Source organism: Chiroxiphia lanceolata, chromosome 4 (assembly GCF_009829145.1).
Source record: "Chiroxiphia lanceolata isolate bChiLan1 chromosome 4, bChiLan1.pri, whole genome shotgun sequence".
Classification (NCBI taxonomy): Eukaryota; Metazoa; Chordata; class Aves; order Passeriformes; family Pipridae; genus Chiroxiphia; species Chiroxiphia lanceolata.
In genome coordinates, this window is record NC_045640.1 from 63041682 (window position 1) to 63095650 (window position 53969).

Below are 53969 nucleotides of genomic sequence, written 5' to 3' on the forward strand. Positions count from 1 at the left end.
TTTTCCCAGAGGGCAGACCTGCGTTTAAACTGCAGTTCTGGCTCTGCAGCAAAAGTACTCAGAGACACTTTTAGGGGCCGACTTATGGCAGAGTAACATTTAAAATTCCTTATATCTGAATAAAAACTGCTTTGTTTAAACTGTGCACATTAAAGGTTTGATTGTCACAGCACTGTTGCCTCATTAGTCCAGAGCAGAGCTGTAGCAGTGACTGTACTTCTGTTACAGTTGAAGGATGCAGAACTGAGCAAAATCTGCCTACTGTCAGACAGATTAAGAAGGTTTGAGGTTTGCTTCTAGTCAAGGTTGTAATAATGTCCCTGATGTAATAATCTCCCTTTACCCTTCTGAGCTGGAGCCTGATGTGAAAGGTTTCCAGCCAAGAAAAGGTGTTAAGCAGTCAAAGCTCTAGGGAATGTCAGCATGTGGTCTGATGGCCTGGTCGTACCTCTTGGGGTTTGCAGCGCCATGTCATAGTGGTGTTTGCTGATGCTGTGAAGGGTAAGGTACAAATGGGAAAATATTAGGAGAGGTAATTAAACCTAGAGCTGGAAGGGAAGGCTGCTGGCCAGCGGGCTTTGAAAATAACTTGTTATTAGCAAGCATATAGCTATGTATAAGTACATTACCTTGTTGTATTAGCAAGTGGTAACACGGAGTGCTGTAACCACGTGGTTCACATCAGGGTATTCATTTGTCTTTGTGGCCCCTTCAGAAGAAAAGGGGGATAGGACATATGACTTGATCTATATACATCTGCTGTTTCCTTTGCAGTAATACACGAAAACTGAGTTCTTTGCATGTTGACTTTCCTCATAGTTGGGTGGATTTAAGCCCTGAGCAGGGAGGGAACTGTCACCTGGAGTTGCGTCCTACCTACCACTTGCAAACAGCTGCCAGTTTCCAGTCCTCTTCTAAATCTTAAGCTTGGTCCCTGTAGCATTTAAAATAGGACTGAAAATGGGTTGATTGGACAAGTGTGAGATGGATTTACATGTTCAGAGCAGTTTAATAAGTGTGAGGAGGTTGTGCATGCTGCTTCAGCTTCTTTCTGTTTAACCCGTGCTTTGCAGTGCTTGGCCAGTAATTACCACGAACTCCTCATATGTGAAGATTGTAGCATATTCCACATTACATGCCAGCAGTTACTAATAAATCTATTAAGCCCTTATATTTTTCAGTCTTTTGCTAGTTCTCAAATGCACTTGACTACAGGAATGTAATTTTTGTCCCTAGTCTCTGTTCCTTCACCCATGGTGTGAAACTGATAGCTTTGTCCAGCTTATCTTCCATGCTCGGCGTGTCCAGCACATGCCGAGTAAGGATTAATGGTAGGTGTGTGAAAGCAACTGCTGTTCTTGATGATTTACTGAGCACCCTAGGCTGTGTATTAACTTCTTATTGGAAGAGGTTCAGCTCTGCTGCTCCGCTGCTTAGACTTATTGAAGGAAGTTCCTTAGGTAATGTTTTGCTTCCCAAGCTGCTGCTGGAAAACACCCTGAAAACTGTTCAGTTTTTTGGGGGGTAGAAGTCGACACCAACTACTGCTCAGGTGTTCAGTAGGGCTACACCCAGCCTAGCAAGGAGAGGGAGTAACGTGCAAATATTTGGTTGGCTGCTTATATTTAAAAAATGAAGCTCTGTTTTGAAATCTCACAAAAGCAGGCGTCTGAAAACTTCCCTGTCAGCTGTGATAGGAGAGCTGCGAGCTTTCCGTCAGTGCAGTGATACCGCTGTGCAGGTTTTGCTTTCTTACTGTGTAGGCAATGAAGTGTTTTATTAGCTGAGCTGTTTGGTTTCCAGATGTATGGGAAGTTAAAACCAATTTTGGTTCCCGTGAGCAACGAGGAGGAACATTTTTCTAGCGACCTTGGAGTTTCAATCTTGCAAATTGGAATTTGCAGTTTCCCAGCCAGGAGTCCCCTTTGGCAAATGATGCTCTCATCATGCTGCCTTGCTTAGGAATAGTGGAAAAAGGTAGTTGAGCTGGAATTGTCACTGCTCTGTGCTACACCTCTGGAAGCCTAGGGCTAGTTTCCACTTCAAATGTCTCATCCCATACATACCGGTAAACTTTGTGCTTGAAGTTAGAGGTGGCAAGGTTTCTGCCCATCATCTGTGAGGTCACATAGTTCTTCTAAAGACATTTGTGTTTTGAAAGTGCCTTAAGCTTGGAGTGAAGTTCCAAAACTCTAATGCTGTGTCCCACTGGTGTAGGTTAATGTATCTGTGTATATATGTATTTACTTATTTATTAAAGTCAGTATATGCACATAAAAGGCTATTTTGTTTGATATAGTGCCTTATAAAACTGGAAATGAGGCCACTGGAGAGGAGGGGATTTTCCTAGTCACTGAATACAAGTGTGTTTGGTGCAAAAGACATGCAAACTGGTATTTTAAGAATTTTATTCTGTGGACGGTTTTCTGATAGATGAACCTTGAAATCCATGGCTCGCTAAGGATTACAATCAGTTCTGTCTTAAAGCTGTGATTTTGTGACTGGGTAGTAGAGTGAAAATTTCTAAACTTTCTTAAAAAGCAGTGTAGGCTTGTGGATAGAGATTCACAACGAAATAACCTTCAAAAAAGTGACTTTTCTCTGTGGCTCAGTCTAATCTTTCTAGTAAGGAAATATTAGCCCTCTTTTACCCCACTAGTGAGAAATTATACTTGATTCTAGTACGCATATTTTGTTGTATAGTTTGAGCAGACTTGTGTAATCTTTTTTTCCCCATGACATTATATGCAGGAATGTAGTGGTGACCTGAAACTGATCCTACTTATGCTGGTGAGGGAAATGACTTAAATACACCAGTCATCAAGTGAGGTGAGATGCAGGGAATACGCAGTCAAGCAGGAGAGGAGAGCGAGCACCTTATTTGTTTGGATCAGTTGAGGCAAAGGGTTTGTTGGACATTGGACATTGAAAGTGTGTCACCTGCTAGCCAGGCCTGCTGCCACCTGGCCCAGCCCCACGCTGCAAGAGATGCCACACACACACACACCGGACTCCTCCCCAGCTCCTGCGGGCAGGAATAAATGAAACGTGAAAAAAGCAATGGGAAGAGGTGGGGGCAGTGCTGAGCTCTGACAGGGGAAGTCAGGCGCTGGGCACACAGGCAGGGAAAGGCACTTCCACATCTTCCCAGGGCTGGGCAGATGCATTGACCCCAGGTGAACTGTGCTCCTCCGCCCCTTGGTGCTCTGGGGAGCTGAGAGGGCTGTTTGTGGACCTCTGTGCTAGCATAAAGATCTTGAAAGTAGTTTTGATGCTTCCGAAAAGAACCAATTTTCAGTGGAGAAGCACCTGAGATGACTCCGCACCGAGAAGTGCGGGTCAGAGGGTGCAAATGTGGCATCAGAGATACATCTCATTTGCTGGCAATTGGTTTTCAGGCTTCAAGAAGAAAAGGGGTGGTTTCCTTCCTCCCCTTCTGCCCATCTCTTAGTCCTACAGTCAGTCAGGGCAGGAGCGTTACTGTGGCACCAAGCTCCCCAGCTCTCTGGGCAGAGATGCCAGCTTGGTCCCTCCAGGACAGCAAAGAGGCACTTCTTCCTCGTGGTTCTGGGGAGGATGAGGCAGTGGGAAGGGATATGATATTCAGGCAATGTGTCCTCAGCACAACAGCCTCAACTTGCCTTATTTTTACTTAGCAAGGTAGTTAACTGCCAATTAACACAGACTTCTAATCACCGATTCGGGTATTGAGATGAAAAGAGATAATAAGCAATTAAACACTTCAGTAAAGACTTTTCCTCCCCAATTCCTGGGTTCAAATCAAGCTACACACCTCTCCTCCCCTCCTGCTTAGCCTAGAGCAAAAATGCTGTGGGTTGCCCTCGGCACAACCCTATTCCTTCAGGGAGATGTCAGCAGCACAGGAGATGGGGGTTGTGTGCTGCCATCACTGCTCCAGCATGGGTCCTCCACTTGTGACAGATCCCCCAGAGGTGAACCCCGCCAGGATGTGAGACACCTCTGTCCAGGAGCGTGTGTCCTTGGGGGTTTTACCTTCCACAGGCCTCCTTGGGGATTTTACCTTCCACAGACCTCCTCAGATGTCTCACTGCATGTCCCCTCACATGGTGCCTTATCTTACAGCTCCCCCTCTTCCTTAGCTCTGTCCAAGCCCTGGGCCGCAGGCTTCTCTCGCCAGCTGGTGTTTTGGCACGTGATGCCCCCAGTGACCTGAACCCTGCAGTTTCTGTCCCTCCCAGCACTAGTGTGTGTACTAAATGGGTGCTCATGTGTGGGCTGATGAAGGACCCGGGCATGGATTTATTGGGTCCCCATGTGAGCTATGTTGATGCTCACGTGTAAACAAATTGAGTGCTTATGCATGAAGTAAGGGGGTGCTTAGGTATAAATTTATTGGGCACTCATGCATAAGCTAATTGGGCACTAATGCCTGAACTTTTAGGGCATTCATGTGTGAAACAATTGGATGCTATACATAAATTCCTGGGGTGTTCGTGCATAAAAGTATCGAGTGCTCATGCATGAACTGGTGAGGTGCCCATCAGGCAGGCCATCAATCCTGCAGTGTCTGCTCAGCAGTGGAGGTCATGCCTGCACACTGGTTGGGCTTTCTGCTCACTGCCAGCTGGGAACATGTGAACATCCATTCACACATCTCCCTCTGCCTCCAGCCCTGGCTGGCCAGCAAGCACAGAACAGTGTTTTTAACAAGAACTGACTTAGAACAAATCAAAACCAAAACAAACCTCCGGGCAGGAGATGATGACTATGTTTTGTGCCATCCAAAAAGAGCTTTTATCCCGCTGCATGCAAATGACTCGATAGTAATACTTTGGAAAAGATGTTGATGGTCTCGACTGCCATGGAAACAGCTACACATTTCCAGCTAAAATTAACAAAGAGCTCGTGACAAGATCCAAAGGGTCAGTGGTGTGCTAGCCTGGCTTTTATACTCCATTAAATTAATCAAGCATCTGCACGAGTCACTACAACCCCAGGCCTAGGCATGGGCAGCTCCTTGCCCAGGCTCAGACTGAGCCTTTCTGCCACTCATCTGCTCCTTTCCACCACTACCTGTGCTGAAAAACCCCTTCCTCACGGAAGCGGCTGCGATGTCGCGGTGGGGAGGATGCACTTGGCCCTGGTGCCTGGTCCATGTTGTGGCAAACTAGGTGTTGACACTGGTCTGCAGCTCAGCATCCAAAAAACAGTTTATATGGCCCTTCCATTAGCCAAAGGATCTAAGCACGTATCAGGGGAGAGTGTTATAGCACGGGCTTTGTGTTCCCTCAGTAGCATGGAAGTTTCAGTGATCTCTTGCAGTTCCAAGGATATTTTTAGCCATTTATTGCTTGTTTGATTCACCTGTTTTCATTTCATCAGCATATACATGAAAAGGAAAGATGCCTCCCCGTTCTCGTTAAAAAATGTTTTGCAGGTGAATTGCCATGTTTGAAGGATTAAGGTAAAAACAAGAAAATTACTTGTGAAGCAAATTAACAACCAGTGAATCCTATTACAGCTGAACACTTATTTCTCTGGATGAGGGATGGTGAGTCTCTGTGAGCCCTTGTGATTATGGACATAATGAGTGCATCTCCTTCTCCCCATGAGGATTACAGGCAAATTTCACAAGTCAGTAAGAATATTTTTGTTGCCATGGTCAGCACTGACTGGTCCCTAATGGCTTTTCCAATCTTATGGCCTCTTGCCTGGTGTGGGAGAGAAATGATCCTGACCTGACCTGCCTCCCTCCAGTGGGATGGGCATGGGTATAACCCAAACAGTTTAAGGGGAAATAAATTCTGACATGATTTAAAACATCATAGATTCCACATCATAGAGGAAACTTATAACATCACTTAGATAGACAACCAGGCCAGTTGTGTTCCAGCATTTATGTATTTTTTTAAAAAAATATCACTGGTATTAATGCAGCTTGGATCAAATCTACCCATTCTTTGCTGGGCACACTCCAGGACAACAAATGTGGGATAGTGGTCTCTTGCCATGAACTCATCCCCCCCTTTGCCTGGTAACATGCATTGTAATGGAGCCAGTGGAACTTCTACAGAAAAAGTTGAGTTGCTCTGCAGGCTTCTGAGCTTCCCTGGCCTTGAGGAGAGGACCTCCTGTCCTGCTGGCACATGCCCCTTGCCAGACCAGGGAAGGTGCCAGGTGAGAGTCACAACGTGCAAGTGCAGCCCTACATCACCTGCATCAGTCCAAAGGGGTGCAGGGATCTCCACAGGGCCTCACCCCACATCCTACTGCCCCAGACAGAGAGTAGGGAAGGCTGGGGTGAACTGGAACTGGGGGCAATCCCAGCCCAGGACTTGTGTGGTGACACAAGTCAGCAGATCCTGCCTGAGTACTTCTTTCAGTCATGAGCTCTCATGACAAATAAACATTGCTTTGTTGTAAAATAAGCAGCACTCTTACTGGGAGAGGGGAAGGTACAACCTCAGCAGTGTGATATTTGATACTTTAAACATATCTTATTAAAGGTACTTACTATTTCAAACCTCCTGTTCTAAGCCTTCTGTTGAAATCCCGAGACTCTGGCCTTTCTAATTATGTTTATACTCTCATTTGACACTGGGTGGCAGCAGTCCTACGAACACGCTTTTCACTAATTAATTTCCACCTCCTCCTCCTACATATATTCACAGTTCAAGTGCCAAAGCAATAAATTAGAAGTGGTTATCACTTTTTGACACTACTATATGTATTTATGGAAAATATTTGACCAGTTAACTGTTATCTTTCCTCTTGGAAAGAGAAGAAAAGTTCATTTTTATAAAACTCTTAGATCAAATGTTCCTTGAGGTGGTGGGGGAGAGTGAAAAGAAGGCTTTCCTTGTTTTCTGACTTCTTCCTTGCCTGTCTGACTATCCAGCCCTGTGATGATAATGGCACATCCACAGTATTTCCCTTTCAAGCTGCTTTGTTTACCGATTCTCTGCTCTGATTGTCGCACCTCTTGGCTTCAAATTTCAGTCTCCCACAAGCTCCCGCCTGTCCTTAATGTGGCTGCATCAGTTAAATTAGTCGACTATGTTGCTGTTACTCTTTTAGCACGTTATAACATCATAACAACTGCTAAATGCAAGTTTCTCTTTCCATCCTTCAGTCCTCTGAAGGGATAGGATGAGAGTTTCATCCAGAAGTACCAGATTTCATGACTAGGCTGTATTATTAGTGGTTTGTTGTCTGGGCTGTGGGTTTGGCCTTTGATTTTGATGAATATTCATGTGATCCATACCAAGTCTGTCTTCCATTAATCTTGCAAAATTATCTCAAAACATAATTGTTCAGTCTGAGTCACTCAAAAAGTAACCTTTATGCCTTTGACAAAGCTAAATGAAACCCCAGGCCCTGAATCCATTAAGAGGGAAATAAAGATATACATAGTTCACATTGCAGCACTGTTCTCCCTCATTGACTTAACCCCTCTAATTTATTTCTACGTATTTGAGTCAAAGGATGTTCAGCCTATGATTTCTGTGGCAGCTGTCTCATTTTTGTGGGGATGTTTCTGGGATGACACTGGCAGCCCTTATCCTGCTCAGGCCAGGCCTCACAGCAAGTTCTGCTTCAATAAAAATGCTAAGAGCCTTTTCTGTTTTTTTGTTTTGTTTTATTTTGGTTTTGTTTTGTTTGCTTGTTTGTTTGGGTTTTGCCTGTGGTAACCACAACAAGTGGGTGGTTTTCCATCTCTTGTGATTGTAAGAAAGCTAGGAAGAAAGTCAGATGATACAGGAGTTACAGCCGAACACTGACAATTCTGGCCAGCGCACTCTGAAACCATGGCTGAACCTGTGCATCAGTTCTTTTCTATGGCCAGCTAGAAATACTGCTGAATGACCTCCAGTTGATATAAATCTACTTGGCTTCAATGCTTCATGTAGAGGTCTGTTGGTCTGCAATATCCAAGGCTCTTGATCTGGAGAAAAAATACAAGCCAGAATAAATATAAACTGGAAAGATAAAAGCCTTCGACCACAAAACTTTCAGCTTGCTCTTGAAAGCACTTTTAACCAAAGCATTGCTGAAAGAACATGTCCTGCAAATAGGTAATTTGAAAAACTCAACTTAAATTGGATGGTCCCTCTAATGATGTTATAGTAAAGCTATACAGTCAGAAATCACTTTAAACTCTCTTTTATTGGCTGAATTTCAAGTAATTTTAGGTTTTACATCTGTCACTAGGCCAATTCTTGTTGGAACTACATTATCTTCCTTTTCAAAATGCCTTTCTTTCCTTTGTTGTGGTATGAAATGCCCATGCAAACAGGGGAAAACAAATACTCTGCAGGGAAACCAGATAGTCACAGCCACCATCAGCCTGTGAATACCAGTAAAGGCCAAATTCTAGCCTCTTTGAGCTCTAGTAACATTAAAAGTTTTCTGTAATGAGAGCTTTAAAAGCATTCAGGCAAGAGATGGTAAAGAATGTAGGGTATTTTGGATGGGGGGGGGCTTGTTTGTTTGGTTTGGTTTTGGTTTGGTTTGGGGTTTTGTGCTGTACCTCTATGGTATGCAAACAGCAGCGTTCTGGTAGTTTTTAGGCTGGAGGGACTTGAAAACCATTAAGTTATTAAGCTATTATTTGGCCAGGCTGGACCCAAGTCTGTGAGCCTTCTTCAAGGGAAATGGGCAGGAGAAAAGTCAGGCACTCTATTTGCAAATCAGATAGACTTAAAAACTGGAAAACAAAAGCTGTGCTTTTCTCCTGGCTGGAAAGACAGATAGCTGCAGAAAACAAAAAGCTTTTCACTGCTGTGTCTTGGTAATGAAAAAGAGCCTGTCTCTCTGGTGTGGAGCTGTTGTGACTCCTGTCTTGACTTTAAGGACAGTCAGTAGTAGTGATGTGCACAGGCTGACTGTACAATAGGATTCACTTTTTAATCCATTGGTCGCTCCTGGTGTCATTAGGAGACATGGGGAATGCCACCTGCTAAGCTGGAAGCAGGCTTGGATTTTCAGTAGACATCAGGCCCTGCAAGCAAAACCAGATGCAGTAGTTTCCAACAGTTGTCTTGTAACAACTGCACAAATAAATCCATAGAATTTATAAAATTCAGTGTGATAATGCCTATTGTTAAAACCCACGCCAGCTCAAACAATAAACCTAACTAAATCTAGTCTTCAATTTGTAGAGTGCTTGTTGCAAAATAGATTTCATAGAGCTTGACAAGACAACCTCAGTTTTGTGCTAATGTATTCTATTTCTTTGTTCAAGGTGTGAGTAACACTATCACTAAAATAATATCCTTTACAATACTCTTGATGCTTTTGAGGTACACACCTCTGGGCCTCAGTAGAAAAGTGGGCCCTTGAGGGGTTCTGAACAGCTCCCCAAGTTGCCTTCTGTTAGAATCACAGCATGTTCCTTTCTTAGAATAGCACTGATGTCACTTAAGTGGCGTTCTTTCACCCAGTGTGCAAGAGCCAATCCACACACAGTCAAGATGTTTGATTTTATTTCATATTTGTGCTGAGATGGGTGCTAGGTGATAAATCTACAAAGCTAGCACACCTTCAGTATGCCAGGAGCCCATTTTTATACACTTCAAATCAACAGAAATCAACATATCCTGTATATGTAACAACCTATAGTAAAAAACTATAGTAATTGGCTTATCATTGATTTGCTTTCATTTAAAGATACAGTACACACTTACTTTACTATGCATGCTCTGTGAGGAAGGGGCTAATGTGAGTAAGGGAAAAGCTTAGCCTGTGGGCTAATCTTAGCCTGTGGGTATTTTACAATGCTAATGAGCCCAAAATTTGAGCAGAGTTGTTCTTTGTCTTTGTAGTTTGATTCGTAGTGTCCTCCTGTTCTCTGCTTCTCTGGTCATAGTTCTTGGTTCCTCTAGGCTTGGTTATTCCCTCTTTTTTCCTAAGTTCTTTTACTTGTTCTGTACTGTGCTTCAGAGATTCAGTGAATTTTTAACCTTCTCATGGTACTTCATTTCATCAGCACCACACTATATCTTCCTAACACAGTGCAGAGGAGAAAGTACCCTGCAGCTTTCTAACTGTCCATGGGAGGGCTGGGGGATCATCACCCTGCCCACAAGACTGAGAAGGGCAGTCAGACCCCAGGTAAATATTTGCTTCTGGTGCCCAAGTACAATCCCCCTGTGTGACAGACAATGCACAAGCTGAAGGAACTAGAACAGGGCTCCCCTCTGCTTTGGTCCCAGCAGGATGAGGCACTGCAAGGGACATAGTTCAAGATAAGGCCTGGCATGTTTCTGTTGCTCCTCTTCCCCTTCAGGGAAGCTGATTAGGAACATCTCTACCGCAGGCTCTCGGCAGCCAGGCACTACTGAAGTACCTGTACTTCACGTCTGGGTGCTCTTTGGAGTCCCATTAGGGTGGGTTTCAGCTTGCTTTTTCTGAAATGTTTCTGGCTTAGTAAGGCAGCATGGAAAACAATCTACCCGGGGATGTCCCCAGTGACTAGCTAGACTATTCAGCAGCTAGACTATTCAGCAGCTGTGTCTCCTGCTATTAGCACCATAATTTAATTGGAATGTTCATTCTGTCTTTTGCCATTGCTGGTCTGCAGCTTGGTACGTGCAACAGCACGTCAGATGAGCTAAAAAGGAGAAGGGCCATTTCTCATCTGCCACACATCAATGAAATGCTCGCTGGTGGGGGTCAGCCACAGTGTGCCTCTGATTTCTGTGGATGAGGAGCTTACCTTATTTCAGTACTTTTTCCCACGTCCTGTCAACCAGTGATGAGCCACAGAATATTAGGAGTCGCAATGAGCTCACATTTGGGAGTTCTGCCAAAGGATGCACCTGACCACTGATGTAACTCTTGCTGCTGTCCCCAAGACAGACCACTGAGCAATATTTTTGTAGCAAACAATAGATGATGGATTTGTGAGAAAATAATTACCCGCCTTTTCTGTGCCTGCTGTTCAACTCTGTTTGCTTTGAACTTGTAACTCCCTGTCTGGCATCGTGTTGCACACAATTGCCTTTGATTACAAGACAGTGACAAGAGCAGAGACTGACTCACAGGGGGAAAAGATGCTTCTGACTGCTCAATCATTCCCTGCTGGTCCAGCCTACTGAATAAATCTGTATTGGATCTCACGCCTGGAGGTGTCCCAGGTTCCCAAAGCCATAGGAACATAAAGGTTTGAGGAAGACAGGTTGCAGCTCTGCATGATTATGGATGCATTTAATTTCACATCTGCTCTCTGCAGAACCTCCTCCTTGCTTTCCACTTTTGGGAGGAATTACCGATTTTACTGCTGCTACAACATTCAGGCACAAGGAACTTAGATAAAGAGCATCAGTCTTGTGCTGCCTTGCAAACAGTGGGAGGGGAGGATGAATTTAGGATGCTACAGCTGGGAAAGCTAACTTTAATGGTCTCTTGTTTCCCACACTTTCTACTCAATCTTGAGGAAGCCAAATTGTGAAACTGTCAAAGGTGTCAAACCTCAAAGCTACACACAGTTTGCTGGAGGGGCTTTAAAATCATCAGGAGACTTAAATCCCCCAGGACTTTGTCAAATAAAGATAAAAAATTATTCTTGCCATTACATCACAAGGTCCCTGGGGACCACAGCTACGATCAAATGCAAACATTTGTGGCACTGAGGTTACTTCTTCCCCTTTCTATTAAGAGGTGATGCATTCAGGCATTGGGGTGGCCAACCTCACCCTTCTCAAAGCCCGAAGAGGCAGCTGTGAGGACATGGTGAAAATTAATCATTTGCACTAAAAACTGGCTAGGATTATCACATGCCTGGGACTTTTCTCTCTCACTGTGCTTCTGCTCCTGCCTACAAGTCTCTCTCAAGTGTTCACCACTCTGATGTGGTAGCTGGGGGAAGGCACTTTGATCTACCCAGCCCAGACTAACTGCTCCTCATCTCTGCTCTCTGCCAGGAAGAAACATCATCCTTCCTGCCTCCTGAGGCATGTTCTTTTGTGGCAGAAGTATAGGTTAAAAAGCATAGCTACAGCTGGGTTTCTCAGGGAGCCACACAATAAAAGCAAAGTTGAAAAGACAGGAAGGCAAAGCACAGATAAGAACACCAAGGACAGACAGTTACTAACATATCCACAGCATGATCAAAACCTGAATGTCAAAATCTGTTATTCAATGACGTTAAATCAGAAAAGGCAACAATGAGCATAATCTAATCATCATCATGACTGTCCATTCAGTTCCCCCATGATCTCCTGCACTGTGAAGCTACTTGAGCCTGAATCACCCATTTATCTGCTTGTTTCACATCAGCATAACTCCACTGGTGCCATGTTGAAGACTGAAGTACATCTGTCTGTCAAAGACATTTGGCGTTAGTTCAAGTAATGTTTAGCCTCTACTGTATCAGCTGCTGCTTGTTTCTGGAAAACTTCAGCTCAGTCAACTGCATATGTGCCAGAAATAAAATGAATCAAATGTACATGGGTACTCTACATAAGCACGAAATGATGTGGCCTCATTTATTGTAGCTTCTTATGCATTCATTTTCTCAGCACCCACTAGGGAAAACATAATCTGAGTGAGGGACAGGCTGTAAGAAACGACATCAGTGACTCTGATGCCCCTCCAGGGCAGTCTTTTCTGCCTCTTTTCAGTCTCTTCTCAATCACATAGACAAGAAGTATAAATCAGGGCTATGAATCTGGACTGCTGTATGGAATGTGCTTCTAAAGTATTAATGTCCTGCCCTTTACACTGTAATCTTACTTTATTTGCACACAAATAAACAAGATAAGTTAAACTTTATAAAGAAAATATATGCTACAGCTGCACAGACTTAATGCTAACTGCACTAAACTTATCATACAGCTATTTCTTCACTTAAAAAACATATATTTATATATACACACCATTATTATTTATATATATATATATATAAGGAAACTACCTGTAAGTACAATGGAAAAATACATTCAAAAGATTTTATAAAACTTGGTGCAATATTATTTTGACTGCAATAAAAAATACTTATGAGAGAAAGAAAAATGCACAGAGAAACATGAAGACCTAACTTTCAGTGCTCGTCTAAATCCTGAAAAGAAAATCTGGTCTTTGGTATTGCTAAACAGAGCTAGTGGAAAGCATCTACAATCCCATCTTACAGACGCTGCTCCATCCTCTCTGACTGTGTGTGCTTACCACCATTTTGCACAGGCTTTGCTGGCTGAAAGTTTCCATAATAATTTGCAAACAAGCAGGGAAACAAAACCAGCTGAACATGTAGTGTCTTCTTTCAAGGGCTCAATCCAACCTTCATTAAATTCAATGGAAAATGTTCTACTGCCTTATTCAGACTGAAGGTTATACAAAATATTTAAATTGATTTGCTGTCAAAGCAATGGCCACTCAGCAGTAAAAGATAATTATAACCATGTAACAAACCATGGAACTGCCCCTGTGGCAGTCCCTCCCTCACCCGGTGGAAAAGTCGTGACCAGCAGCAGCTAGGAAGACTATCCAGCAGTAACTAAACCCTGAGTACACAGTACAAGTTTCCTGGGAGGTTTTCCACCCAGCACTCGAAATGCAGTGAGCTGTGGGAGCTTCAGTATTGAAATTTAGACTGGACTTCGTCTCTGTGGGAGCTGAAACAAATCCTAGCAAGCTTTGCAGACTCATCAATCCCATAAGCCCAGCAGGACAACCATGAACTCCCTGTTTCAACAGCAGTTGTAGTTCTTAACAGAGAGCAACAGATTTTTTCTATATAAACCATGAATGCACAACATCCAACTGCATTTTTTTCCCTGCAAGGTAAATGCTTTCTGTCCGTCTGTTTTATCTTCTCACTACATAAAAGCAAAACATTTTAAGAAATAGACATGGCTCTTTGAAGCAGTAAGGGAAATACACACCACAGTCTACTTCTTTAGGCAACTTCTATTATGTATATACCTTGTTTCCTACTGGATTTTCATTTGACCTGTGTCATATATTCAGCCTGTTGCAAAACTCAACTGACAGAGAGGCAGTTTCCACAGTGATGCCCTTTTAGCTGCAGCATCAGATCAAATCAACCTTTCAGTAAAAGCCTCTTCTATACACATTTCTGGATTAATGGAATACTGGACTTTATGGGTTAAAAATGAAACACAGCAGACATCAGATAAAATGAAAAATAAGTGCCTATAGTTGTCAGCTGACAAATGCCACAGAGTTATTGGCTTCCAATCCTCTCCATCCAAAATGGTAACCTTGTTAACATCAAAGTATTAGCTACTGACATTTCTAATGGCAAAACCATAAGTCCGACCCATAGTGTCTGAAAATATTCGTAGAGACACTGTGTATCAAAGCACATTCAGGCTACATCTGTTGACTGAATGCATGCCCTTGTTATAAAGAAATGGACACAGATTTTGGTGCATTGTCCAAACAAACTCCGGTTGCTGTATGGTCTTCTACTCTTCAAGGAGAACTGTGTAGTTTGTAGCAAGAAACAAGACAGCAGGTTTAGAACTGAAGCCTACGAGTGTCTATACATGTCCCAGAAGAAACAACTATCAGAAATCCTTGTCCCAGCCTGAAAGTTCATCTGGAGGGGTTCCCTCTTCAGGTGGATAGCTGTCAAAGTAGCTGTAATCAGTCGGTCCAGACAACTACGACATGAAAAACACAAACAAATGGTTGTTTCAGAAAGTAACTTTTGAAAATGCTCTCCATTGATTATGTATCATTTTTATTGCTACCAGTGTGGAGATGAAAGGCTGGTATGATACAAGTGACTTGTTTCAATGGATGCAATTCCTCATTCTTTAAAAGATAAACCTCCAGTAATTAAATTGTACAACAGAGCAATGGCATTAGCCTTCCTATACAAAAGGACTTCCCAAATACTATCAACTCCAGGATTTCACCAAAAGCCCTGCAAAGTCAGTAAGAAAGCTGGGCCACTCTGCACACAATTTTTATTCTACTTTCTTTAAGATCGAATCTACATTCACAAGGTAGCTACTCAACGCAGACCTCAGAATTATTTTTTGTTTCAAACTGAGGTCAAAGTGAGTTTCAAATTCTTTACCCTCAATTTTTTTTCATTTTAGGGCAAAGAGAAATAGGCCATTTAAAACAGGGAGCTTACTCAAGGGTATGTTGTAACTCAATAGTAAGAGAACGCAGGAATTTGTACTCTGCACAGTAATATGACCAATACGTCTTAATAATGTGCCCATTACCAAGGAAAATATGTTTTTTTCAGTATTAGTTTCTGACCAAACACCATTTATTCTAGTAATGGTGAAAATCTAATGCAAAGTACACAGGCAGAATAATGTTTCCATTATTTAACTGGATTTATGTATTGCTTGCTGTTTCTCTTTCTTTCGTGCAATTTTCACTAAAAACACTGAACTATAATAATTCAAATGCATCTATGGGAAATTTTGCTATTGCCATCAGTTGTTCTTTGAAGCCAAGCTGTATTAGTAAAGCATTATGATATTGAAAGCCAAAGCCAGTACCTCTCTTTTTAAAGGTGACGTTAATTTCCTCACTTTCAGACTATCCCAGTTAAAACCACTCAACCACCTGATTAAAAAGAAATGAAAGACAGACAGGGAGAGACCAGAAGAGAAAGACAGGTTGTTTTCTGTCATTATACTATGAAGAGCTGAAAAACATGTGAACAAGGACTGTAAGAAATTTTTTTTTATGACAACTCCTGCCCACGTAACAGCACAGTTATAAGAAAGAGGAAACTTGAGTACTGTCATTGCCATACAAGGAAGGGAGAGCTTCAGGACCACCAGAAACATTGGCACTTCTGTACAGAGGAGATGCAGTGACAGGCAGGTTAATACATGCACAAGTACAGCCATGCAAAGACTTATGTGTCCCCTTGGAATTCCACCCTCTTTACAGCATGAGAAGAGGGAGAGAAACAGAAAAGTCAAAGAACGTGCACAAAGTGCATGGCTTAGAAACAACTCAGATAAAAAAAGAAAGCAGAAAATGTTTAAGCTACAGAGGAATGTCTTCATTAGAAGAATGACTTTCTTCATTAGCTTCATTAGGACAAAAACCTACTATTGCTTTGGAGCTCTTAATTACTCATTCTTAAAAAGCAACTGTTTAAGGGTCAAGAGGTCTGAAAGGCAGATGCTGAACTGGCATCAATTTCCCTGAGAACTAAATTAAACTCCTACACTGACAACCTGCAACAAAACCAGTAAAAAATAAGACATTTCTAGATAAACATGTTGAGGATTTATGCTCATATTGTCACTTTGTGTAGCTGCAAATGCAACAGTACTGTTGCTGTAGCTCAGGGTACAGCACTACTTAGCTCAGCTGCAAATGTACTCAATAGCAACAGAAATCTCTCTTTATGGGTTTACCAGACTGGGTTCTAAAATATTAAAAATATTTCAAATTAAACCCCAAATTTTCTTCTTGGCAGATTCTTTTGTTTACCTGTGCTTCTTGATGTCATTAATTCCGTTTCTCAAATTGCCTAATCTTTCTGTAGGGTTTTGCCTTAAAAGAAAGAGGAAAAATATAAGGATAAGAATTTATAAAATATTCCTATTTATTTAAAGAGCATTTATAGGTCCTAACTGCTTGTTTTTAACAGTTACACAGGGATGTAGCTTGCATAAAACATGTGGCCTCATAAGGAGGCATAATGAGGTTTTGCTCACTGCTCCTTTCTTTTAAGGATGGAGAAACCTGCTAGGAAGCCAGAACAGTGTCACCTGGCTGTGAGAAGCAGCAGAGTGAAATCAACTGGCTGAATTTTGGTTGCACATCTTTTTTTTTTGCCTTGACCAGCAGGCCTGGTTCTGAGTTATAAAAGGAGTCAAATCAAAATTTACAAAGTTCCTTTCAAATGCTGGTACACAAGCATGTTGCAGACTGTTCCTAGTGCCACGGATGAAATCCCACAGGAACTGGGAGTTCAAAGTCAGCATTGTCACCAGCTGTGCATGCCACTGTGCACTAATGCTTCTGAGTTATGCTGGCCCTTTTGAAATAATGCCTTTTGCATTTTCAAATGGGCTTAAGCCAGTCTTTAAGTGCCCTATGTTTTCTGTAGAAACTGTATGACTAAGTAAGTTTGGAAGCATTTTTTTTTAACCAATGTGCTTGATAGCAAAATCAAATTCCTTAGCTCTTTCCTCAGCCCACGCTCCATAAGTTTTCCCTAAGATTTGTTTCAGAAAAAAGTCACAGCTACAGAGAAAGCCCAGAGCCAACATTTGTAGATGCTGCCTCTGCAGACTAAGAGGTGTGATACATATTCAGAGGCACGCAATGCATACTGAATATAATCAGAATGGACCGTGCTATGCATAACAATTCTAAATCAAGTTGTCAGGAATTCAACACTCTAGTCTGAATTCTAAAAGAGTTCAATCTATCCACACCCAGGCTTTGTCACAAACTGCCCCTCCCACCTGCAGAGTCTTCGGATCAAATCCTCAGGCCGCCTTGTTATTGTTTTAGGAAAATCCAGCTTCTCAATGCCTTTGAGAATCAAATTATACGTCATCATTTGATCAGCCCCAGAGAATGGTGGACTAGAAAAAGAAAGCGACACTGATAAATGGAAGTCTGGTAAGAGCAGATGTGGCCATTACTTACCAAATCAAATATTTGAGAATATGGAAAAAAAGCCCACCTTTCTAGTTTTACAGCCCTCACCCTTTCAGCCTGTTTAAGATATTAGAAAAGTTTGAGAATGAGAAGCTTCCTGCAGGTACCAGGGAAAATGCATGACCATATGTGTCCCTCTAAGCCAGCTCTGCCTCTGGTCTAACTCAGAGAAGCTTCCATGTTGTGCTACCACTGAGCATTTGCAAAGAATTGTCATGGGAATGTGCATGGAGGCAAAGAATGAGCCCTGCTTACAGTTCACCCACCCCACTGTACCCCATCACCCACTAAGGAGGAAAACAACAGTCTTTTGTCAGTTGTTCCTCACAGGAAACATCATCATCATCCTCCTCAGTTAATGGAGCTCTACACCAGCTAATTATAGGCTGTGCCTGGCCCTTTCCTTGCATAGGTAAGCCAGAATTGAGTATATGTACCACACTTTGTCTCTTGCATTGCTGAAATGATGGAAGGTAAGACGTGTAAGAAACAAAACCAAGTATCATTTTGCAAGTCTCTTTACTGATGGACTTCCCCCCCCAAACTGTTTATTTTAAAAGTAACTTTAAAAGGTCTCTAAAAACAAACAAAAAAGGTAAGAATTCAGAGTAGGAGGCACTTACCTGCCAGTAAGGAGTTCATACACAAGAATCCCAAGGGACCAAAAATCCACACTAAAGTCATGGCCTTTACTCAGTATGACTTCAGGAGCAACATACTCAGGGGTTCCACAAAACGTCCAGGTTTTCTGCCCTGATCCAATCTTCTTTGCAAATCCAAAATCAACCTGATCAAAATCAACATATGCTGCATAACGCAGGGGTGTTTTGCACTGGGAAGCCTTAAAGTCTTAATTGCTTCCTCCCCTCCTGCAAAGATCTGAGTTGCTAGTTTAGATCTAAAACAACTACACAGTGTAGTTGTGAAGGAGACAGAAGTAATTCAACTGGATTACTGAATGTTATAAAACAGATCCACTTATTATCACAAGTAATTTTCTAAATTATTTTCCTTTTGGAGACAACAACCCATGATTTCCTTGAGGACATGAGATTTACCTGGAACACTTTGGGTTGCTCATTGTCCTCAGAGAGGATATTTCAAGTTCTTTGAGGGGTATTCTTGTTGCACTTTTCAGTCACAATCAAGTATGGCAGTTCTTTACTGTGTTCCCCCTCTACAAAGAGAGGGAACCTCTGCTTATTGATTGAATGAATGAATGTAGAACCTAAGATTGCTTGAGGCTGGACAGGGAGGTAATTCTACATCTGGGAAATGTAGTTCCTGGCTTTACATTAAAACTAGCTCCTGGGAGAATTTCTTTTTTTTTTTTTTTTTTTTTTTTTTTTTGCTATTTATGCTGTGGCAAGAGCTCTCAGAGACTGGAAATCCCCAGTTTGTCTGTGGCTTACAATGCCTTTGTTTCTCATTGTGCAACGAGAAGCCTGCCCTCTATTCTATTGAAGCACAAGAGTTATTAAACTCTGGGACTCTTGTTCTATAATTACATGCTCTTTATTTATATTCCTCTTGCAAAGAAACAGGAGGCAAAAAGATAACATTGAAGTGGATTACATCTTACCAGTTTTATATATCCTTCAGCATCCAAAATTAAGTTTTCTGGCTTCAGGTCTCTGTAGATTATTCCTATGTGATGTAGATAGTCAAAAGCCTCTGTCACACACCCAACACAGAACTTGGTGGTGAATTCATCAAAGCTGCCTCTGGAACAAAACCAATCCATATCCTTACAGACAGTTAAGTTCTAAAAATGCCTTACTTATTAACCAGCTAACATATAACACCCAGAATATTAACCAAACTGAAACAAAAATCTTTCATTGGACAGCCCTTGAATAGAGAACCTACTCAGTAGACCTATGGAGCTGACTGGTGATTTTAAAGGGCAAGGTTACACTTTCTTTGCTGTTACCTGTCTCTCAGCAAGCTCCACAATTCCCCTCCAAGGCAAGCCTCCAGAAGCATGTATACATACTTATTATCTTTGAATGTGCGATATAGTCTGTGGAGACAAATGGCAGCAATTTAGGAAAAGCAAAATAAAATGCGAGACTTGCAGTGTCTTCTCCCCAGAACTCATATATGCCAAACCTAATTCCTAATAATGCTGTTCAGTGGGTCAGCTGGGGGTCAACATGCAAGGAAACCTTATGGCCAACTTACTTTACAATGAAAGGAGAACATATCTGCTCAAGGATTTTCTTTTCAGAATAGATATGCTCTTGTTGTTTGGTGTCCACTACATGTTTCTTCTTTATACACTTCATAGCAAAAGCCATGTTCTCATTTTTCACTTTAACCTGTGAATAAAAATGAAGAATACATATGAGGAAAAGAAAGGATATTTTACCAATCAGTTCTCAATAGGTATACTGATATCCATCTTTTTCAACACAGCACAGGACTAAAATTGATGGCTGTAGTGAGGGACAAATTCCAGATATTCTGCAGAACTGTTATGGATGATTTTAAGTCAAGCATCAGATCTTTTTAGTTTCCCAGTTCCCACTTGCAAAGTGAAATAGCAGCAGTTCAGGTAGGTACTACATACTACCATAAGTTTATACTGCAGTGGGTCCTAATTTCAATTTAAGATTTCTAACCACCAGCATAATACAAAAGAACAAAATGCAGAGGTAGTTTAGGAAGAATGTTTACAAATGATTTTCCATTGTACTGAGATATTATCCAAAATGCAATAATGGAAGTTAAAACAGGGCTTCTCAGAAACCAAGGAAGCAGTAATCTGTGTTCTACAGCTGGATGAGAATTCAATTTTTTGCTTATTATTCAGGTGATGCTGTAGAATTTCCAGTGTGAAAGTTTTTTGTTTTGTTTTTTTTTTTGTGAAGCATGAATCAGAATAAAACAATTGATGGTTTAACTACTGTGAAGGATTATTGACTTCACTAAAACCACAAAGTCTCCTTTAATTTACCATTACCTTCAGCAGCCTGCACAAAATGCTCTCAGGTTTTTCTCAGATGTTTGCTACTCAGCCAGGGGAGAGTGGAATTTAAGACTTTAGGCTCATGAGGCTCTTGGTATCCCAGAAACACAGCTGTTCATGCTATTGAATATGGCTCAAAAGAGCCATTAAAAATTGTTGGAAATGTCACAGTCAACACAGCTCAGAGAGAGATCACACTGGTTATAGCTGCTGTGGGGCATCCTGAAGCAATTCTAACAACACAGACTAAGTGATGTGGAGATTACTTCAGGTCCAAGCAGAGTCTTGGGAAAAGGCCTGCAATTCAGGGAACACAATGCAGGTAGGCACATCTGTAAGCTCCACATGCACAAACTGATGACTGTGTCTAGTGACCAGGAAGATACTTTTAACAATAGGAGATGAAGGCACACAAGAATGGATTTCCTTCTTTGCACATCCAAGTCCTGAAATACTTTTAAACTATGCATTGCTTTATACAGAGTTATTCTGCCTGAGGCAGAATAACAGGCATGGAGAATATTAAAATCCTTCACATTATTGAGTGGCTAAATTAATCATTTAAGACAGAGAACTATTTGAATATGTTTAAAACAATGTCTTACAAGCTCAACCCTTCCGAACCCACCAACACCCAGAGTTGTGACAACTTCTAAATTCTTGAATGGGGAAGGAGGGAACTGGGCTACTTTCTCCTTCAGCTCTATCATCTCCAAAGACACCTCTTTGGTCAGCTGTCCACAGAAGGATCTTCCTCTGCATTAAGAAAATTAACACAGGTTAGTGCTCTTCCTTGACATTAATTTTAATACTCCTATATAAAGGAAAGAAAAGGAAAAGGAAAGGAAAAGGACAAGAAAAGGAAAAGGACAAGGAAAGGAAAAGAAGGAAAGGAAAGCCTTCCTATTTCCTAAGAGAATCTTGATTTTATTTTGTGCAGAAGCACTTTCTTTCTGGACCTCCTATGGAAGTAAATTAGAAGTAAAATGCTGCTGAAGTTCACTGAGTACAATCAACGGTATTTTTAGCAAGAGATGATTCATGGTGAGAATCCTGCTTTTATGTGGTCAGCTGCAAACATTTGGGTGCTCCAAGTTGAAGAACCAATGTTTGAAGACTGTGTACCAGTTCCAGTAGAATGATCAGAAATAAGAATGCAGCTGTACTTCTAAACAGAAGAAAACCATACTCTACTAATTTTCCAGTAGTGCTCAGGTTGAAATCAGAGGCACATAAACTAAAAGTGTGGCCCACAGCTAAAAGCAAACATTGATACCATCAGGGCTACACTGAAACACTAAAAATAAAGTGTCTCTTTTATGTATGCTTGTTTCTTTCTGAAATGACAATTAGTCTTTTGCACAGTAATACAGTTTCATTAACTCAGTCAGGAGTAAAGAGCAGGGTTTTTACCAGTCAAAGAACTTCCCATGAGAATGCAAAATTTGTTTGAGCGTAACGTCACTTCTATTCTGTGCTCAGTTTTCTTGGAATAGAGAGAATTCTTGTTTGAAAGTCAATATACTCAGATTCTATGTAATTTTTGTTTCAGAAAACGTTTTTTGGGCTCCATAAGCATATCCAGACTGTTTTATTACGGTGACTGCTGTCATTCATTCCTAGGAGTCCATCTCCATCAACTACCATGCATGATTTCACTTACATCTATCATTGTTTTTTTTTATTACCTACTAAAGATGTACCTACCAAATGCTCTGACTTACTTTGCATGTCGCTTTTCATCGGCCTGGGCCAGATCAGCCACATAACCTTCAAGGTAAGTTTGAAGCTCCTCATAAGTTCCAACGGTTTGATTAAAGGTCCTAAAAACACGAATGAAACATCATAAAATGCTGAACATTCAAGTCATGATCAGACAAAGCTTTACATTATCACTTTGACATGATTTTAAGAGCTTTGAAGAGGCAGTAACCTGCTGAAGTAGCAAAACTCTTGCCAGAGGGCAGGGGGACAGAGTGCCTGATCTCCTCAGGTCGTTTCATGCTATGTTTAAATAATTTGGAGCAGGCTGGGTACTTTGGTTACACTGTGGTTATTAAGTGTGGTTCCACCATCCCTGCCCTGGGAACCAGCTTGGCACGAGTCCAGGCAGTCAGTCCTTCTGCCCCAGTGAATAAAACCCTTGGTACATAGTGCCAAAGGGATTGAGTTCACCTCTCCTGCTTCAGAGGTGAGTAACAGCACTGTGGGAAGAAAAGACTTAGAATAGACTATTTCTGTTGGAAGGGACCTACAACAACCACCTTGTCCAACTGCCTGACCATGTCAGGGTCAACCAAACTGAAGTATGTTATTAAGGGCACTGTCTAAATGCACCGAGCACCTCGCTAGGAAGCCTATTCCGGTGTTTCAGGAGAGCCAACTTAAGCCTCTTCAGGGACCTTCTTGGAAAAATCCCACAGGAACAGGCCCTGCAGGGAAGAGGGATCCAAGAGAGTTGGTTGATATTCAAGGATTACTTCCTCCAGGCTCAGGAAATGAGCAAGGAATTGGGCAAAAGGGGCAAGAGACCTGTGTGGATAAATAAAGAACTCCTGTCATTACTCAAGCATAAGCAGGAAACACACAGGAGATGGAAGCACCCAGGAGATGGGCCACTTGGAATGAATATGGAAAGGTTGTAAGAGTGAGTAGGAATGAGACAAGTAAGGTCAATTCCCATCTGAAATTAAATCTGGCCAAGGATGTCAAGGACAACAGGAAGGGCTTCTTCAAATACATCAGTAACAAAAGGAAAACAAAGGACAATGTGGGCCTGTAACTAAATGGAGGGGGAACCCATAACAGAGGATGCAGAGAAGGTAGAGTTACTGAACACCTCCTCTGCACTGGTCTTCACTGACAAGACCAGCTCTCTCAGGAATCTCTGACCCAGGAGACCACAATAAACATCACCACTACAAGGGGAGAAAGAAAAGAATAACTTTGAGCTACTCTTAAGCTTCTGTGCACTAGCATCTGCTGTCAGCCCCTCTTTCTCAGTACTTCAAAAACATAAACACTTTTTCAGTGTTCCCTTAAGAAAACATTGTGATTTTGCCTTTAGTGAAGTCGTAGGAACCTACTGAAAGTCACATCATCATCATGGCTGGGCTTCGCAAATGAAGATTTGGGAAGGTTTTTATCCACATTTGTTACAGACTGAAAGTCACATGTTAACCTACTAAAAGAGGATGCAAGTCTTTTATTGAACTGCAGAGTACTTACTCTCTGTCTATAACGAGGCACTCCACGTTGTATTCATCTGCAATAACGTTTGCTGATCTGACGTCGTCACTATGAATCGAAATGTACTTTTTCAGAAACATATCAAACACATCAAAATCCTCAAAACAGTGAGGATTCACACTGTACCTCACACTGTACTCATGGAGGGTCCCAGCTGCTATAGGTGAAACTCCTCAAAGGTCTTTGCAGCCTGTACCTGAATTAATATTGCTGAACTAAATAAAAACCTGTAGCATTTCACTAGTCATTATTATGATCCAGTACAGTATTTTTTCCAGTTTCAATAGGGTTTGGATTATGACATCCTTTAGCAACCTTCCAAGAAATTAGGGTGAGCTGTAATTAGCACTATATCAGGATTTACTTCTGAAATGATCTTTGGATATAAAACATTCCAGAAACCAAAAGATTCCCTACTCAATCACTCACATAAATATGTACTATGTGACTCCTTCTTTCTGTTTCTTACTATTATGGGCAATGGAAACAACAGTTCAGTCCAGTCATGATGGAGCTTATCCATTTTAAAGTCACATAGAGCCTGGTATAAGTCTTCATCACAGCTTTTACTGAAATATAAGCAAAAAGCCACAATGCAGAGAGGGCCAGCATTTGACTTCTACAGGGAAAACTAAAGGTAGATGACAGTGTATAGCTTCAAGTTCTCTCTGCAAAAAACCAAAACATTAAGGCAAATTCAGTCACTACCTTTATCTATCTACTTTACTATCAAAACAAATATTATATTCCAAAGAGTAATGAATTGTAGAATCGAATACATAGTGATAGGACAATTGAAATACTACATATCATGAATCAGACAATGTGAACTAACCTAATAAGAGCCTTTTCTCCAAAGTAATCCCCTTTATGTAGATTTTTAATCAGCTGAGGCTGTGAGTGATCTGCTGTACTTTGGGTAACTATCACCTGGAAAGTACAGGAATAAAAATTTGGTAAGGATTCCTTTCTTTTCTGTGTATTTCATAAATGTCTTAAACTCTGTAATGCTGCAGAAAGAGTTACAAATAAATGTAATTACTCCTTTCTCTAAAAAATTTAAAACAAACATTCCCTGACACATCTCTGATTTTTGCTGAGAAGAAGGAATATATTCCTTATTGCCCACTCCCAAATATTTTCTCCTCATACCTTGTAAAACAGAGCAAAAATAAGTCACGTTTTAATGAAAAACTGAAAAATACTTCAGTTCTCACTGTGGGCAGGGATCATATGAGCTTTTCGTCTTTTCAGCTAAGCAGATAGCAGATAGAAGAATTAACTAACATTTCCCCCTAATGAAATTCTGCTTCCACAGCAGCACACATTCTGCTATGCCCACATTAGCAAAAACCAAATCAAAATATCTCCAGACACAGAAACATTTTGGAAATCCTCTTGGAAGTTTATTGATGAAAATTCCCCTGATTTGATTCTTTAGAGTCCCATGTCGGCCTCCAATGTAACAGCTGATGGATAAAGGCTGCTGCCTTATTCCTCTGGCACTAACAAATGACAGGAACAGATTCTGAGACACCTAGGAGGCCATTCTCCACTAAGCCTAGGACTCCATTACTTCTTATACATTTCACAGGTCTATGTTTTGCCCATCAGATATTGAACAATCTAGGAGAAGACATAGGATCAAATCTCATTTACAAAAAAATTGACTTTACATCTCTGCTGCAGTGTCGAGAGGCTTCAGGACACACTTTAATTACATTATAATTAGAACAGTATAACACGGGTTCATTGTGAATGGAAAATTAGGCTCCCTGAACCTCTGAAATGCTGCTCCGGGCTTTTATCACGGTATTATGGACTCAACAGCGTCCTCAAAAACACTCTGCACAGATTTTAATGAAGATCACACCCTTCAAGGTAGCTTTTGAAATGCGTTTGTATATAACCTACTTTATAATTAGGTTTATTAAATCTTACCTTTCCTTTTGCTATTATGAAGAAGGTATTTCCCTCTTCTCCTTCCCGAATAACATAATCTCCCTTGTTATAGTACTCCTGTTGGGGAGGGAAGGGAGAGACAATATTCTCTGATAAGCTGTTAGCCTTTTTGAAAGTTCTGATTACTATGCAGAGTTCTTAATACCTGTGGATCTTCCATTAATGTTTAACTTCCTATCTCCTTCATACATTGCATCCCATAATATGCAACCATTCCACTATAGAAAAAGAGGGGCCAATCTTAATGCAGCAGCACATTATTTGTTTAAAAAACCCACAACACTTGTGTCCTCCTTATGAAGCAAGGGAAAACAAAGGAAAAAAAAATATCAAAAACTCTTAAAAGAGTTCTAAATCAAAAACCCATTTCCAAAAGTAATTTCAGGCTTGACATCTCAGTGGGAATGCCTAAATTATCTGTTGCAAGCTACCAAGGCACCAATTTTTCTGTGTCTGCTAAGGAACCCTCACCACCATTACCATTTATTACGATTCAGGTAATGAATTACCTAATTGTTTAACTTTCAACCAAGCATTTTTGCTGTGTTAACTTCCAGCTTTGTGATCTGAGTGTTTCCTACAAGTTCTCCCTTGCCAGGAATCCCACCAAAAAAAAAAAAAAAGTCACATCTTAGGATACTGCTATGCTAAGGCCATTTGCCATTTCACATAATCAACACCACAATCTCCTCATCCCCTTGTGCTATGGCCGTGCATCACTCTATCTGCCTCCTCCAACTTTGTGCTTAATCTTAATAAAGGCTAGAGTGTAGATCCTCTTATCTACTTGCTTGACTACTTTGATGCCAAAACCATAACATTTAGTGACAAAATATTAAGCTATTAATTGCTGCCAACCTGGAATTCCACTCTGATCACTACAAGCCCATTCTCATATTACAGAAAGTTTGGTTGGTATTTATTTTTAATGATTTATTCTTCTTTGTTATTTTGAAAGCTTACTGAATATTATTTAGAAAAACTGAACAGTATCTTACCACCTCCAGGCAGTCGATGATCTTGGTTAATTTATCTTCAGGTAAGTTTTTCAGCAGGGACACACTTCCAGAAAGCAGAAATACAGAACAAAAAAACCCCGAACCCAAAGTTGTCGTTAACACTTTTTTCATGATCTCATCTATACAATTTGTACAATCACATTTTATTGCTAGTTAAACTGGTGGTGAGCACAATATACAACTAAATCTTAATTCAGAAGGTTCAAACATTCTCATCTTGTTTTTTAGACAAACAAAACTCACACAACTTACAACTTAAAAATGTGGCAAACATTGGTCAGTTTGTAAATCAACTTCGTATTTCAGTAGGGGAAAAGACTCTAATGGGCACAGGGATTGATTTCAAAATTCAGTCATACAGAACCCAGTAATTGCAAAACCAAGTCATTATAGTAATCCAAGGATATATTTTTAAATGCACTGCAGAGACTGCAAAATCAGACAAAAGTAAAAACTTCAGTACTCCTTGGACAACTTTTAAAAGAGAATCCAATTACAGTGATGACTTAGTGAACTTGCTGGTAAGAATGAAAAAACCTTCCACCCTGATCACTCAGACTTGTAAAAGTCAGGAAATTATAGAACTTTCTAGCTACTCAGGCTCAGAAAAGAAATATGTAAAGAAATCAGAGATGGATGTAAGAATATACAAGACATTCTATGCATGGGTAGGCTTTACATCTTGATTTGAAGGCATAACAGAATGGTCATTCTTTGTTAAAAAAACCCCCAAAATATGAAATCAGCTAATTATGGTTTGGAACCTCTAATTTCACCATCTTCCTAAGGAGAAGCACGGTACAATGCTCAGCGTTCCCTGCAGGAGAGAGAATTATTCTACTCTGCAAATTTCCTGGTAATTTATATGTGGATTAGTTCATAAGCTGAGAGACATGCAGATCTCCTATTCAAGTCTCCAAGGGATAAGGAATATTCCTTAATCTACTCCAGCAGCAAATTAACTACTAGTTGGAGGATTTACTTAACTCTATTTATTCATTATATTGTTTTAACTTCTAAAGAGGTAGCTTTTTTATAAATTTATTCTATTACTTAAAAGCATTCAAGCACCTCTTGAAGTTTCCTAATATAATGCAGGAGAAAAACAATTAAAATGGGAAAAACTCTCTTATGAATCTTAAAAAAAAAAAAAAAGGAAAAAAAGAAAAGAGGTAAATAGTCAGGCTTTTGAGGCTGTATTTGCATGAAGGGCATCTTTTTCTCTCTGTTTACAAGCTAGGCACAATATTGTTGTGCACCTTAGTAAGTAGCCCAAATAGAAACTCATCATATTTACCTTCTAAGGAAGTTTCTGTATTGCTCTTGTCTTGTTTGTGCTGTCACTCTCATGATATTTTGAAACACTTCTCTGTCCAACGCCCATGTTTTAACATTAGTGATTGCTTTGAGAAAACAAAAAACCAAGAACAAAATCAACAGCGTTTTCAAATTATTTGATGGATGATATTACAGTTTGAGGTCATGGTACAAGACAGATGAGCTCTTTCAGAAGGCCAAAGGCCAAATTTTAAAATATTCAGCATCTATTGCAATCGGACCTTTAAAAGAAACTCAACTCCCACTCAAACAACGCTCACTAAAGTAAGGCATAGATTTCCAAATGGTTTCTCCATGGAGCACTTTCCATGCAACCCCACAGGCTGAGTAACCTTGAAAATCTAGCCATTTACTATGAGCACAAACAGGGCTGAACATTTGTGAAGATCTACTCTTATCACAGACAGTCATTGCACTCAAAAGCTGCCATCTGCAAAGGAGCTGATTTGAAAGAAACAAAAACTTGGGTGAAGTTTTCCAAAACCTGTGATGTCGAATACTGCGGCTTGGATTTATCTCTAATTCAGATTACATGCAAATGTTTGTGAGTTATCCAATAAGATAGAAATAACAGAGGTCAAGAAATAAGTTTCATTTCATTTAATCTTGTGATCCTCACAGAGTTTTCCTCCAATGTATCCATCTTATAAGGAAATAAAAGGTAATTGAAACATTAATGATTACCTTTCAAAAGATAATCAAAATATTAATACAGTAAGCATGCACAACATTTAGCATCAAAGATAAAAACTACTAAGCAGCCTCTGTGTGCAATCATTGACACAACAGAACACATTGCATCTTATATTTTTTTAAGCAAAAGAAGGTGATTCTGTTTAATTTAATCTCTTCTTTTTAAGGGTGTTACACCATATTCAGCAGTTTTCCTTCTGTCATAAGAAAGAACAAAACTGTTTTGTCTGGGATAAAGGAAAGCTCCAGAAAAATTTAGAGCAATTTACTTCCTCAATTTATCATAAACATAAAATCAACTTAACAAGAAAGAAAAATACCAGTTTTAAAATGATGCACAGTCATTTGGTTGTTGTACACATGATATAATCATATACTCTGCCATTTATCAAAATAGCTCAAAAGATATTTTTGGATGCTGGATGGGAGAACAAAGGTATTGCTTTGGTTTCGGTTTTGTCCTAAATGACATCTTTCAGTTTACTTTTCATGAAGAAAATATGGCAAGAGTTCAGGCTATCGCAAAATATGTTTCCTGTCTCTTGCACCTTAGCTAAATAAAGCAGTTATGCGGCTAGAAAGAAGCCTGAGGTCTCAAAGGTGAACTTAAAAAAAAAGAAATTGAGAAACACAGGAGTAAATCTCACTGCCAATTCCAAATACAGCTACTGCGTGTGAAGATGCTGCTGAGTAGCAGCAGCCATTGAAAAGCTGTTTGGATAAAGTCCTTTCCTTGTCACTTCTCAAAGACTGCAGGAAAAGGGTATCAGTAGATCCAGCATCAAGAAAGGGTTTCCACATGTATGTTTACTATCCATGCTCACTTATGGCATTGTACTGCTCTTCCTCCACAAGAAACCCGGGAAAGCTATTGGGGAGGGGTAGGTTTCTGCTGTGATTTCAAGTATTCAAATACCCTTTCTTGTCCATAATTGGACAATTCCTGTCCTACCTCAAAACCAATTAATGTTAACAAAGGTCTAAGGCAGCTTGACGTCTTATTATGCAGAAACACTACTTTATAATGCTAATACTGTACAGCAGGCAAAAAAGAAAAGCAGGGAATGTATTCAAGTAGAACCGCATGCTAGTAGAGAAAAGTAATCACATTACTGATGCTACTCTGTTTATCAGGCAGCAACAAAAACAGATTACATGTAATAACTTCCATCTGCACAGCCAGCAATGATTAAGTACCTAAACTGGGTGCAGGAAGAAAGACCAAAAGCTTTTAAAGCAAACAACTTATTGTTTTATTCCATTTACCCCTTATTAACTCAAGATGAACTCGTCATACTTACTGGTGGTTCAAAGTCCCTGTAGATTTAGACAAGAACGGAAATTAGTCTTCAAACACAAGTAATACTTATGGAATGGTGGAGAGTGGAAATATGATGAACTTAATCATATTTGGTCATTTACTTGCTTGTCACAGAAAAATGACGGCAGGTTAGAAAAGGAATCACGGGTTATTTAATGGATGAATACTCAGGAAGAGGGACATTTGTATCAGAGCAACACCTAACAACTCCATCCTGGTCAGTCTGCAAACACGAAATGCAAAAAGCATTTGCCTCAGAGAAGCAGCACATCCCATCTGGAAGTTCCATCTCTCCCACCACCACATTTGAGGTCAAAATCAAATCTCCCAAATGCCAGTTGCAAACGGATCTAGGCAAGACTCAGTAACATAATGAAAACACAGAACTAAAAGAAGTACAAAAGGAACTAATTCCTACATATTATATTTCCTCTTGAATTAGACTTTATCTGCTCTACTAAAAACACTATGGTTCTAATATCTTTTCAAATTCACTGTAATTTAGCCTCAGGTTTGCATTTGACACAAGCACATAAGAGCCAAAGACCATCACCACTACTAAAGCATCCAAAATTAAAACACAATCCTTCCTTAGTAGTTAGTATGGTACAGATCAGGCTAACCAGCATACTTTGGAGATGCCTAATTTTTTATCAATTGTTATGCTAGACATGGAACCCTATTCATGGCACAGTGTTATTAGAGTTCCCAAGCAGAAAGAACTCAAGGAAGGAAATGTGAGCTTACTGCAGACAATCAAGACATGCAAACATTTATGAAATGAAAACTTCAAAAAGAATCTGGATATAACAGGGACCTCACAAAAATACATAGTTTTCACTTTGAGCAACATTGTCATAATTAACCTTAGGTACCTTTCACAGAAGCTGTCCGTGTGCAGTTGTATAAAATGGCTAGTTCACCAAATGCTGTCCACACAGGTATTGAGGATAGTAGCTTATTCTGCTGAAAGACTTCCAGATTGCCCTCTGTCAAAAATCATCAGGACAACAGGTATTAAAAACTGTGCTCAACTGCACAGAGTGAATGGAAAACAAATCAATATATTTCTGACTTTGCTGCTTCCTGGAACACAGGAATGGGAGCAACGATGCAAACAGTGCTTTGAAACACACATACAAACCAGGAGAGATTTATTTTTTTTAAAAATGTACTGCTAATCTACAAATCTGCTCTCAAAAGGAGGGCCATTGTAAATTCTAATGGGATAAATCTTGGCTACAACAAACCAGTCAGTAGTGGTTCAGATAGTCTAGTGTGGTGTAGACAAACGTAAGGTCCTTAAGTGGAGTTCACTGGAGAAATTACTCCCGAGGTTTGTCCGTTCATACACATGTATGTGTATATATATGCAGAATGCAAAGGAGAAGGCAGAAAAATTAAAAGCCCAATAAATCTTCCTTCAAGAAATTGTTCTTAAGCTTTGCTACAAATCTAGCAAAAGTCAAAAAAAGTCTGAATTTTGTGTTATCCTAACACAGTTACCATAATTTTTTTCAAACTAATCCATCTATATGAAACCAGAAGACAGGAAATGTTTTTCCAACATATACCAGGATGCTTCTAGCTTAAATATTCCTGCCTCAACAGAACATACTCCTTACAGCATGAACTTCAATTCATATGAGTCTCTGGGCCTTTTAGTGGTCCAAAATTGATGAAATATGCAAATTAATTTTTAATGGTGAGATGATGAAAGAGACAATACCTCTTAGGAGTAACTTCCATGTGTTAAACTTGGGGTCCACTAAGACTAATCTGCAATTTGAGATTTGTGTGTAAGCACAGTAGCAGCCAGCACAGATGACTGCAGAGAGACTATTTCAGACCAGTTGGCATTATTTTAGGAAAGCTTTTTTACCCTAAAGCTTTTTGTTTGCATTGTTGTTTGTTTGGCTTTTTCTTTTTTTTTTCCCCCCAGAAAAAAATCCAAACAGGTCTTTAAACCACCCCCCCCCCCAAAAATTCATCTTTGAATGTTGAAAGCAAGTTGATTTCAGAAGTGGGTTCACCATTGAGAAGTCTTCAATATTTTAAATAATACCTGATCTTCCTTTTGAGAAAAAGGGCTTGGCTGCACGAACAAAAAGAATTTCCTTGCCTCTAGGCTTTTGCAAGTGAAAGAGGTAATGGAATTAGCATTAAATCAAGATTCAAGTTTCCAAGGTGCTTTTTGTTTTTCTCACTCTGTTTCATAAAAGTCACAGGTAAAACTTGCATCGCCCTCATCAGGGCCAGAATAAATTATTTAGGAGCACAGACACCATCACTGTGGCTTTCTGCCAAAACTTCTGAACTACTTTCCTGTTTCTTGCCTGTGTGTGTTGTACAAGCAAGCAATATTCACCTTTGAGCACAAAAATGTGATTGCCTGGTTCTCCCTGTCTGATGATGTAGCTGCCTTGCTGAAAAGTCCTTTCATACATACATTCCACCATATCTCGTGTCTGGTGAGGCTCCAGTCTCTTCAAGAACTGATTTCTATTCAGGGCATCCGTGATAAGCTTCTTCTCACTGGTTGCAAACAAAACACCAAAGTTTAAAATAATATGTGGTATATTATTCACCAAGCATTCATTCCCCTCAAGATGCTCCCCCTTATTTCTCATACTTGCATGACCAGTACCACTGACAAATATTTCAATCCTTGCAGGATTTTACAATCCTTGCAGGAAGACAGGCTGCCCAGAAAGTTTTGCACCGTTTCTCGTGATATTCTTTCCCCACTGCACAGCTCAGGTATGTAGCCTTGCTTATCTGAAGGAAAGAAATGTGAAATGTATGTCTTCACATAGCACTGCCTGCACAGGATTGCCAGCTTGTTATAAGATCAGGCCAACTTTTCTAAGGTTCTAAACCATTTTTTTCTAATATCCAGCAAAAACATAGCACTGATGATATGAAAGTCAACACTGATTGTACTAAAACATCATCAAGAGTTTCTCTTTTGAGTTGTGAAAAGATGCATGGAAGTAAAAGTATGCAAAAACATGATTAAGAGGTGTTGTTTTTTCTCAGGAGAATGTTAGAAGACACTGGTGGTGGGTAAAACAAAGAAAATTGTTGATGAGTGTGGCTGAAAAATGACTACAGAGTACTTCCCTTGCACTGGTAAAATAACGTTGATCCTGTGGCATTCCCTGTTTATAGCTACGAAGCAAATTTATTTGAACGTTGTCCCAGAATTCACAAAGTAAGTCCAGGATGTAGGAGAGGTGTGTGTGGAGGTGGAGGGTTAGTGCTGATCCCTGATCCCTTCTTGCACTGCTCTTTGCCTTCCACCCACAACCCTGAAATACTCTTCCTACCCCTACTGTGCCCACTTCCTTTGCACAGATGACAACAAACAGCATAAATGCTACTATCTGAGTAAAAATCCTGTATAGTTTGTTTATGTGGGATGTCAAAAATGTTCAGTCTCCTTAAGAATGACCAAACATGGGAGAATCTTCCCAAAGCAGGCCCTTTCCTCTACTGCTTCTAAGAAGTTTTAGACTATAATTGGAAGTTGCCAAGTCGCTCTCCATGACATTTGAAAAATCATAGCAGTCAGGTGAAGTTCCAGGTGACTGGAAAAAGGGAAACACTGTACCCATCTGACTTGGGTCAGATCTGTCAGAGCCCTGAGGGCAGTAATAGGCCTTACCTACACTGCTCAGCCTCCCTTGGGACCACCACACATCCTCTGCCCATTGGAATGCATATTCTCTTTAAGCCCAGGTATGGGCATTCAGTTCTTTTCTGGGCTATGTTACAGAAATAATTGATTTTGGTTTTGTCTTCTGGATGGGTATTGGTCCAACATTGTAAGTACTTTGCTTCTGTCTCTTGGCTAGAGTTTGCATCTGATTGATTGCTTCTTCTGTGGGACTGCTGATGGACCCTGTTTTCACCACTCTGCTGAGCCTACCCTGCCCAGACCTCGGGGATGGCATCCTGGTTAGTGAGGGAATTGTCTGTGCTGTAGTAACCTGGTTCACTTACTCCTGTGGAGCAATCTTGTTCTGCCTGCTCCCTGAGACAGTCTCTGTATCATTTCCTGTTGTAGTAAACACACAGCAGTTGCAAATGAGTGAGTTGTAAAGACAAGAACAGTCTATATTTGAGCTGCTGGTGGAAGTGTCCAGTGGTGGGATTTTAAGAAGAAGAAAACATGGGAAAATAAACAGTGGGTGAATCCACCAATAATGACTAACCAACTGAGTCAAAGCAGGCTATACATACCTACTGGGCAATCTATGAGCTCTCATTGAACTTGTGTATGTCCTGGGTCAAGGGCTTCCTATAAAGCAGTGCTTTGAATCCATGTCAGAAATGAATGCAACTAAACAAGTGCTACACTGATGAAGCTTTTAGGGTTAGGTTTGCTTTATTGCTGAAGTGAAAGATAAATTCTGCCTTTAAGGCCCCATGTTCCCAACATGCATGTAAGGACGTGTAATGAAGTCAACACTCTGACAGCTTTCTGGAGGCATTTAAGGTCTACTCTTGCTTGTATTCATAAAACAATGCAAGGTTGTCATCAAAACTAGGTTATGTGGGAAAATCTCCTGAGGACAATCCAGAAACGAACAACCACAGGGCAAGTAAATACACTTACAATGTTAGTAGCCATATAATGACTGAAAATAAGTAAAGGCGATGAGATGAGGCAAGAAAATAAAATCAAGTAGCTATGGTAAGGACTGTGTTTAGAAATAGAGATCATAATTTAGCTTCTGCTGAAAGCAACAGGGTTACTGGAACATAAGCTCTAACTTAGTTTTCTGCTAAACCCAAACTTTTAATTTAATTCACCCTGGCCTGCATCGTGCATACAATACTGCAATAAAATACAGTAATTCCATATAGCCAAAAACTTAAAATGAGGACAAAAGCTTCCAGAACTACATAGGAGGCTATGCTGTTTCTAGGAAGTGCAGTTGGCCACAGAGTGAAGGACTCATGAGTATGGTAACTGTAGCTCAGGCTCTTGAATCAGTTGCTTGCTCATTTCTGGGCATCCAGTACACTAACAGTTGTCTCTCCATTTCTCCTGTACCTGTTCCACTTTTGAGAATGGCTGCTGGAAATAACTAGATGTCCTGAGAGGACAGAAGACATGTAGTCCAGTACTTGCGCCGGTCGCTGTCCTTATGGGTACTACTAAAAAGGTAAAAAGGGGGTGCACAGTCTCAGAAGTGTTCTGATGTTGAGGTACCTCTTGGTCCCACATCTAGAAGGACTTTTCTTCACTGCCCAGAGCCAGCTTTGCCATAGCATCCTTCTCCAGGTTTTGTTCCCCTATCTGCTGTTAGCTTTCTCGGAAATGTTCCCCCTGCCTCTTTCAACACATTCCCAGTCAAACTCTAGAAATAGCACCTGACAGCCTAAGAATAGCTTTTTGTGAACAGGATTGGGAATTTATTCCCATCATAAGACAGATGTCACCTCACAGGTGCAAGGGTACAACATATGTTTTGCCATATGCTTTCTCTTAATGTACCTTTCTGCTACTAATGAGAGATTTTTGGCTATCTGCTGGCATTGGTTGGTAAAAGACATCAGTGTCAAGGATGAAGATAGTTCTTCCCCAGCCCATAATGGCTGATAACAGAACTGGGTCATGGTCCTGAGCCCATAATAGGAAGGGACTTGATAAAGGCAGTTTAAACGCTGCTGATGGTAATAGCATGCTCTGTAAGAACACAGAAAAATGGAGAACTATCCTATAGATAATGAGACACCTAGATTGTTAACACTGCAAAGGTTAAGAGATTAAAAATATTTTCCATTTGAAGGACTTTTGAGAGATCTTCTCTCATATACCATGTTCAAACTCTGAAATCTTGAGGCTTCAGTTAAATTTTCAATGCTTAAACTGCCATTAAGGAAAAAAACCTAATTTTTTTAAATGATATGGATTTACCCAACTAGCTCAAGAGAAGAAAAAACATGAAAAAACATCCACTCATATAGGATAGATAAGAACCATTGAAAGCTCCTAAAATTTTCATTAAAATCAGTCATGCTGAGATACTCCAAACAAAAGCATGGCACTTAAAACCCTGCTAAATGAATAGCATAACATTATGCCATTTGTTTTATAAATATTTTTGAAAGGGACGAGTGACACTCTGGACTCGATGCAAATTCAAGAACATAGCATGGAGCTTCCCCTCTTTCTGAAATAACTGCATTCACAACAGTGTAGCAACACTGTGCAATTATCTTATGCAGAAGTGGGGCTGCATTAAGTCCTTTCTCTATAAAGGAGAGGCAGCCACTCATATCAGCAACTCTAAAAGCTTCTATAGACACTGTTAGGCTAAAGGATCAGTATTTGCTAGTTACAGTGGACAGAATTCTGTAGACAGTAAAGGTCAGACTTTGTTCTTATGTGTATGCCAACTGTCTGAACTTAACCTACTACAGTATTTGCTGCCCAGGTAAGGAAACCAAATGTTTGTACCTTTCAGCATTTGGTTGTCTCAGTAGGAAGGTGGTGGTGTCAAACAAGTGTGTATCACAGGCTTATCTAACTGAGAAGCAGAGTAGTGCATAGTAGTACAGTTTTGTGATGGGGTTTTTTGGTTATGTTTGTTTCCAAAGTATTTGGAAGATCAAATGATACTTTGGCCACTATCACATCAAAAGATGATGTGCATTACATTTAGATTGCTTAAGCTGCAATACTTGGTTTTGTTCTGACTGCTGCACTTAGCTAATCAACCGACTCTTTTCTTGCCTTTACTCCTCACTGCTGTTGCAATTCTGCCTCTGAAAGCACCCTAGAAAACCATCTGGTGGACAACAGTACAAGGATCGTGCCAAGGAGAAGACAGGTAGGTGATTACAAGTAGAACACTCCTAAAACAAACAGTGATTTAAACTGCCCGGGTACTTGTGATAAAATATTAATGCAGTCCTCTTACTTTGTGGAAAAACACTGCCAGCTGAAGTTCTCAGTGCTTTATGGTGACTCAGGCAGCCTTTCTGATTCACAAGACACCCTCGAATGTGTAATGCTGGACATGATGGATGAGAAATCAAGTCTCATAACTCTCAGGTCTACTAAGGTACACATATATGTCATGATTTTTTTAACAGAATAATAAAGCTCCCCGTTAATCTGAGGCACTTAAGTCACTAGCTGAAGTCCAGATAGATTCTGGCTACCACCATTTTAAAACAGATACTCAGGTTTTGTCTACACTGCAAGGTCCCTGTGTTTAAGGATACCAGTCTAATACATCTGTCCACAAGGTCAGCTGGGACCACAGATATTTCTGGGTCTTGCAGAGTCTAGAAAGCATAACTAGATTCAAAGAGGAACAAGTAAAATTCAGTTCCTACACCATGACTACCAGAAGCTGGAGGGCAGGAGGAAGCTAAGAGGACAATCACACCATACAAAATATTTCATTGCATTCTGCACCAGACCGAGTTGAAACTGGGCTGACAAACTTTGTGCACAGCTCAGGAACAGTGTCCATCTTGCATTCGAGAGAGCTGAGCTGGAGTCACCTGCTCCTTCCCAAGCCATCTATGCTGTAGGATTAAGAATGAAACCAGGTGAAAGCATCCAGGCACCTTCTCATCAGTGTTCCAGAGGACAGCTTAAGCTGTGAGCACTAGGCAAACCTAGACCTAAGAGGCTTAGGTCTAGCCTAGAAGACGCTTAGGTTCTGCTTAGCTGTCTGCAAAGATAAATCCCAAAGAGACTATAAGAGTCTCATCTAAAATACAGAGCCTACCGACCACTCTTCATCTGAAGTCTGTGGGACACAGATGATTCTTGGTTAAAGAATCATGCAAGCTCAACCTGCATTTCACTACCACAGCAACAAAGCCTATATGAAAAAGATGGTTATTTTAATCTTGATTTATCATGAGAACAGCATATCATTGTGACAGAAGTATTATCCTTGTAACACAATCATATAAGCCCTCTGAAATGAGCTCACCTGGAATCCTTTCGGACCGTTGCTTTTTCAAGGGAAAACATGGCTTTCCTGCTCAAATCATACAGCCGTGTTGTCGGCTCTGCAGATACACCTTCCTTGGCTCCTCTCCTCCTACTGGCAGAAACTTTCAATGGAGAAGGCTGAAGAGAGTGCTCTCCTTGAGTGCTAACAACATCCTGGAGCTTGTTCAACTGTGTACATTTGCTCTGAAGTTCCTTGGTGAGTTCTGCTATGACCTTAGTCTGCATAGCCAGCTGTTCCTGAAGCTCAGCAACATGACTTTGACTGTCTTGCAACTCTTGGTCTTTTCTCTTCAGCTCCTTTTCCAGTTCAAGTATCTTGCTGCAAAGAACATCAGCTTGCCCATTGATCACACTGATGCCTAGGCATGGGTCCATCAAAAACTTATGGTTGGCAGCACAGCCAATAGCGAGGTTTGCTACGTGTCTGTCTGTCTGCCTCAGATGCTTGGGTTTCACTAATCTATTCCCCATTTTGTCCAGAGACCTAGGCAAGAAAATAAATTTGCAGTTTTATTTCGTTCTCCAAGAAGAATAAAAAATAAAATAAAAATCATGGAGTGGCAAACAATGACTTTAGTATTTAACTGGCAGCTGAATTTGCCATATACAACTATAGTAAACACAGTTGATTGCTTTCATCTTTTCCAGTCCTGCAAGTCAGTGTAGTAAAGGGCAAAGAAAAGAGGTAGGTAGGGTACTAAAGACGAAGCAGAAGATCTGATGGCTATCACTTCATTTTTGTGAGTCAGAGATGTGTAAGCTCCTATCAGCCTAACAAAGACAAGACAAACAGCAGAAAGCAGAAAACCTTGCGCTCGACTGCTGAAGCAAGAAAATTGTTGGAGGCAAAAAATAAAAGTTGGGTCACTTCTCCACTGAGGAATAATTATTGAGTACACAGACTAACTTAACCAGTGGCTGCATATCAGCCTGACATAAAGGATATGTGGTTATTAAGAATAAATGTTGAGAATAATTTTGGGCCAAAAAATTAAGGGTTATGACCATAATGATCAGAAGAGGAGTCTGGCTAGCTTGTAACTGTCTCCAAACACGACCGTAGGGAGATGCCCAGGAATGGGTATCAACAGGAATGAGCATATAGGCAGCTTGACTGAAATATTTCCTTGAAATTTCAGATTTTCTGGGCCTGATATGTATTATCTAATTCTCAATGGGCCTCTAATCCTAGCACTTGTCTCATTTCCCTTCCAACCCTTGTAAACTTCTTATCTGCAGGACCTCAGTGAGGAGTTGCACAGGTCTGCTTCTTGCATGAAGAACTACCACCTCCTTTTATTTATTTCTTCCAGTAGAAAACCAAGGATGCCAAAATTAGGAAAAGCCAATTTCATAAAGACTTCTCTCTGTTAATCTCTTCTATATCATTCAGTACATTTCTAGGTTAGTTCTCTACCTGAGCATATGCCTGAATTCTTTCCCAGAATGACAAGCCCTTCCTCATACAGACATCATGCCAAAAGTTTGACAAACCCAGCTGTCTTTTGCTGATTATAAATTCAGGACAGCATAGAGTTAGACCCAACATACCCCTATCAAGGGCAGGCAGTTGGCATAATTTCTGCATCTCAATAGTTTAAAACTGGTTCATATATGTTAGTGTAACAGCTGCTATTGCTGTCAAGGAACAATTATCTTTTTATGGGGAATTACCCCCTTCCATTGGCTACTCATGAAGAGTGACCAGGCAAAAAAAAAAAAAGGTCCTGGACTGCTGAGAACAGCTATGCTCCAAGCACTTGCTGCAAAGAGCAGCCTTCAGTAGATTTGCAGAGACTCATCTTCTTCCTTGGACACCATCTTTGGCATATTTTACTGTATCATTTTAAGAGGAGCAAGGAAGAAGTGCCTGCTGCTTTGGTCAGACTGTATTAAATGCACAAGCTGATGGGGGAAAAAAACTAACATGTTACTTTTGAGACTCTAGTGTTCAACAAACACCAGCCCACTGTACACCAGAACCAGTCTTGGGGAGCAAAGCCTGCCTATAACTCCCATCTGTGCACCACAACAGTGGCAGGTTACAGCTTGGTTCAGCTCAGGCCTAAGGAGAACTCCACCAGGAGAGAAGGAATGAGCTTAGGGCCATATTGTTCAGGCCTTAGCTGCACACAGAGCTTTTTCCAAAACCCCTGACCAGGTTCCTGTCCAATTGTTTTCTGCTATGGCAGAAGACCACAGCACAGAAAATATCTGCCTTTCTTAGATGAAGCACAAAATTGTTTACTTGTACTCTGATTTTTGCCTTATCAATAAGCTATTTTAATAAGTTTTATGAAATTACTGGTGCACTAACCAGGCGATCATGCTGCTATTGTGATCAGGCATTAGTAGGCCCAAAGTAGCTGTTTTTCTGCCTCATGAATGCACTACAACCTTTTCAGGATGAACCAAAAATTATACGCTTTAAGCTAACATCTTTACTATTTCATTGGAACTGGATAAGAACAGGTCCCTGACAAGGTACATTGATCAGACAACAAGAAATAAATTTGAAAGCTTCAGTAAAATTCCTTTACTGGTTAGTATAGCCATACTTCTGACAGATGCACAATTCTGGTTTACAGCCTTCAAAGAGTTAGAATTGAAACAGTTGACAAGGTAACTTACATTGCAAATCTAGATTTCCTTAAAACAGTCTTTCTTCTCAACTCTGTCTTGCTTATTGTGACTTTGCATAATATTTTTCTTTTGTCCCAATTTCCCAGATGCATTTTGACAGCTGGTGCCTTAGCTTTTTAACAGGGTAGTATGTCAGAAATAAAGGCAAACCTGTACTGCACAACAGAATTTAAACAAATTGCACATCAAGGTACCAAACCAAATAACTCTGGAGAGGGACCTATGTATCACTAAACATGGCTTAACCAAAGATCTTAGCTCAGCATGCAACCATATTAAAAAAAAAACAACAAACAAAAAACCAAACCAAAACCAACTTAAACTAAATGTTACAATACAGAAAGTAGAAATGAAGATTATGGGAAACACACCATCACACACAACATGGTAGCATTCTCTGTTACTGCTGTCACTGCAGTGACAGTTGCTGCATTTCAAATAAAGGTTATCACATGCACTTTAAAATTATCTTTATATAGGGCAAGGTGACTGCCCCAGGGCACAGAAAAACCTGCTAACTGGATTGTATCCAGAAACAACAGGTTTACCATGTGATGGTTAAAGTCCCTAAGATATCAACCCCACTAGAGAGAAAATGTTAGGAACTTCTGTCTGCCCATTCCACATGCACAATTAATTGTCAGCATAGAATGGAACGAGCCATCGGATTGGCCACTTGTGCAGGAAAGTCACGACCAAGTATACGGCAGGATTGAAGAAAAGACTGACAGGTGATTTTGTTAATTCAACATTACAGTAGTCAGTTCTAACAGACAACTTAAAACCTTATGCTTCTGAGGTCTGACCAACCTCTACCCACAGCTAATGAGGCAAAGAGCAAAGCCAGAGCATGCACTGTGTTTTACTACAGGGCACCTCACACGCTCTTTCGAGGTCACTGGACAGACGCGGCCAGGGACCGGGCAGAGTCAAAACCCACGCAGGGGAGCCGAGAGCGTCCGCCGCGGGATGCTCACGGGATGCTCAATGGGTGCCTAAGGGATGCTCACGGGATGCTCAATGGATGCTTAAGGGATGCTCACGGGATGCTCAATGGATGCTTAAGGGATGCTTACGGGATCCAGCGCCAGCCGAAACCAGGTCCGCCCCAGGCCCGTGGGGGGCGGGCGCTACCAGGCCAGGACCCCCGCCCGGCCCCCGCCCCACCGGAGCCCGGCATCGCCCCGGGGAGGCCGCAGCTCCTCCGGGCTCCCCCGCAGCCGCTCCCGGCCTCCTCCGCTCCCCGCACGCACCCGGCGGCGCCTCTCGGTGCCTGCTGCCCGGTCCCTCACCTGAGTGCTCAGCCGGCCCCGGGCCCCGATCCAGGACGGTGCTGGGCGGCGGCAGGGACGGAGCGATGCTCCCTTGGAGCCGGGCTGGGCGGTAACGCCGCTCCCTCCCGCTCGCAGCCCGTCACGGGCGCGGGGGGAGAGGGGCGGGGGCGGCGGTGCCCGCCCGTCTCTCCCCCTCTCCTTCCCTCTCTCTCTCTCTCCTTCCCTCCCCTCTTTCCTTCTCTCCTTCCCTCCCTCCTCCGGCGGTGCGGGGGCTGTGGGGGCGCTGCGCTGTCCCCCGCCCAGGGAGGGGCAGGGGCTTGCAAGGCGTGGGGAGCCTCCGGTGCGGTGCCCGGGCTCGGCAGGGAGGCGGACGCCCCGTCCCGGGCGGGCAGGGACAAGCCGGGCTCCTCAATGCATCCCGCTTGGCACAGAGGTAAATGCAGGGCCCAGCTCGGGCCGTGCTGACAAGTGTTTGCCCTGCTTGCTTTCCGCTGCCGCATGGATAGGTCTTGGCATGACTATCGGGCACACAGCTGTAGAGATCTTGCAGCCTTTGTGATCTGCAGCTGACCCTTAGGCACCAGTACGCAGCCCTCCTGCAAGGAACCCGCTCGTGTCCCGGGGTGTGTCCTCACTCAGGCTGGAGCACCACGGCTCACCCCGGCGTGGAGCATTGCCTCTGTGCTCAACACTGACTCTTGGCAGAGTACAGGTTTCACAAGGGCTGTTCTCTCCTGTGCATATCTTTATGTTGATTCAAAACATCTGCCTTCAAATCAAGGCTTGCTAGGCACAAGCAGCCTGACAAAACAACGGTGAAAGGATTTTGTAACAGGCTGCATGCACATCCCTCCTACTGATGCTGTCAAGCAAACTTAGTCTAACCCCAACCTGTAGCCTCTAGGACACTGACTCTCCAATTTTCTCCTCTACGCTTACCATCTCCATTTGAGGCTCTCTTTCTTTACATTGACCCCAAATTCTTTCCTGACCCACAGTTAAGAAAACTTCCCTGTCTGACCATCTGGGAGCCACTCTGGCAGTCACACTCACACCACCCCAGGCTGTCACTGCTGGGACTGAAGCCCCTTCACAGCAGATGCCTCCAGTGACCCAATGGATGCCCCGCTTGACTCCCTGCACACCCCACACTCATGCAGTCAGACAGGTTTCCCATAGCAGAGTCCCAGATGTCTTAAATAATTTAATGGTGGTACAGCAACACCGTAACAGCTCTAGCTGCTGCCTCTGGGGAGGGACCCTCAACAAAGGAGTCACAGGGCTTTTATACCCTTACAGTCAGTGCAATGATTCCTCAAGTGCTCTTCACACTCCTTACATGTGCCTCTTGATCTGGGGTCTTATTGTTTATTTGGGTTCTACGGAGTCTCTGGGTGACAGCCAGAGCTCACAGGTCCTCATGCCCTTTGTCAGGCAAAAGGTTGGCTCCAAGTCACCGCCCTTTGCTTGGGGTTCCAGCCATTCCTCCACCCAGGGTACAATCTGCGGCTCCCACTGCAGCTGCACACCAGGCTGCTGGCACCAGCTGCATTCCTCAACACCATTCGTGAACTTCAAATTGTTTATCAAAATACCAGCCAGCGCTGGTATTGCACTTATGTGCAATTCTGGCAGCCACATTAGCAAAAAATCTCTACAAATATCTATCTATTTAATATCCCAGGCAACTCCATCACATACACCAACATCAGTTTGCCTACCTCTAAATCTTCCTGTGGTTTCAACAGATCTTAGTGTTCAGCATGGCTTCCACAATCACTGCCAATGTCTGGGACTAAGCAGCTCACATAAATTCTAACAGGAACAGCCTGAGAAGGACTCTGTGTTCTTCCACTTACAGTGGAGTTCTCAATCACAAAAGAAAAACATATAAAAAATGTTGGTCACATACATTTCACTGACTACTCAATACCTCAAGGCAGAAATGTTATAGTAATCAGAGAAGCATGTGATGAGAAAAGTTGTCCCAGTATCTGCCTACACTCTGGAAGTGAGCTGCTCTGGGAAGCAGCAATTGACTCAGATTCCCTGTGGTGTGAGGCAGTTTGACAGCACCCTCTTTTTCTGCTGCAAAGTTCATAAGAAATGCAGTCAGGAATCTGGAGACTGCTCCCTACTTACGTAAACCAGGGATATATGAAGTCTTGCTCTTTGTTGGTAAAAGTGGAAAAGGTAATGGGCACCCCCTGCAGTTCACCTACTAGGAGACTTCAGAGGTCAGCGTCACATACCTGAAGCCAGCCACTGCATGACAGAGATCAGGTGCAGGTCACTGTCTGGAAGGCTTCATGCCTGCTAGGGCAAGTATAGCTGTCACACCTATTCTAAAAATTCCTTAGATATGTTACAGAGCCCCTTTTTCCACCCTCAGAACTTGTTTCAGGGTAGTAATATGTTTGAGTTACAGTTAGGGATGCTTTGGTCAATCTAGACTGGAAGGTCATTTGATATGAGTTAGCTTAAAAACTTGGAAAACTGGCAACTTGTTTTGGTCCAATTGTGAAAGAAAAAGCTTTACATTCACATTACACAAGCTCTATATTCTGTAAGTCTTACTGTCCTGTCTGCAAAGTGCAGGGGCAGAAATAAACATACAAAGCACAACAGGAGTGTCCTGTTGTTAATCCTTTCCGTTTGTACTGCTGTCTTAGCAAGAAACGGATGAGATATTTATTGTCACGAAGGATTGAGGAGCAGGAGCTTGAAAAAATGGGGATTTAGATTGTATCTTGCTGCTGCTGAGTTCATGTTTTGAAGCAAAATAAAATAGATGGTGTTAAATGTTGTTTTCTTGGTGTTTGGTTTCTTTTGTGCTTTTTTTTTTTTGTTTTTTTTTTTGGTTTTGGGTTTTTCTTAGATAGAAATCAAACAGGTAGGGATTACAAAGTAACAATGCTTCTGCTTCTTTCATGCTTTGGGAAATATTTCTGTGTTCTAAGAATTTTGCTCTAAATTTTGTGGCTATCCTGTTGAATGAATAATCCAGAAAATGGACATCAACCTGAAACAAAACACAGTCTCACTTGCTACTGAAATTCCAGAAAAAGAGTTTTGTTTGGGGTTGATCCATTCTTCCCCTCCACCCCATATAAAAGACTTTTTGGGTTTGTTTTTTTTTTGTTGTGGGGCTTTTTTGTGGGGATGGAGGTATTTTTGTGGTTTTGGCTCATCTAGCACCTCTGGACACTAACCATCTTTGGAGCAGTCCCATAATTAAAAATCAAACAATTAGAAAAACATTGTTTGAAAGCTAAAGCACATAAATCATCTAAGCTCTACTGCTGTCAAGGAAAAAAAAAAAGGTGTTTTGTTTGCTAAAATGTATAAATAATTAAAGGTTTTGATAGTTGTCATGATGGCTTTGTGGATTTGCCAGCCAGCCCCCCTTTCTGTGCAGAACTGTAAGTAAATCAAATACCTTGACTCTGTGTGTGGATTTTTCTCTTGCACACTGCGTGGGAGAACCTGTTTTGGAACAACATCCTTGGCGAGAGGTGGTACTGCAGTCCTGGCTTGAGGCTGGGATCACGACAGTGGTTAATCAGAAGACAGCAGAAAACAAGAGAGATCCTGCTTTTCTTTCTGTCACCAGTTGCCAGAAAAATCCTCCTCCTTAGCCTTGTAGGAAAGGCAGCTTCTCATCCTGCTAAAATGATCACTGGGCAGAATTCACCACATTTTGTTGCTTCTCTTAATCACTGATAAACAGATTGAATGATGCTAGAATGTCTTGAGCAGTCTCTTTAGACAGCTATAATAAAGATTATGGCATACAAAAGAGGGACTGTATGAGGGAAATGGCATTGTTTCTTAATTCTCAATCAGAAACCAGTCATTTGATTACATGAAATAATGGATATTTATTTGCCATCTGTGCCCCAAATAATAAACAAGCCTTTGAACATTGCCTTAGGCAGTGCCAGTTCACTCACCAGGCTAGCTTCTACTTGGCCATAACTTCCTCCAGCCAAGAATACTCTAACCCCTGGAAAGGAAAGTACAGCAAGGGCACATCTTGCAATAGGTTAATAGGACTTCTGCACAGGAAAATTCTTGCCCCAACCCCTCAGTTCCACTATTCTCACTCACTTTGACAAAAGCAGGATGAATACTGCAAGCAGGAGCAGTGCAAAATCCCGGAAAGAAAAGAACTGCATCAGAACTTCACCTGACACAGATCATCTTACCACCTTTGCTGGCTCTTCTGCTTTTTTTCACTGTATTGAGAGCAAGCTACTTCTTGCCCATCTTCACAAGATGCTGAGCATCAGCCCAAATCATCTGCTACCCCTCAGGTATGGACTGGGAATGTGAGAAATAAGGGGCACCTAAAGGGCCTGTTCTGGTATGTTAAAGAGCTTCTGGGCTATATAAATAATTCTGGCTGAAAATAGTGCTATTACTTGTCAGAAACAGTCCTGAGCAATTAATTTGGACCATTTATAGGTATAAATATATAGTATGTGTAGAGTCCTTTATGCTGGCCTTCTACATACTGGGTCTAGGTCAGTTCCCATCTGCTGTCCTCTGCCACCACAGATGAAGAACATCTCAAAAGCAAAAAGGAATACAGGTTGTGTGTACTCATTACAGCAGGAATCATGCAAACTCAAAAGGCTTTAAATGGAAAGAGGTACAGTAGCTATGGGCTGGCCTTATGGAGATACTGCGTTTTCTATGTTCTTAATGTTCTTCAAGAGATAAAATTTACTAATTTCTATCCCTGGTCAGCCTTTCAAAATTGAAATTCCAATATTGAAAATATTTTAATATGAGTTTTATAATACTTCATAACTACATTTATTTGACACTGGAAGTAAAAACGAACTGGTAATTCAAACAGAAGGTTAATATCATGGGAGAAATTTTGTCTTGATTTGACCCAACACTTACAGTATAAATCAAAGCTTCCCACGAGGGTTGTATCTTGCTAATGTTTTTCAGGAGTAGACATATTATAAATTGTAAACAAACTACTACATTCTTTAACAGGAACCCAGTTACAACTGCCTGTGCCATTTCTCCTGTAGCAACCTGGAAGATACATCTTTTATAGCAATACAACTGTATTCTTATAGTGTGTCTAAATGCACTGCGTGATCTTAACAACTACAATCTAACTAAAATGCTACAAGAACATTTTTGAGGTAACTATTTGGTTTTGTAACACGGGACATCACTACTCATGACCATTTGCAGTGGCAGAGAGAACATCTTGATTCTACTGAACTCTCTAAGCAAAACCATATTGACATCATACAGTAAAGTCACACTGAGGTGGATATAGAGATAACTGGTTACTCTGTTTCTGAATTCCATGACCATCATTTTAAAGTTTCTTGGGGTCTGAATCAGTGACATACTTTAGGCTGTACATTTTAAGCACAAGAACTGTCTCATTGAGGCTCCAAACAGAAGCAGAGTCAGGAACCACATCACACATTGCCATAGAAGCTCTTTGCTCCACACCACTTTTGTGTTAATATAAAGATCTTGGGAACAATTGCGGGGTTTTTTCTCTCCAGTAGGTGCACAATGACTATCGCTTCTCTATGTCAAAAATCTTTTACAGTACTCTTTCCTGTTCAAATCCTTTGTTCAGTTTTCCCACACTCCCTTGAGTGGCTCATAGACTGTTATGTGTTAATGTTTCTAAGAAAATTAGATCAGGGCACTCCAGGATGGCACCTTGTAGAAAAGAAAAAAATCCCAAGACTAATAAAACAGAATAGAAAGATAGAATTTAATTCTAGGGATCAAAAAACAGGGGAGCAGGAATTGGAGGTAGATCTTGCACATTACAAGGGAATCACGTGCAAGTTCATGACATGTCTGTGAATGAGACAGAGGCATAGAAAAGCCAGAAGCTCTGGCTCGTAAGGAATACTGTACTAAATTTAAAGAAAAGACTTTAGAGAGTTTCCTCAGACTATAAGATCACAAATCTAAGCGTGATGTGCAGGTACACATTTTCCTGTCTTTAATTACAGGTGTGGTTCCTTCTATGGCTTCTTCATATGATTGTGGTACTCACAATGTAAGCTTCTTTTTGCTGCTGCCCAACTCATTTCCCTTGATTTAGCAAAACTGACTCTTGCTTAAGACCATGCATGCTTTTTTTTTTCCCTCTGCGGGGTGACAGTTCTTTTCAGCCTGGAAGAAAAAATCCAGTTAAAAATGAGAGACATGTAAGTTAAAAGTGTCTTGTTTGACCCATGAGGATACACAGCCAGATATCTGTGTACTTCAGGAGTTCATGTAAGCAGAGACAGCACAAACAGAAAAAAACCTGCATTGTAACCAGAAATTTCTAAGTGAAAAAGTGTGAGGGAATTGTCTTCTGCTTTAATTCATCAGATTTGATAGCATTTCTTGTAACACTGTAAATGAAAGAGTATTTAAGATTGCAATTAAATTGCTTTTTCTCTCTTCAGGCAGTTTATTTAGAAGATTGGTTAAACACATATGCATGTGTCTACACACATGCACAAAAGCTCCGAGGTGAAGGTTAACTCCAGAACTAGAAGACCAGGGAAGCCCAGTGCAAAGACACCTGCATCAGCTACACCCCAGCCTGGACACCTCACTGCTGGAACTGCACAGGCCACATTTGCTGCGTGGACCTGGCAAGGCTGTGTCCAGGTCCTAAGTGGTGTCCTGTCCCACCACAGAACTTGAGCATCATCGAGGCACTTCTTTCCTCTGAGTTCTGCCAGTCTAATCAGACAAGACAGGTTAAATAATCATAGCAGTGCTCCCTAACATTCATGCCAAATGAGTACTATCCTCATATCCCACACCAACTGAAACTGGAAGAATCTCCCATTTCCCACCCACTTTCCGAAGACATCATTTCAGTTCAACATCTCTGATGGTGGGAATATAGTCCTGGACTATGAAACAAAAGTTCAACAGTAGAAGCCTAAGGGTCATCCCTGACTCGAAGATGTTCAGACCTGGCAATAAAACTTTACAGGTCCCTTTGCTTTTTCCCTCCCTGCCCCTTTGTCCTCTTTCCTTTTTTCCCAACTGCTCTTCTCAGGATTTTATTTCAGTTTTCTGTTCAGTGCAGACATCTGGTGGTCGAGCTCGGGATGGCAGCTGAACGAGGGAAGCCGATCAAGGGAGGGATGCACAGTCTTTTTTTCCTACACTGTGGCCTAGTGGTAGAAAAACCAAATTCTGCTATGCAGCAAGGATTGATTTTCACTTTTATTCCCTCTCTACCTTCCTGCTCATTTTCTCCCCTCATCAAGCCTCAGAAACCTGCTGCTCCTGTGTGTTTAGAAGAAAGGCCAGACTGTGCAACCAACAGACTGCAAGTTATTTACCCTTCCTGCAGTGTTACCATGTCTATCACATCCTGTGGCTGCTGGGTCCAGGCACACTGAGGCACATCCAGCAAATGACCCAACAAGGAGGAAGAATGGCTCTGCTCTACAGGTCAAACGTGGACATACACTTCACCTGTTAAAAAGGAGGCACTCAGGGGGAACACAGATAAGAAAACCAAGAGACAATTATAATATGCCTAATCCTAAAAAAACTCTCCAATGGAGAGAAGTTTTTGAGTGGTCCAAGAAAAAAACATTAAATCACCGATCAAGATGTCAATTGCAGAATGCTTCTGCAGGAGGGCTGCTCCCAGGCTTTTTCTGTGACACTTACATGACCAACCTCTTTAAGAAATATTTTTAGAGCTGTTTTATTGGAGGACAACTGCCCTTAGCACTGTGGCAAAAAAATCAGGATGAATCACATCCGAAGGGGGTATCATTGTCCTGTACCTTACTTAATGGAGTCTGAGGACCTCATGGAAAGCACCATAGAAAATGCCCTGCATGACTACATATTAAACCATTTCAGTAAAACCACCCTCTTCCCTGTTAAAGAAATCATCAGTCTCAGTTCCAACCTCTGTAATCAAACCAGACTCTTGTGGGAATTCTCAAGAGAGGCAAGATGAAATGCATGTTGATGGTGTTGCTTCTTATAACATTGACAGAAGGGGACATCTGGAAAACTCTCCTTTTCTTTGGAAAGAGCAAAACAGTGCCAGTATAATGCAGATATATCTGAGGTGAGGTGAAATGCCTCCCACACCTGAGGGTAAATTGGCTTTCCTAGTCAGCTTGCTACACCATCCCCATGTCATAGTGGAAGCAATCACTCATAGTGCAGCTGTGCAGTAAAACCCACAAGCAATGGGCAAACAGTAAATTGGCAATGGCAGAACTGGTTTAGAACCGACAGCAAACTTGTATGTCACTTGTATGTAAGCATAAGAAAACACATTGTAGTCTGAAAAAAAAATACACCAAACGTTCACACGAACTTTCTGCTTTTCTTGGTTTTGCTTTGTTTGATGGCCACAATCAGTTTGGCAAATGCAGAATAATTGAATGGAGCCCTTAGCTTCACCCTATTTGAAAAACAGCACAGGCGTCTCATAGATGCATTTTGCAAACATCTCTACATTCTGCACTTGGCCCAGATCTGTGCACTGAAATGGGTCTGACTGGTTGTAAAACTACTTTTTTTTTTGCCCCTCTCCTTATATATAGCATCAGTGCTAAAATGCCTGAATATATGAAGATATAGACACACAGACACACAGACAGAGACACAGAGACACACACATACATATATATGTAAAAGAAGGGGGAAGGGACTGGATTCCGGATTAACACCTAATTTTTTAAAATAATTTTTTATGTATCAACTCCAATCTTTTTCTAGATGTAACTCCTCTTTTTCATTAAATTTACTGTGTCATCATCACAACATTATCATCCTGTGAAACTGAACTTCAAACCCAGACTGATTTCAGCCAGTGTTACCTAGATTACCTGCCACGGTGAACAAAAATCCTGAGAAACAATCCTTGGCTGATCAAGCCAGGACACAAGGAGTAGGAAAAGTGAGTGTACAGCATGTATAGAATACTCCCCAAAATGATGAGTCCCATAGGAACAAATTAGAAAAATATATTTTTAACTTAAATATGAACTTTGTGACAATGCAGTTTCTAAGTGCTCAGCAGAGAGCAATTAACCCATTTCTGAGGCAACAGCAGTGTTACCCATTTTATAACCCTATCAAGATTTCAGCTATTTATTATATACATACTGAATAAACTGAACATGCACCACCACCATCCTCAGTACAAAAATGGACCGACTCATACCAAGTACATGCTCCTACTGAAAACAAGAACGTGTTTATGTGCTAAGGAAATCACCCCCTTTGGAATGAGAGGCTAAGATCTCATTTTCTCTTAAGGGATTTTGACAGATGCAGGGTGAAAAACACAAACTCACTTCCCAATCCAAGGATTCCCACACCGACTAGCACTTTTTTGCCTGGGAATATAAAGTTTTCTGTAGGGCAAAAAATGATGACACTCAGGATTACAGTTTCCTGGCCTTGTGCTGATTAGTCACATAACTTCCTGGAGGGAAGGTTCCCACCTCTGGAGATTATCTTTCTCCAGGGCACATAGGCATGTCTTTAAGTAAGCCATTGTACAACTCTATCTTTCCACCTGGCCAAGGGTGACAGGGAATATGGTGTACCCAGTTTATTTATTCCATGATCTGCAGCCCATTCCTGGATGGCTTTGTTTTTGAAAGAGCTTTCATTATCTGACTCTAGCTCAAGTGGCACTCTGTGGTAACATATATGCTTGTTTATTCCTCCTAGGATGCTACTCCTGTTTGCTTTCCCAGCAGAAAGCTTCTAGTCCCCATGGTGATAGCTGTACCACTGTGAGACTGCAGCACCTGCCAGTCTTGATGGAACCAAGAGGGCCACATTAACCTGCTGGCCAATCTTCATCTAACACACGTGCTGTTTCACCACTCACACTTTGCAAGCATGTTGTAAACATTCCACAGATCTCACACTGCCTAACTACCTATCCTATAGCTTCCCAGGAGAAGCCTGATCTCTGTTCTCTTTCCCTGTGTAAGAAATTCAATCCCTTGCACCATGTCCAGCAGTTTTTGTGGGCCCCCACCTGGCTGCAAATGGTTCTCCATTATGACCTGATTCCAAATCTATGTGTTGAGGTCAGGCCAGGTGGTCAGCCTGCTCATCGTGTTTGTCCTTCTGAATTGCCTTTGAGACAGGTAAAATAACGGCAGGAAATGAGATATTCTAAAGATGACCACAGAAGAACAGTAAAAGCTATTTCTCTTTGTTGGTATTTTCTGGTTTTAGTTCAGTGAATGCAATAATTATAGTACAAATGAGAATGGGGGGAAATAATGTCTTCACAATATCCACTAGCAATTTGTAGCATTTGCAGCTCTGCCAGTGTCTGCTTTGGCTGTGCAGTGCAACGGGGGAAAAGGGTTACACATCACTTTGTTTTAGTATGTGCTGAAGAACTGCTTTATGTGAAACACAGATCCTCCAGTGTATGATATATTTGGACGAGTCTTCAGGCTCTTCCATAGAGATACCATGCAGGTAGAACACATACAGGGAGTAGAAATACAGAAATATGTAGGGTGAAGAATTACTCCATACTCCATCTGCTAAAGGTAGGATCAACCCTATTTTTAACTTTTCCAGGAAGTGCAGCAAAGAAGGAGATCACTTCACCTGAGATGAGATAAATCAAGTTCTGGGGGTGCCTGGTTCTCTCCAGTGTCTTAAACTACATGTGCAACACCCTGGCTTGTAAGTGTGACATCAGGTGAAACTCTCAGTATACAAAGCTCTTTTGCCTGAAGAGCCAAATACAAATGTAATTTGATACAAAAGACTAATCTCAAGAATGAGTAGATAATCCCAACCTCTAGCTGTATTCTCTCTCTATCTCTGTTCAGTGTTCCTTTGAGACTCAGTGTGTTTCCAAGACAAGTAATTTCCTCAACTTCAGACAATTATTTTAATGCCATTTTGTTTTCAGATGTTTGTAGCTGGAAAAGCCGGAGCCAGCCTGCTGACATGAGCTCACTTACATTTTATAATTTATTCTACAATCATGTAAATTCAAAATTGTAAATTAGATTACTCGTCTGATTACAGGAGGTTGTAGAAGCAATGTAATACCAAACTGATACATAAATGGACTGACAGAAGCTGCAAGAATGTGATTGAAAACAACATGGAGAGGGACAGTAATTACAACCAGCATTTTTGCATTTGACCATTGATGGGGCAGGGGGAAGGGGAGAGAGGGAGAATGAATTTATCTAAAAATATTTTTGTATACTAATTGGGTTAATTCCCCAAGTACTTGAGTATATATGTGTGTGACAGCAGGCTTGTTGCTTTTTTCTCCACACAAAGTTAAATTTCTTTTTTTGGGTTCTTTTGGGGTTTCCACCTCTCCTTCTGCAGTTAGAGGAAATAAAGGAATTACAAGAGAAAATTTATGTTGAATCATATGCCCCACATGGTCAGTCTCGAGAGAGACATTTCAATGAGTTCATTTTTGACTCAGTAGGTTGTAAAATTACAGGGAGAAATCTCTGACCATGATCTTGATGCTTTTGTTTCTTTCGTTTTGCATTTTACTTTGTCTCCAACTCAGAATACCTGAACACTTTTCAGCAGGGCATTAAGCAAGATAACATCTGTCATGTGCTGAGAGGACTTTCCCTGGGACAAGTTCCAGCTCTCACTCTGTCCATATGCAGCTGGAGACTTCTCTATCCCATGGAAGAAACCCAGAAACTCCTTCTGTGGTGTGCCAGTCCCCTGCCCATTCAGTGAAATCAGCTGCAATATGGGCTAAGTTAAAACATGTTGGTAGAAGTTGAAGCGTGTGCAAATAAAGCTGTTGCTGGCTGCTGGGTATGGTCACAGTCTGAATACATTTCTTCTTGTGGACCTTCATTTTTATTTCCTCAAGTCCTCCCAGATTTGTTTC

At 41.3% G+C, this 53969-nt stretch overlaps 1 protein-coding gene across 3 annotated transcripts; it reads right to left on the bottom strand.

Moving 5' to 3' along the window:
* Positions 1-11611: 11611 nt before the first annotated feature.
* Positions 11612-42177, bottom strand: PRKG2 (protein kinase cGMP-dependent 2). 3 transcript variants are annotated; one of them, XM_032685260.1, is made up of 19 exons: positions 42083-42177; positions 38125-38631; positions 32526-32692; positions 31033-31146; positions 28103-28208; positions 26785-26848; positions 25766-25843; positions 24660-24754; positions 23804-23872; positions 22300-22398; positions 21181-21331; positions 19789-19925; positions 19538-19627; positions 19187-19328; positions 18228-18391; positions 17406-17528; positions 16423-16485; positions 15471-15537; positions 11612-14609 (listed from the first exon to the last, which is right to left on the bottom strand). In XM_032685260.1, exons 2-19 carry the CDS (start codon positions 38616-38618, stop codon positions 14514-14516), a joined length of 2319 nt encoding a protein of 772 aa, XP_032541151.1. In that variant the 5' UTR covers positions 38619-38631; positions 42083-42177; the 3' UTR covers positions 11612-14513. The 3 variants fall into 3 exon arrangements, with proteins under 3 accessions (XP_032541151.1, XP_032541152.1, XP_032541153.1); XM_032685261.1 differs by lacking the exon at positions 15471-15537; XM_032685262.1 differs by lacking the exons at positions 24660-24754; positions 26785-26848; positions 28103-28208; ... (2 more) ...; positions 38125-38631; positions 42083-42177 and having other exon boundaries at positions 25766-25775.
* Between the last annotated feature and the right edge of the window lie 11792 nt (positions 42178-53969).

Excerpts from the sequence above, each read along its gene's own strand:
- PRKG2 (XM_032685260.1), bottom strand. The coding sequence starts at position 38,618 with ATGGGGAATAGATTAGTGAAACCCAAGCATCTGAGGCAGACAGACAGA. Across the intron at positions 26,849-28,102 it reads TACAGAAACTTCCTTAGAAG|TGTGTCCCTGCTGAAAAACT; the intron begins GTAAATATGATG and ends GCTTTCTGGAAG. Across the intron at positions 15,538-16,422 it reads AATGACATCAAGAAGCACAG|GTGGTTGAGTGGTTTTAACT; the intron begins GTAAACAAAAGA and ends CTTTTTAATCAG.